The following is a 72,089-nucleotide window of genomic DNA, read 5'->3' as shown; positions in this document are numbered from 1 at the left end:
GAATGCTGTTAAAAAATTGGAGACAAGTACATTTATGTTTGATGTCACCTGGACAGTAGTCTCAGTGAAACCCTATGTGACACTCATGTAGTTCAAAACACGAATGCACGATGATTTATAAGAAGTTGTTCGATCTGTTCTCTCGAAACTTGCTTCAAATGAGCAATTCATTACTAAAGGTTATAAAAAAAACCATTTCAAACGCAATGAATAAAAAAATGAATCTGTTAAATCATGGTAATGCGTGAAAAACGTTTGGTTCAAAGGAACAAAACGTGGTCAAATAAATGCAAAAGTGACGAGTACATCGGATGACGAGTGAAAAAAATTCAAAAGATAATGGTATGTAAAAAAAATTACGAAACCAACTGTAAATAATTTCAACAAAACAATTAAGAAAAGCTTTCACAAATCATGAAAAAATATTATATTATAAAAAATACAAATCTGTAATTATATTGTAAAGGAAAAAAAAAATTCAAATAGGACGTGAGAAATTCATTCTTACGGGAAGCACCCGGAACTTGAGAAAGTTCAAGTGAATCAAAAAAGTTACCATCTGAGTTATATGCAGCACTACAATTTATGGCATCAATCGGAGGATAAGTATTTTATTAGTATATAATACATAATTTTTCACAATATGAAATTGTTCTGAGAAACGTTCAAATCCAAAAAAAAATCGCATCGAAGGTAAAAGTCATTTGTTACTCTATGGTGGCAGAGACTTACTTGGAAGAAAATCGATTCTTCTCTGACTTTCAGGATCCCCTGGTATTCACAATATTCGACGTCGATTTCGTATCGGTACAAATTATGTTTAAATATGTGCTAAAAGTACTTGTCCGGCCCATTACTTTTCATTCAAATAAAAATCAAACTAGACGTTAATTTCTGGGTTATTTTTATGGAACTAGCATTAACGCTGCTACACGCCCACTTGAATTTGGACATCATTCCACATATGCTCGGCGGCAACTATCTCTTCGCAACAATTCATGGCACCGAGTAAACAAAACTATTGCAACGGATAGAGGCTTTACATTCCGATATATCGAAAATTTTTTTTTAAGAAAGGGTATATAGTAATACACTAGGGAATCACTTTTCATCGAATTTCAAGAAATGCCCGTGTCGCACTCATTTTTTAATGTTGATTTCAACAAAGTGCAATTGTGTACGTGACCATAAAAAAACGAAATTGTACAGACGAATCTGCTCGAAAATTTATTGAATTGCGATTTATTATCAGCTGAATATCTTCAGTAATAGAATAGATTAGTTGCTATAACGAATAAAATTCGTTTGAAGAAGAAAACGTGTAGTAAAAATTGCCGTCATTTCAATATAAACTGGGGAGTTAATTTGGAAGCTGGACAATGCTTATGGTGCGAAGGATACTTTTTCATAAATACGCAATAATATCTCTTGGATATTACAGAAAAATTTGTTTGCATTTTTTTATAATGAATGCAATTAAGTTAAAATCTCTTGGAGGTAATTTTTTAAATTCCCTCTGTTTCCCTCTGTACGCATAGATGTGATCCATCAGATCTAGAAGAGCCCTGATTTTTATTTGAATGAGCAATTTGAATGAAAAGTGATGGGCTGGACAAGTACTTTTAGCACATATTTAAACATAATTTGTACCGATACGAAATCGACGTCGAATATTGTGAATACCAGGGGATCCTGAAAGTCTGAGAAGAATCGATTTTCTTCCAAGTAAGTCTCTGCCACCATAGAGTAACAAATGACTTTTACCTTCGATGCGATTTTTTTTTGGATTTGAACGTTTCTCAGAACAATTTCATATTGTGAAAAATTATGTATTATATGTTAATAAAATACTTATCCTCCGATTGATGCCATAAATTGTAGTGCTGCACATAACTCAGATGGTAACTTTTTTGATTCACTTGAACTTTCTCAAGTTACGGGTGCTTCCCGTAAGAATGAACTTCTCACGTCCAATTTGAATTTTTTTTTTTCCTTTACAATATAATTACAGATTTGTATTTTTTTTAATATAATATTTTTTCATGATTTGTGAAAGCTTTTCTTAATTGTTTTTATTCTACTACCAAAGGATCGAATTTCCATTGTAGCAGGCGATCAAAGTATAACAGAGGGAAAAAATGACACAGAGGTTCTGTCCGAAGAAGTATTGAAGGCTATGGGAAAGCGGATCGCACCAGAAAAAATCATAGGCCAAGCAATACACAACGATGTCTCCGAACGTTGGCTGGAGGTGTTAAAAAAGGGGCTTACACCGAATGACCGATCGGAAATTTTGGAAAAATATCCGATACCTGAAAATTGCACGTTGATCGACGCTCCAAAATTAAACCCGGAGCTGAAAGCGGCAGCAACTGAAGCTGCGATAACAAGAGATATTCGAATAGCGTCAAAGCAAAAACGAATCGCGGGGTGTATTACCGCCATTGGAAAAGCACTTTCAACTGCACTAAACGGCAATGGATACGCTGAAAATCTCCTGATTATTGAATATCTTTGCGATACAGGAAAGTTATTGACAGATCTTCAACGAGAAGAATCGTCAGTTCGAAAAAATCTAATATTAACTGGAGTAAATGGACCTGTTAAGGAAATGTTACAAAACTCGGAAGTAGACGAGTAGTTGTGCGGTAAAAATTTGGAGGAACGATTGAAAAGTGTGAAATTAGTAGAACGATCGCTCAAAGACCTCAAACCACCAGCAAAAAACCAACCTGCAACATATCCAAAAAACTTCAGAGGCCCGCTTGGTCTGCAGAACTAAAAACCACAGACAGCGACGATGGGCGGGCAAAAATACACGTCGCGACTGCAGAGAGGACAAGACCAGCCGAAGGCGCACTCGTCCCGGAGAATACAATCAAATCAACCTTACCGAAAGTCATACCAGCGGAAGGATCACAGCTACTCGAGACATCGTCGCTAAATTCTGTAGGTATTAAGGCCGGACGATTACGTTTATTTAAAGATAAATGGCGAAGGTTTACTTCGGATTCAAAAATTCTCTCGTGGGTCAATGGATATAAAATACCATTTAAAAACAGACCTTATCAGGGAAAAATTCCACGAGAAACGACGTGGCCGGAAGAAGAGAGATTACAGATTTCTCGACATATTGACGAATTGCTCAAAAAAGGAGCAATAGAACAGTGTTCACCGGTCAAAAATCAGTTTGTATCCAATATCTTTCTTCGACTGAAACCAAACGGATCTTCAAGATTAATAATAAATTTAAAAGGACTCAATGAATTTATTCAATGCGAACATTTCAAATTGGAGGATCGGAAATCGGTGATTCAATTAATGAGTCCGGGCGCTTTTATGGCAACCATAGATCTTACTGACGCGTATCAAGAGACTCGGTAGAGTCTCGGGACAAGTACGTTGACAGCCCTGTCGTCTACTGGCCTGAGGCTCTCGCCGAGACTATATCAAGAGACTCGGTAGAGTCTCGGGACAAGTACGTTGACAGCCCTGTCGTCTACTGGCCTGAGACTCTCGCCGAGACTATACTTTTTCTGAATAAAACGATTCGCGGTGGTGGGGGTAAAATTCGCTTGTGATTTTCTTAAATTACGAAACTCATGAGTTATGTACGGCTTTGAAAATTGAACTTTTCGCTAATTAAGAAGTTTTCTGTCGAATGAGCCCAAAATCAGCATGATCAGTGTCGTAATTTCTGAGAAAAAACTTTGCACGGGCTTAAGATTATGCAAAAATTACTAACACATTCAGGATTTGACACATCTGTATACGCGTACTCCAACCGCTACAAACATAGGCCCCTTGGACCCCCATGATCACCAATCCCTGGTGAGAGAAATGTTACTGCAACCAATGAAGGGTGAGAGAATTTTTGGGCCAATGACATTTAATAAAAAGAGCAAGGAAGTTTGGCGGAAAGCTGAGGAGCTCGAGAGCTCGAAATCACTCGAAAGACATCAGCCGAAGTTTCACGTCGTGTTGACGTTTGGGGTTATGATGTTAGGAAGTGCGTGCGGGAAAATAAAAATAATTTTCGCGTCGTCTAACAAAGTGTATACTAATATTTATTTTGTTAAAACTTGTGGTATACTAAACCGGTATAAAAGCGGCCGCGTAAATGTAGACTGATCTGTGTGTGAAAATGAAAAATATAAAAAAATTCGCGATGCTTATGTCAACGAAACTTCAATATTTCATTATTTCGTTCGATTGGAAATAAGTGTCAACTGAGATAATCTTTCAATTAAACCAGAGTGCGCGGAATATTGTCAAGTGTAAATATATCGTCGGTTGCGTGATTATATATCATGTGTAATAATGTAGGTTATAAATGCGAGTTCCCTTTGATAGCTGTGTCGTAACGAACCGGCCGGGGTTTGACGTTACGAAGTGCGGGACAAATGTAACAAACGTTCGCATAGTCAGTGAATAATATAAATAAGGCAAATCAGTTTATCAAAAATAGGTCTGAAAGTTGTAAGGAAAAATGTTCGTCAACCTATTTTCTTTTTCCGATCTGAAATATTATGGTTGATAATTAATAAAACAAGAACACACTCAACTGTTAGTGTATAATGTGAGAAACTCCAATCGAATAAATGTTTTCTAATTGATTTCTTGTGTCATCATTATTTTTGAATATTCCCATATCATGCTTCCTATTGAGTTTGGCTCTGCTCTTTTCCGATCCTTGTTTTGACTCCATTGGTTTGCAGCGGATCGATACATATTATTAATTCGTTGCCTGAGATGTGTCCTCTGATTTTCTACTACTTCTTCATGCTGATTGTGGTAACGTGATTCAAGAGGATTGCAACTATGATCATCAATTGCACATTTTGTACATCAGATTCTCAAAACAGTTTCTGGTCTTGATATAAGTGTAGTTATTCTTTTTCCACCTGGTCTGTCGAGTAATAAATTTTGAAAATTGTTCCAAAAAGTCTTTGGATGCTTTTTTTGCTAATAATATGAAAAGTTGAATCTTCGGGATGCGGTAGGCAAACACAAATTTTGACAACAATAGTTATGAAATGACGTGTATGTTGAGTATTCCTATTCTGCAAACTGCAAATGTAGAATTATTAGTGAAAACATTCATTACGATAAGCCTACAATTGCTCAGTTTTGGATGCGATTAAGTATAATGCCTGCAAACATCATGGAAACCTACAGAATTTCTGAATGCTATATGCGCTATGTCATTTTAATGTAACATCATGACTTTTAACAACTTTTCACTATAATACTATGGATTTAGATCATTGAAATACAGCAAAAATCTGCAAACGATAAAATTTATATATTGTGCCATTCATTTTACTTTTGGACTCTCACCGTAACATAAATATGAAGTGAACAATTTATTACAGAAGTCCTCAGTTGCTCATTTATGGATGGATTTGAAATTGCTGTCTTCCAAACTCATTGCACAGATATATTGAATCGCAGCAGATACCTGCGAACTTTGAAATTTCTGTGGATAAGTATATGTGCTAAGTATCACCCCCTATTTTTGATTATGGTAATATGTAATGAAACTTGATTCAGCAAGTTTTAAAGTATTTTTTTTCAAATAGTATTGAAGTTTGTATTACTGCGGTATGGAGCGAACACCTTCAAACTTTCATATTTTTGTGTCGCAGCATGTGTGCCAATCATTTCAATTTTTTACTCCAACCGTAACATGTAATCTCAAAAATTCATCACAAACGTCTTCAGCTTTTCTAAATTCCTAAATTTTCCTTTTTCTATTCTATTCTGATGAGCTTTTAAAATTCTAAATTCATCTTTAAATTCTCCTGAAATTGTTTTTCTCCAAAACCAATGCGCAGGTACCTTAAACGTCATTGAATTCCGTTGGTCTGTTGAATTAAGTACGCTCAGTTTTTTGCTTCATTGAGTTCTCACATGATAAATGTTTCCGGGTGCTTTTTTTTTGTAACTATCAAACTGAAAATAATTGGATCTCAGCGGCTACTTGCAAACTTTGGAAATATATTTCAGCGGGGCACGTTTTGGATGACACGAAAATGCAATTCAGAATGCAAAAATGATTCAGAATGCAAAAACGACATTCAAAAATGGCCAATTCTGTTGGATTTGTTGTGTCTTGAAGTTGTGTCTCCATGTGTTGTATTTGAATCACGGCCTACAACCCGCTTTCCACCGTGCTCTTGCGTTCCCAATAAGCATAACATATTAGAGTACTAGGAAAAAAAATCCCCAAAGTCCAAGAACGAACGTGTGACGAAATATTTCCAGAACAATTTTGACGAAAAATAGGTCTTTTTTTCGTGAAAACTTTTAAGAAACTGAACTTTTAAGAAAAAGACTTGATATCAAACCATAAACTTCCCCTAGGAAAAAAAAGGTTGGGACAAGTACATTGATGATCTCTTGTTTGCTGATAATTATATACATCCATAAAAAAAATATGAATTTTTTTTTTAATTGTAAAAAAAATTACTTTATAAAAAAAAATACAGAACAATTCGAAAAAAATTTCACAAATCTTGAAAAAACATTATATTAAAAAAAAACTAATCTGTATCTATTTTTTAAAGTGTCAAAAGCATCAAATAACAAGTAAAACATAAAAAACCGAAACATCACGCTTGAAATAATTTTGGAAACCGATGCCTCATTCTTCTTATTTTATTCGAACAGCTAAATCAATTAAAAAATCTTCCATTTAATTTACGTGCAAGTATTTTCTAATCAATTGAAAACAGTCACCATTTGAGTTACGTGCAGCATTCAAATTTATGATATCAATCGAAGGACAAGTAATTTATGAGTAACTCTAAATTTCAACATTATGGAATTGTCCTTAGAAGCTTTTAAATCCAAAAAAATCACATGCAAGCTAGCCATTTCTTACTCTATGGTGGCAGAGACTTATAAGAAAATCGATTCTCTTCAGGCTTTCAGGAGCTTCTGATATTATTCACAATATTCGACGTCGATTGGATCGATACAAATTATGTTTAAATATGAGTTAAAAGTACTTTTTTTTTAATTTTTGTGATCTTTATTTTTTTGGTCGCCATTTCTTTTTGTAATGTTTTTTCTTTGTATTTTTTGTGGTTGTAATTTTTTGCATCCTTATTTTCTTCTTTGGAATTTTTTTTTTTGTAATTTGATGTGCTTGGCAACTTCTGCATTTATTTCACAACGTTTTGTTTCTTGAATTGAAAATCTTACAAACATTGATTTCCACGATTTTACCGGTGACTGCCCTAAGGGTATAAAAATGTGCTTGGCTCTAATTTTTTTACAGCATTCATGATGTGTTTCAGGTATTAATTACAGGAAATTGTTCACGGCGTGATTAACCCTTGAGGAAGTAGTTAATAACAAACAAGACTATCAGGGTCTGCTTCGTATCAACAATACAATCGCAACTGCTCACATTAAGGTATAACTGGATGGATAGCTCGACTAAAAATTATATCTGATTGGAATTTCCGTACTTCGTGATGCAATAAAAAATTGAAAAAATTCAACAACATTTTGAAAGCTATGAACAACAATTATCAATAATTATATTCCGCGTCTCGTTCTCGATGATAACCAGGTAGTAACGTTAGTTGCTGCACATATCACAACTTTCAGAGTGTTTTTTTTTTTTTTTTTCATAGCCCTCCTGACTACACTCTAGCTGTCATCAACAGTTGTCTTCTGTTCTCATATCGTTTTGTTGTGTGATACAGATCACGAGTCAGAGTATAAAAAAGTATATCTAGTAAGGAAATTATCAAGGTTTTGAGGTATCCAATATGCCTAAAGAAAAGAGAAAGAAAAGATCGAGGTCGAGATCTAATGATAGGAGGAAGAGTGAAGATACGAGATTTCAGAACATGCAAAAGCACTTGGATAACCTCACAAGTCTCGTAGTTGAATTAACACGAGGCATGACATCGCGTGAAACTACGCCACAAAAGGGAGATGATGTTCAAGTTTTTCCTTCAGGTAAGATTCATATAAGTCCATCCTTTCTGTTAAAATGAAAGTGAACAGACCTCGAAAAGGCCCAAACGGACTTTAGAGGTCAGGTTTCGATAAATCTCGATGAAATCCATACGAATTCTCGAGATAGTGATGGCAAAATTTGCTTAATCCTCAACAAGAGGTTTTCGCTCTGTCTGTGTCAACAAGACAATGACAAACCAACAGGTTATCTACATATATTTATTGTTTCTCCCTGGTAACAGGAAAACAGAATGTCAGGGAGGATGAAAATGTGACGGGAAATATCAATCAAATTCCCAGAGAACAGACTTTCTCGCCTGAATCCAATAAGGTATCAGACGTAGATGAGATTATAGAACTTGTGGATTGTGAAAAAACTACAAGAAAGGAAAACTTTCTGGAATTATTGGGTGAGGATCCAAACGCTTCGAAGGAAATTAAGGTTGAGTTCGATTCGGATTTGAAGACGAGGTGGCAAACATGGATGGAAGACGGGTTTCCAGAGGAAATCAAGAAAAATATTCTTGGAAAATATCCGAGGAAAACAGAGCTGTACACAGAGGCACCAAAAGTAAACATGGAAATTGCTGCGGTGATGACGGAAATAGCAAAGAAGCGAGATCAGCATTTTGAGTTTACACAAAATTGTGTAGGTTCTGCCATATCTGGTGGAGCAATTTCGATGATTCTTAATCCATCAGAAGAAGTAGTGGACGAACAAATGCTGATAGAGTTTCTTTGTGATGCTGGAAAGTTACTCACAGATGTGCATCACCAGTGTTCAGCAGCGAGTTCATAACGCCAATTTTGAATAAGTCAATGAAACCAGTAATCGAGGCAGCTAAGTCAGATAAATGGTTGTATGGAGAAAAATTCGCCGAGCAGGTAAAAGAGGCAAAATCAGTTGAAAAAGCATGTGTCGATTTCAAACCGGGAGAAAAACCGTCGGAAAAAAGTAAAACAAGGACGCAGGGAAACTGGAGGTACCCACCTGCGAATTATCGTCAGATGGGGAGAACTCAGAAACGACCATCAATGAGGTTCAAGCAGAAGCCGTATACGGGAAAACCTCAGCCTCGAGTACCATCACGATCGAGAACAAAATAAATCCGGTAAGGACTATAGCGGGTCGTTTAAAGCTTTTTGTTAAAGAATGGAAAAAAATCACGACTGACAAATTTATCTTGCAATGCGTGGCAGGGTATAAAATTCCATTTACGTCTCACCCTGTAGAAAGAAACCCACCAAAATAACCATCTAGATCGTTACGTGAGGAGGAACAATTGAAAAGTAGCATAGAAAAGTTGCTTTCGATTGAGGCAATAGAAGAATGTGAAAGCTGCGAAAATCAGTTTATTTCATCTTATTTTCTCACGCCTAAAAAAGATGGGTCAAATAGATTCATTATTAATTTGAAAAAATTGAACGAATTTATAGAAGCACCTCATTTTAAAATGGAGGATATTCGGACTGTAAAAAATTTACTATCGGGAAACGATTTTATGGGTAAAATAGATCTGAAGGATGCGTATTATTTAATACCTGTTTATGAATGGCATCGAAAATATTTAAGGTTTTAATTTCAAGGAAAATTGTTCCAATTTAAATGCCTCCCGTTTGGATTAAATACAAGTCCGTTTACTTTTACAAAGGTTATGAAGGCGATCTTTAGTAATTTGAGAAATCAAGGCATTCTTTCAGTTGTATATATTGATGATATTCTCCTGATAAATCAGTCGTACGAAAGATGTAAAAAAGACATCGCACAAACAAGGGCATATTTAGAACGGCTCGGATTTATTATTAATGAAGGAAAAAGTACATTAATTCCAACTCAACGCTGCGAATTTCTTGGATTTATTATTAATTCAGTAGAATACAGACTGGAGTTATCACAAAAGAAGAAAGAACAAATAAGTAAGATGTTAAAACCCTTTATGGGAAAAGCTACACACAAAATTCGTGAACTAGCAAGTCTTCTTGGTACGCTTAATGCTGCGACTCCGGCAGTAGCGTATAGTTTAACGTGCTGCAAAAGACTAGAAAGAAAGAAATTTCTAGCTCTGATATTAAGTGATAATGAGTATGAAGGGAATGTAACAACGGACAAAAAAGTGCATGAAGATATGTTGTGGTGGAAGACGAACATTGGTGAAGGTTCCAACAAAATTAGAACTAATAAATTTGTTTTAGAGATCAGCTCAGACGCTTCATTGACGGGATGGGGTGCTCATTGTGAGGGAAAAAGTACCCATGGTTTCTGGGAAGAGAGACATAAGAAATATAGTATAAACTATCTTGAGTTATTAGCAGCGAATTATGCCCTTCAATGTTTTGCATCAAATTTATCAGACTGCGAAATATTGCTTCGTCTTGATAACAAAACTGCTATATCTTATATCAATAAAGCAGGGGGGGGGGGGGGGGGGGTACAATTTCCACACTTGAGCGATCTTGCATGGAATATCTGGGAATGGTGTGAGTCAAGAAAGATTTGGGTGTTTGCATCATATATACCATCAGGAGAGAATGTAGAAGCGGACAGAGCTTCGAGACTTACAAATATCGACACAGAATGGGAAATTTCAGAAAAAATTTTCTCGAAAATAGCTTTGAAATTTGGTCCGTTTTCAATTGACTTGTTTGCGACAAACGCAAATAAAAAATGCAGAAGATTTTGTTCTAGATTTCCACAACTGAATACAGAAACAGTAGACGCTTTCACTATTTCGTGGAGCAATATAAAAGGATTATATGCCTTTCCTCCTTTTTCTCTCATTGCAAAAATTCTACGGAAAATAATTTCAGATAAAGCCGAATGCACAATAATTGTACCGTACTGGCCATCACAAGCATGGTATCCGCTTTTCGCGACACTACGGGTTTCCGATTCAATAATTTTTGCTCCTCAAATTGGAATGTTGCTATCTCCTTGCAGGAAGAAGAGTCATCCGCTTGCGACGAGGCTTTCGTTGGAGGTAGCGAATGTATCCGGAAAGTTTTTCAGGAAAAAGGACTAGATGAGTCTGCCGTAGAAATTATGTTGAGTTCGATAGCTCCGTCAACAATAAAACAATATGGAAGTTCACTACGTCAATGGAAAAAATTTAGCGTAAATAACAAAGTTGATATGTATCAGACAGGCCCTACAGATGTGATAAAATTTCTTACGGGAAGATATTATAATGGAGCGAGTTATGGAACACTATGTTCAGACAGATCAGCAATTGCGTTAATTTCATCACACAAAATTGGCAAAGATGAATTGATTTCTCGATTTCTTCGAGGAATATATAGGAAAAAGCCTTCAAGACCTCGTTACGACACTACGTGGGATGTTGGACCAGTTTTCGACTACATTGAAAATATGCCGGCAACAAACAAGCTTTCGCTCAAAGAAAACACCGAAAGAATTGCAACGTTATTGGCTATGGTTACGGCGCATAGATTACAAACTTTAGCATCAATAAGAACCGAAAATATAGTGATAAATACGGAGGGAATTACTATTAAAATCCCTAATATAATAAAAACCTCGAGGTCAGGGAAAAGTCAACCAGAACTGTCTCTTCCTTTTTTCAAAGAGAGACCGAAATTATGTGCAGCTAACGCGATTTTAGAGTACTTAGAGTATACGAAAGATTTAAGACCTGTGATCAATAAAAATTTATTAATGGTCACAAGAAAACCTCACCATGATGCATCGGCACAAACCATCGGACATTGGGTGAAGAATATGTTGAAAAAAGCTGGAGTAAATACAGAACAGTTTACAGCTTATAGTACCCGACACGCAGCTGTCTCAGCGGCCTCGCGAAAAGGCGTAGATTTAGGAACCATAAGAAGAACAGCCGGATGGTCAGAGCGTTCGCAAGTCTTTGCAAAATTTTATAACAAACCTATTCAAAAAGAATCTAACAATATATTATCGATTATGTTACAGAAGAAATGAACTATGTTGAAAACTAAATAAATAAAGAAGAACAACAGTTATCATGATAGCGCTAAAAGTCTACCTGGTTATCATCGAGAACGAGACGCGGAATATAATTAAACGATCAAACGAGCCCGCCGAAGGCGGGCGAAGTTCGATCGCAATTATATGAAGCGTCTCGTTCGAAGATGATCCTCCCTCCGTACCCCTTAAGAGACACCAGTACACCCCGGATCATCATCATGATAGCTGTGTTTTCCTTGTTATCTCTAAACAGTATGAGAACAGAAGACAACTGTTGATGACAGCTAGAGTGTAGTCAGGAGGGCTATGAAAAAAAAAAAAAACACTCTGAAAGTTGTGATATGTGCAGCACCTAACGTTACTACCTGGTTATCATCTTCGAACGAGACGCTTCATATAATTGCGATCGAACTTCGCCCGCCTTCGGCGGGCTCGTTTGATCGTTTAATAATATTGCCTAAAAGTTAATAACAAATTATTTAAACAATTATTTATTCAATAATTTTACGGTGACCTATTGTTTTTTTTTTACGAATCAAATTTGTGTATTTTTCCGAATACTCATGAATTTTTTTTAGAATTTTCGTAGATTTTTGAAATTTCTTGAAAAAATTTTAATTTTGGTTATGTTTTAGAAGACATATTTACCTTCAGTTTTGAAAAGTCTCAAGGTTACTGGATCAAAAATGTACAAATAGAGTCACTTAAAAAATTTAAAAACGGGCGTTTCAAAAATCCACGAAAATTCTGAAAAAAATCATGAGCATTCAGAAAAATGCGCTCATTCGATCCGTAAAAAAAAACAAGGGTTTACTGTAAAATTGTTAAAAAATTATTTATTTAAACAATTTATGGGCAATATTGCTATTGATAATTGTAGTTCATAACTTTCCAAATGTTGCTCAATTTTTTCAGATTTTTATTGCATTACGAAGTACGGAAATTCCGATCAGGTACAATTTATCGGCTGGGCTATCCATCCAGTAATACCTTAATAAGATAGAAAGTATAAGATACCCGAGACACAATAATCTAGCTCGAAAAATTTACCAATGGGCAGAAGAAAGAAACATTTTTCTATTGCTTTCATATATTCCGTCAGAAAGCAACGTTCAAACCAACAGGTGATCTAGAAAAGAGAATATTGATACAGAATGGACAGTTAATCCATTCTGGTATTTACTTCGATTATCAAAGTTTTTAAGCTGTTGTTGGGCTGTTCACTTCAGATGCGAAAAATATTGTTCCTGGTTTCCCCAAAGCAGGCGCGACAATGGTCGACGCCTTATTACTATGATTATTGTTATAATCTTTATTGTTTTCGTTGTTGGCTCCGGTCATCTCACGATCAACATCTTTACTGACAATGAGTATTGATCGAGACTTAATTTTCAATTTTTCCCCCTTTTTTGTTTCTCAGCCATACTCAGAGTACTTGCAAAAACCAAACGAGATAGAGGATTTCGTTTTAATAGCGACAAGAGTTTCAGCAGGGCATTTAGACAACGGAAGGTTCCAACAAAAGCATTAGATATCGTTTTAGCATAAATAGCTATCAGCAACAACAATAAAACAATATATAAGTCAGCCTCAAAACGTTTGTGGAAATTTAAAAAGGCAGACAATACAAGGTTTTCCAGTTTGGAGGAAAGTAGTTTGTTATATTTCTTGTCTAGAAAAATTGAAGGAACTTCATAAAATTCATACGACTCCTTGAATTGTTTTCAATCGGTTATATCGCTAACCCAGATCGGTTATATCCCCAGAAAAAATCGGTGATGGACCTATCATTATGCGTTTTCTCAAAGGTGTAAATAAGCTCAGACCTTCAGTACCAATATATAGACAGGCACTTTGGACGTCGCATTCGTACGCAACTGGTTAACAAAACTTTATTATACAGGATCTTACAAACAAAACAATAACGTTTTTTAGCCTTGCCAACGGTTCAAAGAATTCAAACACTTACGTGTATAGAGATAAATAATACTAAAAGATTATCAACTGGGCTGGCAATGATGATGGAAAATATAATAAAGACATTCAGCCAAAGAAAGGCAGCTATTATTGATGATCCCAGAATTTGCAGACACCAAAACTGTGCGTAATCCTAGAGGTTCACCGCAAAAAAGTACTGTAGAAAGTGGAATAGATACCAGTGTTTTTGCGGCTCAATCGACGCGCTATGTGTCTACATCCACGGAATTTGTTAAGGGAAGTTCCCCAAATATAATCGGAATAACAATAGATTAGTCAAAGAGATTGAAAGGTTTTAGTGAGATAATAGAACTGTCCCGTTTAGGTGGAAAACAATCACCTTTGTACATTCAGTTTTCAATATTCCCATATAAGAATAACAAGAATATACCTTTTACATATGTACGTATTAGGGTGGTCCTTATTTGAGGTTGACATTTTTTTTCAAATTCCCCCCCTGGTTCGATTCCAAATCATTAAAAAAGACACCACGAAAAGATTGGAGCCAGTGGGATGATGGGAAATGGTGCCGGCAAGTCCGAATCGATTGAAAAAAAGGCATTTTATATAAAAGTGATGTTTTTCTGCTGGGGCCGGTTATTTATCATTTTATTCGAATCTTTCTTCCTTTTGTAATCTTTGCGTGTTTTCCTATTATAGTCTCTGCGGCATAGAGCCCAACACCTCCCTGGGAAAGCCGACGCCGTTCCGAATAACATGTCTCGTGGCACAGCGTCCAGCTAACACGATATTCTTCCTGATATTTTTTAAGTTTTCTCGGCATAGCCCAAGCCACCTTAACTACAAATTCTATCCTCAAATATTAATCTTCTTAAATAATCATTATTCTTTAATAACTTTCATATAAAATGCTGATATAGATCATCCGATGGTTCAGGAATTGCATCTTATTGCGAATTATTCATCAAAACTCTTTCGGCGTTGCGTTCGACTTTCTTTTGACAAACAAATTCTCAAAACAGTTCTTTTATTCCGTGTCTCTCAACATAGCGCCTGACTATCACGTTATAAAAAAATTCCTCAGATGTAAGAATTCACATCAAAACACCGACAACCTGACATAAGCCTACGAAACAAGATTACTTCGTTTCATTGGCCCTTAAAAAAGGCTGTTCTTGAGCAATGGATCCCGAAAACGACAGATATATAAATTCAGTAATAGCATGCAAATAGAACCGTTTACCTCCAGGTCATGAAGAAAATATCAGAGGAAGTAATAATTTAGAAATTTTAGAAAATATAATTCTCTCAACGAATAGAAAAACCATAGAAAACTTGTCTATTATCGAAATTCAGGAGCAAAGAATAAAAAATCATGTGATGATTTATTCCTGGGCATACGGGAAAAAATTGTAGTTCGAATTTTCAACGACTATATGTTAAATAAATACTTGAATGGTTGTTCTTAATGAAAATTGACAAGGGTTTCGAGTACACTGGGATGGCTCGACGTGATTTATACATAGAAAAAGAATAGCAGCCAAAGATAAAACAAACACGAATTTGACTGAAGTAGAAACAACAACCGGGCTTGCCTTTCCCATCATCCCACTGACCACAGCTTTGTTGTGGTGTCTTTTTTAGTGACTTAGAATTGAACCAGGGGGGGGGGGGGAAATTTGAGAAAATAAATTTCAACCCCAAATAAGGACCACCCCAGTACGTATATGTTATAACTAACGTGTTAGTTATAATTAACGTGCTAGGTTTACTTATGATTGCTCATGAGTACAAAAATATTGAAGATCTCTTGAATAAAAAGAAGCAGATGCTTCAAACACGAATACTGATTGTTGTTTGCTCTATACAACTACATATAATTGTAATCTCGAGAACGAGGCGGGAAATATAATTGATCGATCAAACGAGCCCGCCGAAGGCGGGTGAAGTTCGATCGAAATTATATGTACAGCCTCGTTCGAAGAGATTACAACTCACCCTGAACAAAAAGTCGATTGCCAATCCCTAGGTTGTTTCAAACAACAATCACTGTTTACTCTAAAATATATGAGATAATGGCGGATGTGACGCCACGAGCGGGATATCCCCCACTCTAGACTTTTCATTTTTCACTCGAAACGTTCTGGCCATCTGGTGGACTCGACATCGATCTTCGCCCACCTTTGGCTGGCTCGTTTGATCGATCAATTAAACACTAAAGTTCACGTGTATAAGCAAAGAGTTTACATATATACAGCTGTACATCTCGTGCATAAGAACTTCGATTTAACGCTCAATTATTCGATAATCATGTGGTAAAAAATTTTGAAAAAAATTGTATTTGTATACTTGATGCCAAAGAATTTTATCACCAAATTTGATCAAATTCTCATTATTTTGATTTCGAGATCCAACCTCCTTAATTTCAAATACGACTAAAAGAATAGAATTTTGAGACATCGAATTTGACTATCCAATATCACATTAAATTGTGTAAGAAATTGATGGAATAGATTCCCCGTATAGTTGAAGGGCAATTGCGGAGTCATTTTTTTTATTCTCGGTGAAAATATTATTTCAGATGTAAGCTTTTAGGTAATCTTAAAACCAAACTTGTCAGTGATATTCTTATTAAAATTATGTTTATTATTTTTTCGGCATGGGATTCATTTTTCAGACGATATATGTGATGATGCCTACAGAATATTTTAATAATATATCAATACTACACTGTGACGGTTCATTAGCATTGAACTCAGCATGATTTGCAAATATTCATTTCATTTGATTCTCATACTTAAAAAGTACTTCAAATACAAAATTTCAGTTCCCAATTTTTTACTGGATTCGGTTGGAATTTTAATAATTGGTGATTCAAAAATTCTGGATAAACATGTCATCTTGAAAAATATGTGATCCTTAATAACCTGTAAAATTCCATACGCTTATTCGGAAATGATAGGAAGGTAAGAAAAAACCATCATTTAGTCATCATAGTAAAATTATTTTTCATCTTTTAATGTGCCTGAAAAGTACAACAAAAAAAAATAAAATGGTTTTTCATTATTAAAACAACCACATATGAATTCTAATTTTCATGCGATGAATTCGTTATAAAATTGTTTCTAATGGTTCCCTCATACAATCATAATCATACATTCCATTCCAGAGCTTATTTAATGCTAAAGCAGTTTGATGCAATCAATGACTTAATTTATTTAAATTGCTTTGTCAGAAACTTTATAAAATGATTATGAAAATATATTAGAAAGTAGCATTTATTGATTGAAATTACGTGAGCATTCTTATCAAAATCGCCTGGTGTAAGTTCGGTTAAATTTTTATTTTTGAACAATTTGACAGACATGATATATTTCTCTAGAAGAACGGGCTAAAACGCGCGCCTGAGCTAGTAATATAAAAAAAGCGTTATATATTCGAAAATTTGGATCTTATTATTAATAAACCGATCATTTTACATTATTGTTAGGACATAGAATAAAAATTGATACTTCATATTACGTGGGAGAAATTAAAATTTCTATCGAGATTGAAGAAAAAATTAATACATTTTATCCTAACCAAGAACGGCGGATAACTCACAGAATCCACAATTTCACCTATGACCTAAAGATACTTATTGAAAATTTTTTAATGATACTTGCCTGAAAGAGACTACAAAGAAAATGTACCTAACTAAAAGTATATATCCGTGTCATAATATTTAGACATTTTCTTTTCATTTTCAAGAGCTTCCTTTCATTTTCGTTCTATGATGAAATATTGAATTTTTTCGCTTTATGCATCAAATTCAACTGTCGTCGAGGTTTCCCAACAAACGGGATTCGATTTAACGAGTATCCTCCGAATGGATACTAATACTAAATATAGGCCAGAGCGTTAAAAAGAAAAGATTTTTGTAGAACCTCGGGATGTTGAGTCAGCTTGTAATACACCAGAAGTAGGTAAGAGAGTGTGGTGTCGCGAAGCGCATTCTTGTCTGCATTGTTACCCGCAAAATAGAGGCAAATATACGTACATGTAGGTGAAGAAAGAAACCGGTCTGGCAATTCCAGCCACGCCTTGAGAGAGAGAGAGAAAGAGAGAAAGCCTGCAAAGCATTGACAACATTCGACGACGCCTACATCTTAAATTCCATCCACTATATTCGCAATATCTCTACTCCTTGAGCGATGGAAACAAAATCATATTAAACAGTTATCTTCACTTCCGGTACATTTCACTCCCTGTTTCATTACTTTTATAAAGTTCATAATTATTTAGAATACTCATTGGAATAAAATCAATGTAGATGTATACTAGGGTGATGCAAAAAAAATTGATATTTTTTTTTCTCGAAGCTCCAACGGAAATAGTTAACACATTAGAAGAAAAAGTAATTTTCCCAAAATTTCAAATTAAAAAAAAAATTTTACATAATGCTCAAGCCACTTTTTAATGTTTGCTAGTTTTTTCTCAAAAATCGCGAAGCAAAAACATTTTTTTTGCTCTCATAGTAGAACTAAAGTGTTAATCCTCCATTGAATCATAAATCTAATAAAATTTTGTCACTCTCAAAAAAATTGAAAGGCTACCTTGCATAAATTGTTTCTTTTTGCTTCCTCATCGAAGAAGCTTTGTGACGATGAAAATATTTTCCAATTTTCAATGTCAATGTGCTCTAAATGTTCCAAAACATCGAAAAATCATATCTAGAAAAAATGATGTTAATCTATACAAGCTCTTCATTCTCTGATAATTTTGTCAGAATTTGTAAAAAATTACGAATCTGACGACGTTTTGAAATTTTCATAAAAATGGGTCGACGCTCTAACTTTCGAAAATTTTAAGATTTATTAATAATTTTTTTTTTTTATATATAAATAGACTATCATAATAGAAAGGTTGGTATTGAATTTGGGGAATATCGGTTGAGCGGTTTAAATTTTATGATATTTTGAATTTTACGAAAATATGAGTTTTTCAAAAAATCATCTAACCGCTTCAATTTTTGGAAATTTTGTAAGATATTGTGTATAAAAGTCTGTACTTCCTCTATACTTTCCAGCAAAGTTGTCTAAATTATTTAATTTCAATGTGAATAGAAAAACGATGAAAATTGAAAGTTACAAACTGTTTTTTCTGATGGCTCGTCATTTAGTTTTTTTTTATGAATTTAAACAAAGAGATAAATTAGAGTTCGTAAAAGAAGGTAAAGAAAATACATTATTTCCTTGTATAAAAAAAAAATGCTGCAAATTAAAATTTGCAAATTGCTTCCTCAAGATGGTCAAGATGAACGATGTTAGAAGCTTCCTCTATGAGATGCACGAAGCTTTGAGCATCGTGCATCTTGACCATCTTGAGGAAGCAATTTTTTCTGTATATTTAGCTATAATTTATGAGATTAAGGTTGTTCAATACCAAAACCCGATTTCTTACGGAAATTTTGAAAAAATATATGTCGCGCAGAAAAATCTAACGAACCGATTAAAAAAAAAAAGTAGTTCTACCGTTTAGTTTTTCAGAAATTGCATGTTAAAGTTCTATGGCTTTCCCATCTGAACACATGATAATCGTCAAACAAAAAATGTGAACCGAAATAATTTGAGAACGGTTCTTACCATTTTGATTTTAAAAAACATAGTGTTAGAAAAAATTAAAAAAAAAAAACATAATCTACCGTCTAGTTTTTGAGAAAAAAATGATTGTAATAAAAATCGTATGAGAATTTGAGTGGGAAAATTTTAGGGTTCGCGACAGGGCAACGCTGTGTCAAGTGAGACAGGCAATGATTATCACTATACTTTAGGACGCTGCGCTCGTCTCAAACAGTTGCCTGTGTACAATGTTGTCACGATGGACGCGTTTCTGAGCGTTCATTTCTATGCTCGTATATGTGCTTATGGCATGAAGATCTACTCTAGCAGGGGCGTACACAAAAGAAAAAAATATAAAAATTCCAAAATCACGAGCAATTACGAAATTTTAGTAAAATATCGTAAGCATATATATTTTTACTGATAATTAACAATAATTTGAAGGATTTTTGGAGCATATTTCACAACGAATAATGTTCACACAGAAAGTGGACTGCATCCTATTTTTTATATGGCACCTAGCTTTCGAACTACGTTAAGAACGTGTAACTACAAATAATTATTCTTGTCGCCCTTCCAAAAGAATAAGGGGTGGACGTATTTTGGAAAAACATATTTTCAAAATGTTGTCAATTTGAAATTCTCTATTTCAAAGTCTGGTATTTCACAGCAGAAAACGTTATAATTTGGGAATTTTCTAGTTTTCTTATTTGTTATAAAAATTAGTAAAGTATTTTGACTGAATTCTGATGGAAAATAATTGTGGGTTTATGAATGCAAAATCGCAAAAATTTTTAGTTCCGAACTATTTGCTTACAACCAAAAACTATTTGAGTTTGTACAGGAAGTTCACTTTGTATAATAGACCTATTTCGATCTTGTTAATTTAATTTTTTTTCAAATCCGCAAAAATTACGAGAGCGATTTTCGACGTTTGATGAAAAATATTTGCGATTTTGCATCGATTAGTCTCCATTTTTTTCTAACAGAATTCGGTTAAAATATTTTACTGGTTTTTATAACGCACGAGAAAACTAGAAAATTCCCTAATATTAACGTTTTCTGCGGTGAAATATCAGACTTTAAAAACAAAGAATTCGAATTCCGTAAAACACAGCTTTATTTGGCATCTCAATTTGGTATGATGCCCTAGTAAGTTTTTATGTATAAAAATATATACCTTTAAGAAAAATACAAAAAAATTGAAATCAATTACTTGAGAAAACCATACTTGAGAAACCCATATTTTTTCAAAGTACATTTACCCCTTTTTTGAAGGACGACAAAAAGTGCTATTCGTAGCCACACTTTTTTTTAATCTCAAATAATTTATAGCTAAATATATGAAAAAAAGAAATAAATTATGCGAGGCAGCCTTTAAATTTTTTTAAAAGTGACAAAATTTTATTATACTTATGATTTCATAGAGCACTAACATTTTCTGGATTCGCGAATTTTTTCTTGCTTTGCGATTTTCGAGAAAAACAGGAAAATATTGAAAAGAACCTTGAGCACTATCTAAACAATTTTTTTTAAGTCTGAAATTTTGAGAAAATTACTTTTTTTTATATACTATATGTCAGAGCTCCGAGAAAAAAAATATCGATTTTTTTTGCATCACCCTAATGTATATACTTCTTAATATCGTATTGGCTTTAGATAGTGCATATGACGTTACTCGCCAGGGTGATATAACTCACTAAAAGATAAACGAGGCTCGCAACGATGCCAACTTCTTCAAGACTTCTTCCGGGTGACCGCAGCAAAAAAATGCATTATTCCACTGTTACAAAAATCCTGTTAGCCTTCGAAATCAACAAGGACTTCGTTATCGAATTATTCGAAAGTTATAGGTAATGAGTAAAAAATGTTGAGGTCGAAGAGGAAATCGAGAATGTTATTGAAACATTTCTTAAAATCTTGTATAAAAATATCATGATCTATTGAATTGTTATATACTTCTCATTATTGAACGTAAGTAGATTGTAAAGTTAGAATTCATACCATCATTTTATTAACTCCTGTCGTAAATGCTTGTAATATTATCAATTTTACAAATTCGTTACTTTTGCCAATTGACTTATTGGGTCTCTTGAAATAACTGTATTTATTCGAACGTGATTGCATCAATTCTGACGGAACGGCAATGGTGGAGAATTTAGTTTTTAACAGATCCAATTAAATTCTATATCAATGTAGTAAAAAGTGACTGGTATTCTTGTTTCCTATTATGTTGTGGGAGAAAAAGTAAAATCGGTTTGTCGTCAAAAAATAATTTTGAATGGAAGAGTCCGGGGTTATTCAGCATCCCAGTCTTAGTTTTTTCGTTCCATTTTGATACGTTACGTGACAAGACATATGACAGTGAAAGTTATTCAAAGAAACCATCGTCATCGTCTATATACGAATGTACGTTCGTCCAAAGTAACGTTAGCATTTGAAAATGATTCATGAAAGCTGGATAACTACATAACTTACTTGCATAAAGATTGTGTGAATCATTGAACGTACACTCATTTTGTATTTTTAATTCATGTCAATGTGTTTGATCGGTACATAAATTCCTCATTTTCCGCATTTGCATAAGTCGAGCTGAATGAATATGCTGATAAAGAGGTGGAAGAAAGGATATTGCCCAACCTATTACTTTCCTGTATCTTTTATGCTTGAGGATATTGATGGGCTTGAAACAAAAAGAATAATTAAAACCTACGCTCTACTGGATCGATCATCGCCTTATTAGTAATGAAATTGTTATTTTTACACGATTTCGAAATTAATCCAAAACATAGCCGCTTCTTACGAACTAGTCTAAATTTTCATCGTTTTTTGGTTGAGTCAGAATTTTTCTCGTGTATTTTATTGTCACCGTGTAATTCGTGAATCGTGATTCGTGAATAATTCACACACGGAGACGATTCACGAATCCCTTTTTATAAAGTAAGCTTGTGACGCGTTAATTAGCTGTTCATTGACATCGCTTTTCCGCGATTCCGATTGGTTCTTGAAACACGACCATTGTGGGGCTAAATTCATTCGAAAAAGACAACGTTCATTCGTTCCGTCAAAATGACAGCTTGGAATTCAAACTTTTTTTTTGTTTTGCTCCACTCGATTTCTCAAAAATTCTTCGAATTTTGTTGAATGATTGTTTAATTTAATAGTTATTAATGAGTTTAATTATTAAATGTAAATGAATCCTGATAAAAATAAATAAAAAGTCCCACTATATGCAAGACGCGCGCGGAGCGCAGAGGGTGCGTCTGTAACTCACCTAGTTATATATTAAACGGGGGATTATTAATCTCGTGTGGAGGCTCATTAGAATGCTTCTTTAAAGAATTTTTTCGGTTAACTAAACAACGATATTTTCTAAAAACATTTTTTTTCGGCTACCACAATTGCAAGAATTCTGCTTGTCTGGAACAAAAATAAATTAAATATTGCAGATGAAAATGGGCAGTGATCAAGTGACATTTGGGATCAGATCAGAATGCCTCGAGGTGGGAAGTACTTGATTCTGTGAATCAACATGAAAGCCTGGTTTAGCGATATTCCTCTTTTGCGCTTTTTATTCGCTTCTCTATTGGAAAGATGTTTTGTTTTGCGAACACACTTTTGCGAATGTGTTGTTGTGCTGACAATCCATTTGGAGCACGCTACCATTTTCTTGATTAGTAACATATGCATCAGTTTCCAATTTAAAAATAGTTAAGTAGTCAATGATATATTACGTCCAGGCGCGTGTCGAGTTGTACAAAGGTAAATGAATCTGATCAAATCTCTCTGAGCGAAATAATTTTTCAAAATAATTTCATTCGCGTAAGTAACATAAAAATGATGAAATCCAATGAATAATCGTGAAAAAAGAATTTAAAAAAGGTGAATCAAATCTATTCCATTCATCGTGAAGACAATCAGGAAAAGATGAGAAAATCCTAAACAAAACCAGAGATGTGCTAAGCATCACAGTCATGATCGCGAGTTCTGATAATACAAACCGGATTAGAACCCTGTTTGAATCTGATCGGGTTCCAATTTGGTCCTTGCTCGATGTCGATGTGAAATTTTAGTCGGAATAAGTATAATAAAAGTCTGTATTCGAGATAACAGTCCTGGCCGGCACATTTTTCGCCTCTTGACCTTGAGATATATGGCAGTTAAATCGATCTCGGTGAACGAAAAATCTGTTTGTTATGAGGACAAGGTTGAATTCCAGAATCATTTTTAGTGTGAGACAAAAGTAAAATAAGTAATAAGGAATAAAAACCGAGCAGTCCCAAAGGCCACTCGGCGTTTGTCCTTTACCTCCTTCACTCACATCAGGACTTTTTCCCAAGGCGAACACATACTTTGAGCCAAACGTCGCACGTCTTCTAGAAAGCAGTCTAACTTTTAATGCCAAATTTGACAATACAATTTTTTTAAGATTTTTCTTTTGCACAGTTATCGAGTAATTGATCACTAAAGTTCACGTGTATAAGCATAGCGTTTCCATATATATAGGTATACATTCCGGGCATAAGAAATCTGCTTTAATGCGTAATCACTCGATAACTAAGCAGAAGAAAATTAAAAAAAAAAAAATGTGTCTTCGCACTTGATGTTGAAGAACATTATCGCCAAATTTAATCAATTTCTTATCATTTTGACGAATGTAGCCACCCTCCTTAAGCTTGATGGCATTCACGCTGCGAACGAAGCACAAAGGAAGACAAGAAAAGTAGAAAAAAGTGTTAACCCGAGGTAGAAAAGTTCGGAAAGCTTTTGCTTGTATACGTGTTCGGATATGACAGACTCAGACGGGTGCTAACGAATTTCAGTTTGTCGACGATGACCTACATTAGTCCTCTTTTTGGGTGTGGAGTAATTGATTTCTCTCATGCTGTCGCTGCTTACTCACAAGAAAAAAGTGTTTCTCCGTTGCTCTGTTGCTACTTGTCAGGGCCAAGGTTGAGTTCCCCTTTCGCTTTTCGTTTTTCTTCGATTTTTTTTCACGTAGGAGAGGTATCAATAGAAATTAAAATCCGATCGTAATGATGATAAATTGATTACAAATAAGAATTAAAAAGAATCAAACATAATACGTTTGTTGTCTGATGAAAAATACTTTCGCCGCAACTGTCTTCGCAGTGTGAGAGAAGAAGCATCAAATGGATATTATTCGCAGAGAAAATCATTGCGTTAGAAAATCGAATTCTTGATCACGAGCGAGAGTAATAAAGAGAGGGAGAGAGAAAGAGAGAGAGAAGGTAAATGATGGTCACGAAGATACCTATCTCTCTTTGAGAGCTAACACGACCCTGCACAGTCGAGTTAAACAACTCGATGCTACCGGTGAAAGTGAACAAGAGGCACAAGGTCGCCTACACTCTGCCACGTCGATACTCGTTCTCCTCATGCTTTTATGTTTTATTTGAAACCCGTATATCTATGTGCGTGTGCACACGCGTCTCTGTCCTCCTCGTATATATGTACATGAATTTTTATATCTACGTTATATAGAAAAAGTAACAGGAGCTTCGTTTCGTTATGATATTATTACGGATTTCATGAAAATTCGTCTTGACGTCACACTTCTCAGAAATTTGTTATAATTAAAAGTTATGATTTTCTATAGCGTGTACCAAGATTAATAGCGTTTGATGCAAACCATTATATTAATTTGAAGGTTTGAGTTGTATACTCTGAATATAATATAGCGTATTTAGAATATCGACTAAAGAAAACAGATTTAAATTCACGAGTAAAATTGAAAAAAAAAAAATTGAATTTTAAGAGTTTCGAGAATTAAAAAGAAAAAACATTTGGCAATAATGAGGATTAAAATTTTCGGCTGGCTTTCATTTTCGAATGCTTTGAGAGAGTAAAATTGGAAATCGTAGTTTGTCCCAGATATTTATAATGTACGTACGCGCGCGGAGGAAATTTGAGGTGATGTTCTTTTTTTCTTCTGTGCATCAGCATTTATCTAGTTTTCATCTCGCGAGCTTAGGTACAAGGAACTTGCGAGATTATTTCTTCGTTTCGAGGCTAATTTAGAAAGGCGATGTTGAATGGATCGCGCTTCGAAATAAAGCATGATCCTCCGGAATACAAAAGTAATATTATAAAATCCAGACTTGTACAATATCTTTGTATATTGATGCATTTGGTGCTAAATCGACTTTGTTGAGTTTTTCGAATTGCTTGATTGCATTTGAAAAGATCGAGTATCGAAGCGCTACGTGTTCAGACGGAGCGTTAGAATTTTGTGCGAAAATACATTGTAATATATTATAAAAAGTCTTTAGTTTTTTGTGTCGAGGGGGGGCAGTCACATTTAAGGACGTATGATATGAATGAAATGGCTCTCGATGATCTTTCGAGGAAAGTGAGCGGATGAAAGCTTTATAAAAATATAAATTTCTGTGTGCATATTTATTTTCATGCCTATCAGCCTATGACCGGATTTATGCACAAATATGTCCGAATTTGTGATAAAAGTGTTGTTGGCAGAGATGAAGGAGGAAGAAACGTAGGTGATGGTGACAGGCAGGCCAGCTCTTCATATCCTACCCAAGGCTTCTCATTCGATATACCGCGTGTTGGCTGCACCCGCATGGGAATTGATGCCGTGGATCAGAGTAAAATAATGCCGCAATACCTTTTCCTCTGAAACTTAAAAACATCCGACGGCTTTAAAATTGTTTTCGAAAATCTTTAAGACGATCGGTATACAGAAATGTACATAAACACACACGTACTCGTATAACGGGCCGAATTACCATAAAATGGGTATTCGAACGTGGGAGCGAACGTTTTATAACGAAGTTTCAAAATACAAGTCTCGCATAATTATATGCACTGCCTATTTTGTGGTGAGCCCGTTGGTTAAAAAATTTTTTAAGCTCTTATGTGGAAACGGGAGACTCCAATATTCGCATTGAATATCCCTCAAGCCGAATTTTGATGAAACGAGCCAATAAACGCCATGTCGCATTTGCGTCACTTGCCGTTTGAATGAGACAACATAGCTTGGCTGAATCTAGCTAGTCACGTTTCAGCGCGGTAATACATCGCAGGATGCGATTGTATTCACGTGGGAATGTGCTTAACGGTAATTGTATAATTGCACAAGCGCATATTCAAACGAACATGAAGAAAGACGGACTCGCTGCTCAAGAGCTAGCTATTGCGGAAGACTTTCATGTTTTATTTATGATTCCACACGCAGCAGGAAGAAGAAAAAATGAGCAGTCGAGTTTATTTGTGAGGCTGTACAGTCGCATGAGAGATTAGTGTCTTTAGAAAATAGTCGACACCTCTCTTACGATTCGAGAATCATTATGATATTCTGTTGTTTCAATTGCGCCGCTATGTCTGTACAGACGAAATGGGGTTCTAACGAACGCCACTGAGACGACTTGAACCTCAGCAGTCAATGACTCCCTAAAACGTGTTTGGAGTACAAATTCATCATTTGTCGAACATGATGCATTAAAGTAGCGTCTCTCATATGACTTGAATAATCAAGGGTAAATCTGTGGTTACGTTTGCTTCAATCGTAGGTGTTCTCTTGATGACGCATGATATATGTCGACAAATAATACGAAATGCAATTCGTCTCACGTACCGGAAGTCAAGTAACCAGCACGGATATACGCGCGTCCCCGTAGAAACCAATAATGAAGGTTATTGGCTCTGCTGATTGATTGGCGTTCAAGTACAAATAGTATATACATATATATGTATATACAATATACATGAAAAGTCACTGAGAACAATTCGAGAGTCTCTCGTGCGTATGTTTTTCACCTTGACCATGCTCAGCGAGTCTTAGAGTTCATTGTCCAGTGTCTGTATACTCTCGACCGCGACCCAAGATGGTTGACCACTGCACTTTCGACGCTCTCCTAACTCGTTTCTTTTTTTTAACCCATTTAATATTTCTCGTTTCTTCCAATTTCAATTGAAGTTTTATTTTCCACCTAACATGGAAATGATTTATCCGTGTTTTTTTTTTTTTAACTCGCCGCTTTATCCAACCCAATTGTCCGTAGGATTGTACAGACGTAGGGACAAATTAAAAACAAAAAATAAAAACTTACGAACGTGCGATGCATTGAAAAAAAAGACATTCTGTAACGTAAAATAAACATGGGAATATTTAAATTTTGGGAACTCACCAAGTTTTTAAGGACATATTGCACAGGCGATACAATGTTGCCATGCTAAACCATGCTAAAAACATAAAAAAATTCAAAATGATCAGAATTTTATAAAATTTGGTGAACATATTCTTTAGTGCCAAATTTGACAATACAAATTTTTTAAGATTTTTCTTCTGTACAGTTATCGAGTAATTGATCACTAAAGTTCACGTGTATAAGCATAGCGTTTCCATATATATAGGTATACATTCCAGGCATAAGAAATCTGCTTTAATGCGTAATTACTCGATAACTAAACAGAAGAAAATTTTGAAAAAATTTGTGTTTTCGCACTTGATGTTGAAGAACATTATCACCAAATTTGATCAATTTCTAATTATTTCGACTTTTGTATCATTCACCCTTAACCATGTGTTTCAGTCATTGAATCGCTAATCAACCTGAATTGAAAAATTAATTTTTATGGTTCTTGCATGAAGCCTCACGAGTTTTTAGGAACCCATTTATTAAATTACCCCTCATTTCAGTAACTTCCGATTTCATCGTTTTCTCGCATTTCTTAATCACGAGGTTTTCTCGCGAGATTTCAATTGATGCATGGCCGCCATCAGAGAAATAGTCTTCCCGTAAATGATCGAAACACGAGCTAATACATGACCAACCGGTCACCGAACCGATTATTGATTTCTGGCAGGTCTACTCCAGTAAGGTAGTCGTTGCAGTCACCCATCAATCAAGCATCTATTGCTATCGGTAAATATGAATGAATCAGCCATTTTTTCAAATCATTATATAAAACTATAATAAATGGAAAAATTCTATGAGCTACAGTTTTAGCGTCATTATTATTGATATTTTATTGGAATTGCCATAAAGAAGAATCTCGAAATCGACAATTTCTATTTGTTACGATCGTGGACTTCGTAAAATGGTGACATTCAAATGTGTATTCCTCAGTCCGAGCCTTTCTCTTTTTTCTTGAGCCCGTTCACGTTTCTCTGGGAACGAAGTAGTGAGAAGAGAAGGAGAACTTGCTTGTTTAGTATTCAAAGCTAACTCTACGGGAGAGCAGCTATATTTTTAATTTGTTTTGTTTTTATCTCTACATAATTTTTTGTTCCTCGCTGGGTTTCGAAACTGTGGGCGTCTCGCACAACAGGAAAGCATTGAATACGTAGATATTTTTGTTGAAACAAGTGGCTTTCAATAGTTGACAAAAAAATTATTTAGTCATTCACTGAAGTCTACTGAACACCCGAATGATCGGCATTCCTTGATGAATAAATACATAATAATATATTTGTGGGACATTGGCAAATGAAAAACAAATAGGTTTAAAAATTGCCGCATCAGAAATCCAGTAGCCTCTTCAAAAATGCACCCCTTCACAATTGTTACTTAAATAGCCGCTCTAACATTTGTTCGATGATATTTCTTTCCGACTGAGGATCACATTATTAAAATGGAAAATTCGAATAATTTTCAGAACTACTAGTTCAGGAATGAACTATCTTATCAAATTCAATTTTCTCGAGTCCCTGTAAAACCGATTTGACCAATTTCTCGAATGAACTAAAATTCAATTTTCAGTACACTCAAGCGATAAATCGATGTTACGCGACAAATCATGAGTTGATAATGTGTTGTAAAAACAGTTCGCTCAAGACGTTTTCGTGGTATTGGCATAACTGGAAATCAAATTCCATTATATTTTTTTTATATTATGAGTTGGTCGACGATTGGATTTTGTCTCACATCAGTTTTGTACTGATTGATGAAAAACAACGTAACGAAACAAAATTTTCACTCACGACGTGTGCTCGAAACATTCTTAAAGATTGAGAATGGGTCGATCGCATATCGAAGGTTAAAACGATGCAAAGTAAAAGCGGAGGAAACCTGGGAGGGGAGCGGTTGAAGATGAACAAAAAAATAGCAGAGAAAGAGAGAGAGAGAAAGAGAGAAAGAGAGCGTGCGAAAAGACAAAAGGAGAGAGATGCGACATTTTATATTGTGACAATATCGAGGTGCTGGTTAAGTGTAGGTCAGTGTGCTATCGGCGCCACGTAGCCGAAGTTTTTTTTCTCCTTTCGAAGCCGGTTTCCAAGTGACCTTTATAAAGATTGGCTGGTAAAGAAAAAAACGTATAACACGCGAGGAAAAATTTGTTTTTTATCGCTCATTTTTTAAATTCTCTCACAAGATCATCTTTCAGTTAGTTCTATCACACTCTCTCTTTTTTTATTTTTATACTTTCTCCCTCTTCCACGCAGGATTAATTTTTTTCCGCAGCCTAAACTCAAAGTTATTCCACGTGTATAGGTCGAATGTAGAGTGTATACCATTCTCAGGTATAAAACACGCGCGTGAAATACGAAAACTGGTTTTCACCGTGATAGAAAAAGCGAGAACGGTTGGCGATAACGCACACGAGATCTCCCGTTCTCCCATCCTTTTATATCCATTCTTTATTTATCACAATGTTCATTGCCATGCACGAACCATCCGGATCCTTCTATTTCCCATGCATGTGTACAATTATAACATATACAAATACTTATAACCGTAAATATATGAAAGTGAGATGAGACATCAAAGAATTCTCCAAATGAGGATTTTTATGAATAGTGCTGAAATGATATCACTATTTTTCATCTAATATCCCTATTTTATTCACTATTATCTATATTAAATATTATTATCTATTATATATTAAAGTAGAACGATGCGTCGAAAAATGAGATTTCGCCTTAAAATTGTAAAAACTGTGAGATATGAAGAAAATATATGGGGTAATCTATATCAAGTGGACCACCGCAATTTTTTACATTCTCAAAATGACTTTTCAAATTTTTGGTGTATCGTTTGACGTGTCAGAAATATCTACAAATAATTTCAAATTTTTAACTGCTCAATTTTACTCACAGTTTTTGTTTTTCCGTTTTTTTTTTTTTAATTCTCTATGTATTAAAAATTAATGGTTAAACAAAAAAATGTCAAAAAAAAAATTTTCGACTTTTGCACATACTTTCTAATAAAACAATTTTCTTAACGGTCCACGTTAATTTTCGCGCAATTTTCAACACAATTAAAATTTTTTATTTTTTTTCATAGTCAAGGACCTTTTTTAGAAAGCTGAAAATTTGAGAGGTATTTGTTTTTCATGTTTACAAACCATACAAAAATTGGCGTGATGGCAAATCAATATGTACCCACGTTTTGTGTGTTTTTGCGGAAAAAATCTTCTGATGTAATTATGATTTTAACACTTTCCTTGATCTTATCAGTTTTTTATTCTTAAAATAATGGTCCGATCACTTGTAATTTTTTTCTACTGTTTTTGAAAAATCTATCGCTGGATCCACCATTTTAAATTGAAGAAATCTATAATGTCGGATTCGTAATCAGTGAACGAAAAATCCCCTGCATACCGAATGGGAGAAAATTTGTTGAATTTTTAGAATTTTACGTCCAACATATTGGATCCACCGTTTTGAATTTTGAAATTCCAATGCCGGTTTCGTAATCACTGCACGCGAAAACCTCTAGATACTAAGTTTTCTGGGAATTGATGTATTTTTAGCATTTGATGATCGCTATTTTGGATCCGCCATTTTTTAATTTGAAAATCCATTGCCGGATTCGTAATCAGCGATCTCAAAAGTCTCGGATACCAATTATCATCAAAATCGGTGTAGAGAAAAAATAGATGGCAAAAAAATAAAAAGAAAATCCAAAAAAATAATACGCATAAAAGTCTTGCGGGTTGTAGATGATATCTTTGTGACAAACTCAACCGTGCGAAACAAAGAGAGCTATTTTTTTTTTATCTATCGTAGCTGGATCGAAACATTTTTTCATTCAACCCAATAAAATATTAAATATATGATGAAAAAAAAATTTGTGTAAAAGACAAAAAATGTGTTTTTTGGAGTTTAGGAGTTTTTAAAAGGAGTTTTTTTTTAAATTGAGAAAGTCCCTTCTATTGGAATCGACATTTTTTTGCTTCACGCTGATGAACAGTAGTATAAAGAAGATAGACATCAGCTTTTTTTCATGTTTTTTTCGAAAAGTGCAAGAAAAACCCAAGATTTCAAAATATATATATTTCGGTCCATTATTCCCAAAGTTACAAGTGTTTAAAAAAAAAATCAGAAACTTTTTTCCGCAAAAACACACAAAACAGTGTGAACATATTGATGTGCCATCGCGCCAATTTTTTCGTGGTTTGTAGACAACGAAAACAAATACTTCTCAAATTTCCAGCTTTCTAAAAAAGGTCCTTCACAATGAAAAAAAATAAAATTTTCAAATTTTGTTGAAAATAACGCGAAAATGATCGTGGACCGTTAAGAAAGTTGTTTTATTAGAAAGTATGTACAAAAACCGAAATTTTTTTTTTGACATTTTTTTTGTATAACCAATAATTTTCAATACACAGAGAATTAAAAAAAAAAAAAACGGAAAAACAAAAACTGTGAGTAAAATTGAGCAGTTAAAAATTTGAAATTATTTGTAGATATTTCTGACAGTTCAAACGACACACCAAAATATTTACGGTCTGTAGATACTGTTAATGAGTTGCACCAAATAGTCATTTGTCCGCAACCAAGCGTCATTTTGTAAGGCACTGCGATGTAACTGGCGCGGGAATCAAACAAAGAGTCTCAAATTTGGAACTGAGACCCGAAAAACTTTCATTTGAGAATCATTTTTATTACTTACGGGTTCTTTTGGGGCGGGGAGGAAGAAGGAAAACCTGTATGCAAGATAAGGGTTGAATGGCGGCAAAGCTCATAAAAATCAGTGAAGTTATAATTAGGCGTATTATGAGAATCGGTAGAGTTTCGGGACAAGTAATACATTAACGAGATTCGGCGAGAACTCTTCGGAAAGATGAGAATTTCAAATGAATTCTACTTATTAGAAAGTTACTTAAGTATACTTATAGTTAAAAAGTACTATGCATACAGTTCGTTGCATAAATTTGCAAATGTACTGCGAAACCGACATACCATATAGCTCGTTTGGGTTTGTTTGCTTGGGCAAATGCTTGCCAAGTGCATGCATTTTAAATATTCCAAGAGGATATATGAATGCCAATTATACTTATATGTATTTGTACGCTCTATACACTAGTGTGACTCTTATTTTAGCTTTGGTGAGAAATGGAATCGAAGTGTCGAAGAATAAAATAAAAAATCTATGTAAAATTCGAAGGTGTTCAGACAATCAATTCATCCGACCGAGCAATTGAATGTTCAAATAGAAAATACACTTATTTTTCTATGCTTACATTTTTCTATTCATTACTCACATAAAATTAGGTCAAAAAAAAAATCTGAGATTTACTACATTTCTTTCAAAAGAGAGGTACAGACGATAATTTTACACATTTTATCCAATGATTATGAAACGCAATTGAAGCCTTCGATGAAGTCACGTGGTAAAAATTTTTCTATGAAGTGATTGAAATACATGCATTTTTTTTAAATTTAGACAACTTTTTCATATTTGAAGACAATTACCGAAGAATGAATCGTTTTTAATTTTTTTCATGATGTCATTGATTATATAAAAATATTTAAAAAACTCCCGACCAGGGGAAAAACATGAACCAGTACGTTTGTTCATCCCCTTAATATTTTTTTACGAATTATAGAAATAATTTATTCATAAAATAAAAAATTGTTCAATCCGTTTTGAATAAAAAAATATCAGTATCCTATGAAGCAGTGGTTTTCCCTAAATTTGAATCTTTTAAAAAAAAATCACAAGCCTCGAAGATCACTCAAATTTATTCAGTTTTTCTTATTATTTCCTGAAGGTTGTGGTATACAAATTTCGACAGTATATTGTTGCAGGGAAGGATATTGACATTTGTAGAAAAAAGCATTCTATCAAAATTTCGAACGTTTCAATAAAATACAGAATTCTCATAATGAAGTTTTCGTATTATTGATCATTAGGGTGTGCGGAAAAAAAACGATATTTTTTTTTACTTTGCATCCAGCCGAAAAAGATGATTCAAGGTGAAAAAAAAAATCCCAGAAGGAGAGCTCACCAAAAAATGTTTTCGAATGGCGCTTTGCGTTTGAGATTTTCCATAAGAATAACCCAGGAAATGATTGAGACCTCCGATCATTGCATCATAACTCTTTAGGAAAAAATCGCACGAAAATGGCAATGATATATTTTTATAGAAAATTGATTTCCCCACAAAAAAGTCCTCATGAACATTCAGCTTGGAGCAACCATTTTCGTGCTATTATCCTTCGAAGTTGGATCGATAGAAAAAAAATTTTCATAAAACTGTCGAAATCAAATTTTTCGTTTCACAAACAAACTTTTAGGAACTTTTTCGTAGAAAATTACTTGCTCTATTAGAAAATCGTTATTATTATTCAAACAATGCTCTTTTCAACAATACTGTGCCGGTGAGCGTGAAGGCTGAAATGTTGCAATCTCGAACAAAATCTAAAATTTCTTCGGAGCGAGTAATCATTGAAAAAAGTAATTACAAAACGTTGCTTTCAAAGGATATAAGCTATTTCGTCACACAAGAATCCTTATTCTTTTTCAACCAATTTAATTTACCTAATGACTTTCTGAGGGTAAATATGGCCCTATGGCCTGAAAATACCAGTTATTTAAGCTACTCAGATTTTTTTGAAATTTGAAAGTTGTCAATGACGTGGCTAAACGTGGCATCGCTTTGATAGAAGCCTACAACGGCTCATGGACCAAAAACGAAGAGCAGTTACAATATTTATTAAAAATAATGCAAGCTCATCGTCGAAAATACCCCAATTGCAATGAAGGCACACTTAAAAATAGCAATGGATATTATTTAATCTTACCCCGTGTAAGCAAAAGGGTTAATTACCCTCATTTGTAATTTTATGTATGATATCGGGTGAAAAAAATTCATGGCAAAAAGTAAAAACTTTTGAAACCTGATTATTGATAAATGTAGTTTCTTTTATTATTCCTTTTCATATCTAATTGTAATGAAAACGAGATGGAAAGTTTATATTTAAGAGTTTTTTAGTGGAAATTATTGTTATCCTATGGAAACCAAGCACGAAACATGTTTACAATAATTTAATGAAAATCATAAAAATAAGTAATTTTGTTCAAATTATAAAATTCGAATAATAATAACGATTTTCTAAAAGAGCAAGTAATTTTCTACGAAAAAGATCCTAGAAGTTTGTTTGTGAAACGAAAAATTTGATTTCGACAGTTTTATGAAAATTTTTTTTCTATCGATCCAACTTCGAAGGGTGATAGCACAAGAATGGTTGCTCCATGCTGAATATTCATAACGACTTTTTTTGTAGGGGAATCGATTTTCTATAAAAACATATCATTGTCGTTTTTGTATGATTTTTTCCTGAAGAGTTATGATACAATGATCGGAGGTCTCAATCATTTCCTGGGTTATTCTTATGGAAAATCTTCAAACGCAAAGCGCCATTCGAAAAAAATTTTTGGTGAGCTCTCCTTCTGGGATTCTTTTTTTTCACCTTGAATCACCTTTTTCGGCTGGATACAAAGTAAAAAAAAATATCGTTTTTTTTCACACACCCTATTGATCATGTTACTATTTGATGAACTTATTACATTGTTGCGTGAACGTCGATGTAAACAGCAACACTGTGACCAGTATCCTGAGCTATAATTGTGAACCGTGAAAAAAGGTAGCCACAATATGTGTGTCTCGAAAAAAAAAAAATTTTATATAACGCAACCACATTTTCCTCGCTTTTTTGAGCGTGTATACAGAATCCAATATTATGTTTGTGGAAAAGAATGAGAACGTAACCTTACTTTCGCACCAAAAAGATCGAGCAGATCGAGTAAAGGTTGTGCATCGTATTATTAAAATGACATCGATAAATAAAATAAAAAAAATTAAGTGATAATGAGAAACATTTAGAAATTATTTTCGTTTTCTGCAGAGGAACTTTACACCCTTCGACCCCTTGAAATGATATGATTTTATTTTTGAGAGTGATTAAAATAATTACATTCAAAATTTAATGATTGTTCTCGGGAGGGGATTCGGAAATGTGGTTTCGTTATATAAAATATCGTGTGCACCAGTGCACCCCGGAGGTAGAAACTTCTAACACCTCGAGCCATACGAGTCGTAGCCGAGTACTGGAAACCCTGCGCCCGGAGTTAAAAGTTCTATATTGTCTCCTTGGTACACAATGTACTATTATATTACAGCTTTGTATTTTGAAAAAGCTGTGATTTCCTGACAAAAATATGCCATATTTGTTAGGATACATATCTTCTATCGTAATTTTCAATTGTTTTCTTCGTTCAAGATCGTTAACATTATGATTTTTAACAAAAGTTATAATGATAATTTAAAAAGCGTTGCAAAATTGTCTGTGAGATGCGCTACACCTTTAAAGTTGTAGAACAACTATTTCCATATTTTCCTGGGAACTGTTTTTTTTTTATTTACGAAGTAATATTATCTTCCATCATCAAACCGACAAGTCTGAACATCCGTACCATGATTTCCACACAGATTGGTAGATAAAAACGTTCAAAGTAGCCTGTACGGGCATCACTTCGTTTATGATTTCAAATTTTGGAAGTTCAGAAGTTCCAATGTTTTTTTTTTAAACGAAACAGAACATTGGAAATGTCAAAATCGTGATAGTCAGTCACGATAAAAAGAAAAGAAAACAATTAATTGATTTTCTGAAAACTACTGCTTCGTCAAGTCCTAATGTTATTCAAGCAAAACGGGTTGATCGGATTTCCAAATCGTGACTCGGTAGTCGGACTTTACTTTCCAAAATCATTGACAAATTATTATGCGTTGTCGGATAAACTCATTGTCAGCCCAACAGATCTTACTTCGCGTTTCGTACTTTGAATACTCATAACTTGAAACGTTCATGGTGGGAAGTGGCATTTTTTATTGAAAAAAATTGTACAATGCTTATCGAGTATTTGACAAATCTTTCACGAATTTATGTCTCCCGGCGTTTGTCGAATAATAATTAACAGGAATGCAACATATTAGAGGGTTCGTCCTACGGAACGTGTGTTGAAAACCGTGATTTTACCATCCTACCGTCATAGATACGATCCCGTCTTGACAAGCATTTTCATCATTATAACTCGAAGCAGCAATGATTCGTGAGAAGGGTCAACACTCTCACATACGTTTATCATTGTGGACAGGTAAGTCGTCAGGTTAGACATCCTGTTAAAAGACATCGAGGCTGCTCAGCCATGTATCTTTCATTCTCACATGACCTCCCGGTCGACCTATACCGATCCATAGTGCAATCAAATGCAACCTGATCTTTTATCCAACACATGGATCAATTATATTTACCACGTAAGGCGTATAAAGTCTTTCATGGGCTTCATGTATGCATATAAACTTTCGGTCAATAGACACAATATAAAAGGACAATCGCTGACTCGAAGACACTGTTGGTTATCGAAGAGATGGTTTCCCCATTCAATTGGCACACGTGGACTCCTCGAGTCATTGACTTCAAAGCTATTTAACCGGGTAAAATAAAATTTAAAAAAAAATTATTTTATAAATATTGATAAACGTTGGAAAGATATTCATCCACTGATTTAAAAAAAAAAAATTTTTTCATTCTGTTCACACATATTTCTTTTTTAGTTCTGAATTATTTTGTAAAACTATTTGGCAATTAAGGAAGCTATTTAGTAAGAGACACGTGCTGAGGGGAAATAAAGGGAACCGTCGTCATAGGACTTCAATGCTGACTCATTAATTCATAAGACTCTCATAAATGCCAAAGAAATCGTGGAACGGTAAATAAAAATAAAAATTATTGGTTGCAATGACTTACTCCAGGCCTCGAATTACATATTAGCAACGATCGAGTTGCGGAACACCTCAGCCTCGAAGAATAAGCAACAATATTCTCGAAAGATCACTGAGAAATGGTAACGAAAATACACGGGAGATTGCGACGGAGCGTATATCTTGTACGCGAATATGAACGTTTTTGTACAAATGTGAAATAGATCAGGCGTTATTTCGATAAAAATACTATTTCTTTCAAATCATTCAATAAATGTGTAATTACGTTAATCATTGAGTAATTAATATATTTGATAGAATAAAAGGAAACATTTGAATTATTATTGAATACGTAAACTCCCGATTCAGTGATTCCGAAGTAAATTCTGAGTTGCTGGAAGCTATTCCAGCCAAGTGGACCAGCCTGATATACAGAAATTAATTGATTCATCAAACAATATCGAGACAGAAAGTATATATTTCATTCATTGAATCTTATTGTTAAAAGCATATTTTTGTATATGGATTTCTGGTTGGAGTATCCGGCCATGCTGTAAATTAATTGCCTTTGTTAGCAAATGAATTCCATCAGTCCGAATTTAGCGTCGAATGAAAGATAATATGATTTTTGAGACACACATACTTTCGATCTTCATTTAAAAAATTTAAAAAGAACCCACCATCCATACTTGATTGAGAGAAAATAGAGAAAAAAAACATCCCAGAATAGAACGGAATAGATCGGATGGATCGACGTACCATGAAAGATCCCAAAATTAGCATAAATGGTTGAACAATGAAGGAGATGGCAGCACCATCCGGAAGGTGAAAGTCCTTCCAATGAGAGGAGTAAAAAGAGAAGGAGTTTGGCGTTGCACATATAATAGAGGGGCGAGAGGGCGCGGCTTGTCCAGACGTTCTCTGTCCCGCCGACGACGATCATGTCGAGAAAGTTAATATTCCTACTTGGATTCGTTTATCTCTTTTCCGGTGAGTTCCGAAAAATTATCGAGTATAAAACGAATTTTTTTAATTAATCCAGATCAAATAAACAAACAAAAAAATAGAACGGCAGCGGAGTTCCAATAATTACGAAATCAGTAGATATTTTTACGAAATAGATCTTCAAAAACATAAGCTTTAAAAGCGTTAACAAATGAAACTTTTTAAGTATGTCTAATAAAGTTCAGAATGTTAGCATTACCAACAATTTAACATCAACCATTATTCATGCAAAGGTCTGGAAATACATTTTTCCTTTAAAATTGTTGAAAAAATATATTTATATGGTGCAAGAATTCAAACTTTTAGAAAAAAAAAACACTATTCTTGATTGAAAAAATGTTTAACGAAATGATTAAAGAGCATCTGCGAGTCGAGAAAAAGTGAACGTCCGAATCGGAGTTCTTTCCTCGGTGTGACTGCGAGGCACGACTCCTACGACTTTCCCTTTTCGTTAAAAATAGATAAAAAACGAAAATAAATAAATAAAAATGAACGAACGTGCTTTGTCGCACATCTTGCCATGACATTTCGAGACTTTCTACTCTGATGGTAGAGTTCAGTGACCCCGTAACCGCGCTCCTTCTACCGGGATATATATCGGAGAAGAGAAAAATACAAATCGTGAAGTAATGCACAGATCGTATACATCATGTGCGAGAGTAAAGAAAAAACAAATTGTTTTGTACCAATGCTGAATTTTATTCAATGGCTGTTTAACAAAAAAAATATGGATTTTTTTATAGTTGCTGCCGTGAACGGACAAGATGATGAGGGCGATGGACTTGATGCAAATGCCGAAGAATTGTGCGCAGACAGACCTGGTGATGAGTACTTCCGGTTAAACACTGAAGGTGATTGTCGAGATGTTGTAAGGTAAAGAACAAAATTATTTATTGAGCTTTTTTTCACTGATATTATTCAACTGCCTAAAAGAATAAGATAAATGGATCGAACTGTGATTCAGAATCATTTCAATCGGTCGATATATTTACTGACATAAATTACAAATATTTATAATTTCCTCGTTTTAATATCGACCCATCGAATACTAAAGTTAAATCTATTCACGGCTAAGATCATGCGCAGACATTTTTCTCTGTATTTTTTGTAAAATTCCCCGTCTGTTTTCAATGCACAAGTCATTTGAAAATAATTCACACACCAAACACCTAGTTAATGAAATTTGGATGAAAAAAAAATCACTGAATATCTCACGAGCGTTGAAATGAAACGGGCATTCCGAAGCACTCGGATAATTAAAACTGAAAATATTTTGAAAGAGGACCAGCAGCCATTGAATCCAATGGATCGACATAAATGATAAAAGCCTGAGAGTAGGAGTGAAAAGAATAAAATGTGTTCTATTTTATTTTGTTCCTTCGTATTAAATTTGTAAATTAAAACAATAAATAAAGCTATCAGAATGTGTCCCGGTATACCGAAAAAAAATCATAATAAAATTTAAGGTCGGAAATTCTCGTGAAATTCGTGGCCTATTTGGTTCAGCATTAAATAATTATTAATCTTTTGATATAACTAGATTTTAATTTGTCGTCATTAAAATCTTGACGTCCGAAGAATCCACTTTCTTATATTTAATTGAAAATGTGGTTCTCGCTGTGAAAGCATTTCAGAGCGAACATGTTTATAAAAAATATACTATAGATGAAGTGGTGCATCGTAAAAATTCAGTTTCGTGAAGACACGGACTATCTGAATAACTGATGGTTACGAGTAACGTTTGGGATCGACTAAAGTGATGAACTCGAATTGAGTTTTGTTTATAATATACCTTCAATCACTGCATGCGGAATTTAAAAGAAACGGTAAAAATTAACCTCGTACATCTCATTACGTTAAATTAAAATAACTTCTTGGAAGTTGAATGACTGGAAAATGTGTGTGTGTGTGTGTGTGTTTTTTTTTTCATCGTGCCTACACTTAAAATATTTGAGAAGATTAGCCCGTATAGAGATCGATCAAGCCACAATTTGGGAATGAAATTTAAATTAACCTTTAATTAACAATTGACGTGAAAAAATTGTTTTCAGCAAGTAAACAATGTTTTTATAATATTGGAAGATTGGGTTTGTGGAAAAAATTTGCTATTTAGTAGGAAAAAGCAGGATCCTGTCGTTACAGAAGGCTTGAAACAAGTAGTTTTGTTTTTATAATCCACGTATGAACGACCTTCCTATAAAATTACTATTTTCCATCAACTGTAAAAAAAAAAAGATAGGAAGCGAAGGAGGAAACATAATCTAAAAAAGAGAAAAAATATTGGAATACTTAGGTGTGACAAAGCAACGGAAATTGGGGTAACGAGATTGGCAACGGTTCGGTGTCCGACCGGACTGGCTTTCGACATCGAGAGGCAAACCTGCGACTGGAAGACAAACGTCAAAAATTGTGATCAGCTCGAGAGTAAGATATTTGGTTCAAAATTCACAAGTCATGACTCAAGTCCCTGCGTTTTTGACCCTTCAGGTGCACACGATCGGGACTCAAGCAAATTACGTGTCCGGGCGGATTGGCCTTTGATTTGGACAAACAGACATGCGACTGGAAGGGCAAGGTCACCAACTGTGACAAGCTCGAGAGTAAGTGACGCCAAGAGGGGAAAGTTTTGCCTTGCCGAATTTTCCATCCTTCCTCGAGGTTTATCACTTTTTCATTCTCAAAACATTATTTAAAGGATAGAGAATATCATTTTTTTTCATTTTACATCATTGATTCAAAATAACTGAAATTTTCGAAAAATCGAGGAAGGAAGGATTGTCGGAACGGTCGTAGACTCGCGCCGTAGCACGCAAACAGACGCTCATTAATTATGATTCTAATTCTATTTCTTCTTCGATGTTTATTCATTAACGATTTCACTTAACTCCTGTCTCAAATGGACCAACATTTATTCGTAAAATGATTCCTTTGAATTACAAAAACGTATTATTATATTTGTGCGGCTTAAGCCGATTTTCGACGTCGATTTAATGATTATTTGATTACGTACTGGTATAATTGATTATTGTGAATGTTACGAATAAATGTTACCGTGTCGAAAGAACGGAAAAACGAGAATTGATCTGAAAATTTGTCGGCGTTAATGAAAATTGAATTTCCATAAATATAGAAAAAAAAATAATGTATCCAATGAGAATATGTGATTTGAGAAAGTAAATCTGCACGGAAACTATGTTACGAGGCCATACAAGTCGTGCCGGAAGATTGAAACGCGAATGATTAATAGAGGACACTCGTTTCTCTTTCTCTCTTTTTAATTACGTTCTTTTTTCTTAATCCAACCAGCTCCCTGCTAATCAATCCGGTTGAAATCGTGTTATCCTTCACTTTCACACGCTTTATCATTCATTTTTCAATTGAATTTATTTTTCGTATATTAAAAGTCTCTTTGAGCTCTTCGTTGCTGCAACTGTACGTAAAATACAGTTTTTCTAGCAGCAAACAATTTTTATGGATTTTATTGGTCAATTTTTTTCATGTAGCAGTTGATCGCTGAATTTTTATTTATTATGACCCGAAAGAAATATATGTCATTCTATGTCAATTCAATGACATTGTGACTTCGATTTAAAAAATTTTTTTAATATGTTTTTATACATGTTAAAAGAAGTCTTCAGCTAAATTTTTAACTCGTTATCTCCACCCATTCCAGAGTCATCGATTTTTGCTTAAAAAATGTATATCTCTGACTATAATTATCATAATATCACTTAATACGGTCGTTTTTTTATATTTTCAACCCTCTTTCTAAATAAAAATTAAAAAACGGAAAAATAATTTTTTTTTAATGCTTTTTAGGCTATTTTTGGTCAAAAAATCGGTTTTTCGTTCAATGCAACAATTTCGATTTTTTTTTTTTTAATTTACAAAATTCTGTGTTAAAAAACAAAATTTTTGAGCCTTATTGCAAGATGCCTTATTCAAATAATTTATTGTAAAAAAAATTAAAAAACTTATTTTTTTCTGTCATTTTGATTTATTTTTCTTCTAAGATCACGTAATTCCTTTAATATTTTGAGACTGATTGAAGGAATTACGTGATCTTGGAAGAAAAATAAATCTCAATGACAGAAAAAAATGAGTTTTTAAAGTTTTTTTTACAATAAATTATTTGAATAAGGCATCTTGCTATAAGGCTCAAAAATTTTGTTTTTTAACACAGAATGTTGTGAATTTTTTCGAAAAAAATCGAGTGTCGCATTGAACGAAAAACCAATTTTTTGACCAAAAATAGCTAAAAATAGTCGAAAAAGCATTAAAAAAAAGTTATTTTTCCGTTTTTTAATGTTTATTTAGAAAGAGGGTCGAAAATAAAAAAAAATGACCCGTATTAAGTGACATTATGATAAATAATTATAGTCAGAGATATACATTTATTAAGCAAAAATCGATGACTCCGGAATGGGTGGAAATAACGAGCTAAAAATTTAGCTGAAGACTTCTTATAACATGTATAAAAACATATTAATTTTTTTTTTAAATCGAAAAGGGTCACCGTCACAACGTCGTTGAATTGACATGGAATGACCCATATACGTTCGTGATCAAGGAAATAGTTCTCTGTGACGGTGCAAGTGTTCTATATACACTTCATCTTCTATTACCTTTCTAATCCTGAGACTTACGTGATCTCGAATCCAATCACGAGACGAGGTCGATTTTATTTTCCGCCAAGCACTTTCAGAAAATACTGAAATACTTTCAGATAAAATATTTTTTATATCGATTCTTTTAGAATTCAGGAGTTGAGGGTGAATAAATCGAAATTTTCCTAGTAACTGAGAGTAAAAATATGTCAAAAATTTTTTATTTTTTCATTGCATGCAAAACTTTATTTCGCTTTATATATTTCTAACGCTTCATACTTTACGATCCAATATTCACTCGCCATTTCTCTTGCTCTTCATTTGTTTTTGCACAGTAAAATAAATAGATTTGTCACGTTTTTGATTCGAGTATTAAATCATCACCAGATTCATGCAAAATATTTTGTTTTCGAAAAATGTCTATTCCTATGTATCGTTCATGGTCAAGTCGATCTTTGCTATTGAATGCCCTGTATTTTCCCAAATGGCACCATCGTGTGTAACCGTATATGTGTATATATTAGGGTGGTCGTTATTTGGGGTCAAAATTTATTTTACCCTTTCCGCCCCCTAAATCGGTTCCAAAAACATAAAAAGTAATACGATAAGTTTTTCAGATTTTTAAAACTATGCTTAACTCTCGACCATAGGGGTTGAAGTTTTTCGTTTAACATACATGGAGTTTTTCTGCGTTTGTGGTCACGATTTTACTGTGGGCCTCAATACGTTTAGAAAATCTTGAAATTTTCAGAAATTACTTTACAAGCATATTGCTACACGGAAAAAATTTCCAAAACTCCTACCCTCAAAATGTCGTATAGCATCACCATACGCACCAATTAATGGGCACAACGACAATTTTGGACACGCAATCTCAAGTACACAGTTTTAACTAAGGAACAAAAGAAAAATTCTTCAAAATCTGGTATAGGGGGTTTTTGAGGGTGCTTTTTTGAGAATCTGGAATTTATTTTGTAAAATTAATTTAAAAAATCTTCATTATTTCTGCATCTTGAATTAAAAAGTCAAGGATTTTTAACGTTTTTTTTTCCTTCAAATCGATTTTCGTTATTGTTGCTGAACTTGAATAACCATGTTATTGCCAGCAAAGGTCTCTTTGACGTCTGACCTTTCCAAAACACTGATTTTAAACATTTTTTTCTATCTCAGTTTTTGCAAAAGAGCATGATGTAAATTTTCATGATTTTTTTCTCGAAAAGTCTCAACTTAACGGAAAAATTTTATGGAATAAAAAGTATTGAGAATCATCTAAAGAATACGTGCGATTTTTTTCAAACATTTTCTAGCTATTTTTGTATTTTTCAATTTTGACAATTTTTAAAATTTTGAAAAAATTGACACCTGTTTCTTGGATGATTCTAAACAATTTTTGTTGTATAAAATTTTTGTGTGAAATTCAAACTTTTTGAGAAGAAAATTATGAACCTATATATTATGCGATGGAAAATAATTTTTTTTTCAAAAAGTTTCAACTTTACAAAATAATTTTATATAACAAAAAATGTTCAGAATCATCCAAAAATTTGTGTGAATTTTTTCAAAAAATGGTCAAAATTGAAAAATACAAAAATAGCTAGAAAATTTTTGTCAAAAAAATCACACGTATTCTTTAGATGATCCTCAACACTTTTTGTTCATTAACATTTCTTCGTTAAGTTGAGACTTTCGAGAAAAAAATCATGCAAATTTACAGCATGCTATTTTGCAAAAACTGAGTGAGAAAAAAATGTTTATAACCATTGTTCTGGAAAGGTCAGACCTTAAGAACACCTTTGCTGGCATTAATATGGTTATTTGAGTGCAGCAACAGTAACAAAAATTGACTTGAAGGAAAAAAACGTTAAAAATTCTTGACTTTTCAAATTAAAACGCAAAAATAATGAAGATTTTGATTTAATTTTACAAAATAAATGCCAGATTCTAAACGAGCACCCACAAAAACCCCCTATATCAGATTTTGAAGAATTTTTCTGTTGTTCCTCAGTTAAAACTGAGTACTTGACATTGTGTGTCCAAAATTGTCGATTTGCCCATTAATTGGTTAGTATGGTGATGCAACATTTTGAGGATAGGGGTTTTGGAAATTTTTTCCGTGTAGTAACATGCTTGTATACTAATTTCTAAAAATTTCCAGATTTTTCAAACGTACAGTAGAACCTACAGTAAAATCGTGACCATAAACGCAAAAAAAATTCCATGTATTTTAAACGGAAAACTTCAACCCCCGTGATCGAGGATCTAGCATAGTTTTAAAAATCTGAAAAAATTATGGCATTACTTTTAATGTATTTCAAACTGATTAAGGGGGTGGAAAGGGTAAAATAAATTTTGACCCCAAATAACGACCACTCTAGTATATATATGGGCAGATCCATTACTTTTCGACGAAAGTGTGCGCGCTTAGGTCAGCGATTTTAATGATGATTTTTTCCTCGAAAGTACATCAGAAACGAAGATGGTCCTCAAAATTAGAGCCCGATTCGATCAAACCCGGTCACTGGAGAATTTTTTGAAATTTTAAAAAGGTCAGTTTTTTAATCATTTTCAAAAGTTTGCATTTCAGCGACTATATCACATAGAAATTCCGTTCAAGTAGAATTCTTTTTGGAGAACGTCCTACTGTTGAGAAAAAAAAATATATATTTGTGATAAACTCAAATCCGGCTCAGTTGGAAGCCACCAACTGAACCACTGAATCAACCAAATTTTACCTGTTTTTAAAATTTACCCAAACCTACCAGTTGCCGAAGGGAGGGTTACATAACAGGTGATTTTTTTTTGTGAGGGTGTATTCTGTTGATATCTGCCCTGGTTTGTCCCGATTGCTTCGATTTTGTCGCTATAGAGCCATCCAAAGACAATCGATTTTTCAAAAATCGCTATGTTTTTAGATAGCTGTCATTTTTTTCTCCGAACTCCGATTCAGTTCAAATTTACAGGAAAGTTTCTTGTTATGTTCCAAAGAAGCCCTGAAAATTCAAGTTGGGAATCGAGCTTGGAACCGAGTTATGAATTTTCGAACATCCCGAAAATTCCATTGAAATCAACTAGCAATTTATTAACATTCATTATTTCAGTGTATTGTGATAAAATTATACAGTTCAATCTTTATCTTTATTTTTATATTTCATATTGCAATATTACAATGAAGTATAAAAAAATATTGTATTTGTAATTTTTTTGAAATACTTGAAAATTGTGTATTCATAAATTTAGTTGCACTATTTTAAAATTTTTTTCGAAAGAAGTGGTTCACACTTCTAATGTATTGTATTAATAGGTGTAAAAGAATGATTAATTCGAGTGTCTTTAATTGCTTTTCCAGTATCGAATCGTGTTTTCAATTTTCATTCATGTTCTGAACTTCGGCGTGGGACACCCATATTGCTTTGAAAATGTCGTATAATTTTCATATATTTTACTGTTATCAAGTAAAATTTTATTGAGAATTTGCATCATGTTATGCAACAATGCAACACGTCTCCATTCTTTAAATTTTCAAGATAATTAAACACTCTTGCTCAATTTATTTAACACCTCTGGAAGCTATGGGTACAGTAGTGAAATTGTTTACGTGATCGTATGATTCGTTATCATACCGACAGTGAGCTAAAACCACGTCGTGGTACAGCGTGAACCAAAAAATTTTTCGACAACGTTCCAGTAACGTTTTTGTCCGCTAGTGGCAGGGGTGCCACACAGATACCTCAGTCACGCCACCATACGGATTAATTACATAATAAAATAGCTTTAGCGCCATCTCCAACATGAATTTAAACAATGTTAGTATGATTGCAGCGCTCTTAAACGCGGAATATTTCTTCATGCGTCACTTAAATAAGCAGTAATAACAATAACATGAAACAGTCAAATTAGATATTTGACTTCTGACTTCAAAAAAATCAATAATTCATATTGATTTTTCAATAATTTATATCGTATTATTTGCATGAAGTCTTTTTTACAGTGCAATTTTTGGGATGTTCGAAAATTCATAACCCGGTTCCAAGCTCGATTCCCAACTTGAAATTTTCAGGGCTTCTTTGGGACATAACAAAGAAACTTTCCTGTAAATTTGAACCAGATCGAAGTTCGGAGAAAAAAATGACAGCTATCTAAACTTAGCGATTTTTGAAAAATCGATCATCTTTGTATGGCTCTATAGTGACGAAATTTAAGCAATCGGGGCAAACCAGGGCAGATATCAACAGAATACACCCTCACAAAAAAAATCACCTGTTTATGTAAACCTCCCTTCGGCAACTGGTAGGTTTGGGAGAATTTTAAAAACAGGTAAAATTTGGTTGATTCGGTGGTCTAGTTGATGGCTTCCAGCTGAGCCAGATTTGAGTTTATTACTAATATATATTTTTTTTTCACAAAAGTAGGACGTTCACCGAAAAGAATGCCGCTTGAACGGAATTTCTAAGTGATATAGTCTCGCTGAAATGCAAACTTTTGAAAATGACTGAAAAACTGAACTTTTTAAAATTTCAAAAAATTCTCCATCGGCCGAGTTTGATCGAATCGGGCTCAAATTTTGAGGATCATCTTCTTTTCTGATGTACTTTCAAGGAAAAAATCATCATTAATATCGCCGATTTAAGCGCGCACACTTTCGTCGAAAAGTAATGGATCTGCCCATATATATATATGTATATATATAAGTTAGAGTGTGCGGAAAAAAATCGATGTTTATTTTTCTTTTGCATCCAGCTAAGAAAATTGAATTAAGGTGAAAAAAAAGAATCACAAAAGCAGAGCTGACCAAAAAATGACTTTGAACGACGCATCGCGTTTGAAGATTTTCCATAAGAATAACCCAGGTAACTATTGAGACCTCTGGTCATCATATCATAACTCTTCAGGAAAAAATCACACAAAAACCGCAGGAATATATTTTTATATTCCCTGCGATTTTCCTACAAAAAAAGTTGTTATGAACAATTAGTTCGGAACAACCGCTTTGGTGCTATCATCGTTTGAAGTTAAATCAATAGAAAAAAGTTTCTTCATACATACCTTCAATCACTACATGCGGGAAAAAAATTTTTCATTTCACGTACGAACTTCTTGGTAGTTTTTCGTAGAGGATTACTTTCTATATTAGAAAATTGTTATGATTATTGTGATTTTATATTGTTTATAAAATCACGTATTTTTATAATTTTTATAGAATTATTGTAAACATGTCTCGTGCTTGGTCTTCATAGGATAACAATGTTTATCACTAATTATAAATGAAACAAACACTCTACCCGATGAAAAACATGCTGAAATTTGGGGGTTGATTTAATCCATTAAGAATCATTTGAGCCAATAAAGAAATGTCTTATTTTTCGATAAGCTACATTCTATAAAAAAAAAATATTGAAATCGGGAGGGGACAGTGCCCAAAATAAAATTTGACATTTTAAGAGTGTTTTACCCCCTTAATTCTTTTGATCCTAGAAAAACCCAAAAACACGTCAATTTTTTTTTTTTTGCTCTGCAAAATGGCATTTGTTTTATTAAAGTCGGATCGTAAGTTTTCGCTATACGAAAAAATTCTGAATATTCGGGGTGGTCATGCACCCTTTGAAGTAAGGGTGCATAAGAAGTTGAATATGTCATACAGGTTATTTGACATGCAGAACATTCTGCAATTGGTTTCGTTTCGATCGGTTGAGTGCTTCATTATGAAACTCTACCAACTGCAAAACACGTCCAACATTGGGGGTTGATTTCATCCTTTAAAAATAACTCTGAGTCGATAAAAAAAAATACGTGTTTCTTATTTTTCAATGAACTATAACATATAAAAGAATTACCAAAATCGAAGGGAAAAATAAAGTATGTTTCCTTGTTAGTGAAAAACATATCCTATGAAAATCAAGCACGAAATATGTTCACAATAGTTCTATCAAAATAATAAAAATATGTGATCGTATAAAAATTATAAAATCACAATAATTCCAACAGTTTTTTAATGTAGAAAGTAATTCTCTACAAAAAAACTACCAAGAAGTTCGTTCGCGAAACGGAAAATTTGATGTTCACAGTGTTATGAAATTTTTTTTTTTTCTATCGAATCGACTCGAAACGATGTTTGTACCAAAACGGTTGTTCCGAGCTAATTGTTCACAACGACTTTTTTTGTAGGGAAATCAATTTTCCATAAAAACATATTCTTGTCGTTTTTGTGTGATTTTTTTTCTAAAGAGTCTATATACGATGGCCAGAGGTCTCAATAGTTTCCTGTGTTATTCCATGGGAAATCTTCAAACGCGATGCTCTGTTCGAAATAATTTTTTGGTGAGCTCTGCTTCTGGGATTCTTTTTTTTCACCTTAATTCAACTTTCTCGGCTGATTGCAAAAAACATCGTTTTTTTCCACACACCGTAACAGATATATATATATATATACATATGCATGTATATAATTTTTTCCAATCTCTGCTGCCCACCGAGGAATTTCATTACGTTTATTCTGATACTATTTCTCTTCATTGCTGCGCTCTTGCTGGTTCGCTATTTCACACTCACTTTATTCCTACATGTGTCTGAAAACAAATGCAAATTAACGAATCACGAAAAAGAACGTGAAGAGTTGAGGCGAAATGATATAAATTATTTGAGCCTCTCTGGTCGCGTTCTTCGTTATCTGAGGCGTGCGTCGCCGTGAGCCAACGTTAAACGTATCGTGAAAACGATCGAAAGAGTACCCAAAATTCGCGCGTCACCGATCTCTCAATTTTTTTATTAATTTATTCACTTTTACCATTACCATCTGAATTTATATATCTCAATCGAATAATTTCATGAAATACTCAACTCGGTATGAATTTCACTTCGACTCAAGACCGGACGAACGAAACACAGTGTTCAAAAAATCATGTAACGATAATGTTATTAAAATTTGAAATTCGAAAAGCGTAGATTATTGATCGGGGGGAAAAAGCGTAACAAACATTTGTTCATATCTCCCCCAATCCTTAGCTCGTGTAGTGCACTCAAAGGTAGCAAAAGCGTTTGGGCCTTGGATATGAACAGCCATTTTTGTTGTCAAGTTAAACGAGAAAAAAAAATATTACAAGTGCAGTAGATTTTGATTGTAAAATAAATTCTTTCGTGCTTCGAAGCTCGAGCTTTGAGGCCAAAATAAAGTGACATTGTTGTTTAATTGTCTGTTGCGCTCGTCACGCGCTCTTGAAATTTTTGCAGAGCCCCGAAAGGTTTTGCCGAAATTGAAGACGGACGAGCCAATTTGCGACGAGGGCAAATTATCCTGCGGTAATGACGAATGCATCGAAAAAGAATTGTTCTGCAATGGTAAACCCGACTGTAAGGACGAATCCGACGAGAATGCCTGCAGTAAGTAGTTCAATACAACATTGACGGAAGCGTTCGATTTACTAAAAGTAAAAAAAGAGAAAATAAAATAACCGGTATAACGAGTAAAATTATGAAAAGCGTGTATTCGCTAAACGTCTGGATGATGAATTGCAGCTGTGGAGACTGATCCGAACCGTGCACCGGACTGTGATCCGACTCAGTGCGTACTACCCGATTGTTATTGCTCGGCCGATGGTACCCGGATTCCTGGCAACATAGATCCTCAACAAGTGCCGCAAATGATAACGATTACGTTCAACGGTGCGGTCAACATAGACAACATAGATCTTTACGAAGAGATATTCAACGGTCAACGACAAAATCCAAATGGTTGTCAAATTCGAGGTACCTTCTTCGTGTCTCACAAATATACGAATTATTCGGCGGTGCAGGATCTTCACAGGAAAGGCCACGAGATCGCGGTGTTCTCATTAACCCACAAGGACGATCCGCAATACTGGACTCAAGGAACTTACGACGATTGGTTGGCCGAAATGGCGGGTGCTCGGTTGATCATTGAACGTTTCGCCAATATCACCGACGGTTCGATAATCGGTAACCGCGCTCCCTATCTTCGCGTCGGTGGTAACAAACAATTCGAAATGATGGCCGATCAATTCTTCGTCTACGATGCCTCCATCACCGCTTCCCTCGGTAGGGTACCGATATGGCCGTACACCCTTTACTTCCGCATGCCACACAAGTGTAATGGCAACGGTGGAAATTGTCCCTCGAGATCTCATCCCGTCTGGGAAATGGTGATGAACGAGCTTGACCGTCGGGATGATCCAACATTCGACGAATCCCTTCCCGGTTGTCACATGGTTGACTCCTGTTCGAACATCCAGAGTGGTGAACAATTTGGTCGCCTCCTCAGGCACAATTTCAATCGTCACTTCAATACCAACAGAGCACCCTTGGGTCTTCATTTCCACGCTTCGTGGCTCAAGAGCAAGAAGGAATACAAGGACGAACTCATCAAGTTCATCGAAGAGATGTTGGTCCGCACCGATGTATACTTTGTCACGATGGTCCAGGTCAGTTATATTTTTTTATTTTTTCCTAGTTTCGATTCAATATTACCAAGCCACATTCAATTAATCCGCGTGTTTTATTATTTCATTGTATATTTATAATCTTTATGCCGTACAAGATATAAAATAGTATACGATACTCGTGAATGGAGTTACTCTAATATACTCGTTATAGCACGCGTCGTAAAACTTAAGGTATAACTGGATGGATAGCTCGACCAAAAATTATATCTGATTGGAATTTCCGTACTTCGTGATGCAATAAAAATCTGAAAAAATTCAACAACATTTCGAAAGCTATGAACAACAATTATTTATCAATAACAATATTGCCCAAAAGGTAATAACAAATTCAGTTTAAACAATTAATTATTCAATAATTTTGCGGTGACCTAATGTTTTCTTTTTACGAATCAAATGTATGTATTTTTCCGAATGCTCATAAATTTTTTCAGAATTTTCGTGGATTTTTGAAATTTCTTGAAAAATTTTTTAAAAATTTGAATTTTGGATATGTTTTAGAAGACATATTTACCATCAGTTTTGAAAAGTCTCAAGGTTACGGGATCAAAAATGTACAAATAAAGCCACTTAAAAAATTTAAAAACGGGCGTTTCAAAAATCCACGAAAATTCTGAAAAAAATCATAAGCATTCAGAAAAATGCGCACATTCGATTCGTAAAAAAAACAAGGGTTTACTGTAAAATTGTTAAAAAATTATTTATTTAAACAATTTATGGGCAATATTGCTATTGATAATTGTAGTTCATAACTTTCCAAATGTTGCTCAATTTTTTCAGATTTTTATTGCATCACGAAGTACAATTTATCGGCTGGGCTATCCATCCAGTAATACCTTAAGTCACACGTTATCGTATTGTAATTCATTCGTATTTTCATATTTTGTCTAAATCGGTATTTTTTTACCGGCCGTGCAAATGCTATTCTGCTATTGTGCGTTAAGATAATGGATCAGTCGGTAATCACACCTCGAATTTTTGAAATTGAAACTCTTTGACATCGTTCGTCCGATTAAAATAATAAAAATGTCATCGTACGTAGCACGATCGCAAAAATGCGATAAAATTTTTATTTTTTTGATCAGACGAACGATGTGGAAAAATTTCCTTTTCAAAATTTGCAACTATCTCTCTCGCACTCACGGTTGTGATTACCGACTGATCCATCATCTTAATACACACCGAGCATGCGGATAGCATGTCTTTATCCGAATATTATTTTAGTCACCTTTTTTTCTGTCAACTTTAAACTTCAATGATTTTTTACAACCGTGACGTTAATGCCAAGCTGACAATGCAAGTACGTTGAATTAGAATTCAAACAGTAGCACATTTTGTATAATTTTTCAGGTAATCAAGTGGATGCAGACGCCCACGGAGCTCTCTGCTCTTCGTGACTTCCAGGACTGGAAAGAGACTTGCGACGAAAAGGGTCTGCCGTACTGTTCTCTACCGAACGCGTGCCCGTTGACGACACGCGAGCTTCCGGGTGAGACGCTTCGACTCTTCACGTGTATGGAGTGCCCGAATAATTACCCATGGCTGTTGGATCCAACCGGTGATGGTTTTTCGGCCAACAAAAAATGAGAATTTTCGTTTCAAAGGCGAGAAATAAATTCATCAAACTAATCAAACGGAGGGGCCTTCCGTTGACAACTGACAAAAGTACACAAAAAACAGCTTCTATAAGCAAATATTCTCTATATATATGGACAGAAATTCAATGAGAGGCCTGTTCGTTTCATGTTTTGAACATATTCTCGAACGGGAAAAGTGGGGAGACAAATATATAATTCTCAAAAACCCCGCGCTTGTACATATTTTGAAACCCGAACGAGGAAAAAAAGGAATATGTCTTCAGTGACAAAACCCGCCGAGACTAAGTCGGAGGACCCTGAATGGCGATAAGGGTCGTGTTAAAAACATCGAGTCTCATGGAGGCCTAAGAAATGAGCTAATCAGTGTGTGCCTTTGGTTCTCGTAGACTGTGTTTTCCTTATTCAAAATCAAGACACGAAGAAACTAAAACGTTTTTTACTCTTGAATTCGGGCCTGGTGACTTAAAAAATATAGTTACTTTTTCCGTCGTACCGATCCTTTACCGTTTAGCGACTAAGCAAAGACTTCACCTGTCTTTATTGTATTGAATTCTTTATTAACTGATTGAAATATATTTCGGATGAAACCGATTGGGAAGCTTAATTGCGTGTTGAAAAAACATAATTCGTCCTCTTCAGCCTTCCTATACTGTTACTCTCACATTCGATAAGTGTGTCGTTGTCCTTTCTCCGGAGCCTTCGACTTTTATTAATGACCCATTGTATATGTATATTTTGCTTGAGCCCTCGAGGCATCGACGATATTCCATGAGCCTCAAATGGAAAAATAAAACTTGTTGAGATTGCCATGACCGGAGGGACCCCTTTCGTTTTTGGTCGACATTTCTTCTCCTTTCCTCGTGATATAAAATATAAAAAAAAAAAAACATTCATTGGTGTATACGCGCGAGTGTGGATTTTAAAACATATGTCGCTTCGTTTATTTGTGATTCATTGAATGCGTTAAGGATCATTAGAGCTACAAAGAAAACTCAACATATTTATTTCTTTTCGTTGAAAGTTTCACTTTTTCTGAGCCTTGCCAATTCGATTCTTCTTTCTTTCTTTTGTGACTGAATGAAATCTTAAAAATATCATAAATTTCGAGTTTTTGTTCAGATTTTTTTAAACAACTTCTATTCAAACATTCAAACTACATTTTTAAATTTTGTTAAAATTATCTAAAATCTGTCGTTTAATCATATTTAGAACCTTCTACGCTTTCACTTTCAATGAAAATATGGAATTTCTATATTTTCGAGGCTATCAACCTTTGAAAAAGGTATAAGATAATTTGAGAGTGTTTCCTTTTGGGCAGTTCAAATTTTTTAACAGCCAAAACGCATTTGGCCTTTTCTTGCATATTTTTGGATAGTCAATTCATCTGAATCACGCGTTATTCGTTTTTTTTTTCAACTCTAATAGCCCATGGTTCAAAGATAAAGTTGTACTGCCCACAACGGATGATAGCTCGAAATGCAAGTAATCAAAATTTTTCGGGTCTTTTGCAGATTTTCAATGCGAGACGGTTTTCGTTTTTTATGCGAGCTATAAACTTTGAAAAAAATCCAAGAAAATTGAGAACGCCTTTTTTATTGAGAGACGCCATCACGCCTCGGCACCAAGTATTAATAAAAAGAAAAAACCAGCGCGAGCTCTGCCCTATTCTCAAATACACGAATATACCGATTTTATTACGTCATAGCGTTTTGAAGCCGTTATTCCGGCGGACGTACCTTTCAAGGAGGGATGAGATTGAAAATAGGTGGAAATTTCTATTTGATTTTTCTCTTTCTATTGGTCTTTGCTGTGAGTAAATTTGTTCAGACAACAATCTGATTTTTTTTTTTTTGGATAACAGCGGTAGTCAAATCGCTGACCCAGTGTCCGGAGGCTACAAACGAAAAGCAATGGATCTGATGATAAAAATAAGAAATCGTCAAACATCGTGATAGGAGGAGATGTTTGAAGAGGATTGCAAAAGAATTAGAATACACGAGTTTTTCGATAGCCCGGTTACCCGATTGCTATTACTTCAGCAACAATAATTATTATTTTTGACGAACCACTAATTCATTATATGGAAAATGTCAAATTCACACTATTTACAAATATTTGCTATTCATTCTCTGTTGATATATTGTAGGCGATTATCACGTTTGCGACTTCATTAGCCCTGCTCGTTAGTGGGACTAGAGCAGTACTCGTTTTTTAAGTTGTATCCTCGTACGTGAAACATGAATATGCAAGAATTATTAAGGTATATATTGCGCCCCGCTACCGTATCTCTTGATACAAGTATTTAAAATTTAATAAATCAATCCATAAGTTTAGAAGTGGAACGTACGACGACGAAAGTTTGACGTATTTTCGTGCTTTTCGGTCATATTCCCAAAAAACTGCAGATCACGAAAGCACCGCAAATACTCAAGATGATGAACATCAGAACCAACCAAAACGGCAGCGTATCTAGAAAAATAACGGATGAATTAATTGATCATTATTTTTAGTAGATCGTTTAACTTGGTGATTGGAATCTATCTTTATCATAGTTTTTGTTTAATATGTCTAATGTGTTGAAAAAAATTCGAATTCAACATAATTTATATAATATTCGAGTTTTTTCAGAGTTGAGGGCTTTCGAATATAATATTTATTTGAAAATCAATAAATTTGAATTTTCTGACAGTATAGTATCAGATTGGACCGGTTTTCAATGACCACGATATAAGGATTCATGTGAAACGTCCTGCAGAGAATGTAAGGAAAAGCTCTTTATGCTAGTACATATAGATGAGTTCTTTCTCATTCATTTTCGATAACGTTGGATAAATTTTTAATCAAGGTTATCTGTTTTTTTTTTTAAACTATGGACTCATAAATGAAAAACAATCGAAGGAGCAAGAAGCTTGTCTGCTCGCAATCATTAAATAGCGAAGGAGTGACTGCAGATGTTCGACTCAAAGGGCTTCATTTTAAAATAGTCGTTCCTTCTCTATGAAATTTACCATTAGAAGTTATCCTGTATGTTCATCAGTTTAGATGTAAGATATTTGAATACAGTTTTCTACATTAAATTGTTTACATTCAGTAGTATCTATGAAACTGTTGAATGAAGAACATAAAAAATAATATCATATGGAAAATTGCAATAGGATAATGAAAATAGTGAGTCATATTTTATAACCATGCTACTTAAAAAGGAAATTTCAATATCATTGTTGAAGTTTCCTTTTTATATTCATTTATCAAATATTTGGTCACAGAATCCTTCTTTTGTACAGTTCCTTCGTTGAAAGCAAACCGGTGATTTTTCGAGTGATACAGAAATAAAAATGTTTGAGTCGAATGATTTTCTGAAATTAAATTTATCTGATTGCTGAATGAGAAAATAGTGGGTTCGAATTTCTTAATTAAAATTGAGGAATTTATTTATCAAACGTTCCACTCCTTGATTCTACTACTGGAGAAAAGAAACAAAAAATTAAAAATTGGTAGAGTTGTCGTGCAAGATTTTTGTCATATCGTCAAGTACCAAGTATTTCATAAAAATATAAAAATGTGTACAGAATTATTTATATTTTCGATTTATTATCGGACCTGCGCATGCCCTCTCGAGTTTTCACGCGTGTTTCACGAGGGCCAAGGAGAACAGTGGAAGATCCGGTTGATAAAAGCATTATATTTTCACTGAGTTTGAAATGTATAAACCATTAAAACTGTAATGATGAAAATGAATAACTAAACAGCTAGCTAACTGCGTTTCGGCTTTCCTTAAAGCTTGGAATATCATTGAAGCCATAAACCGATGCACACCCATCGCTGTCATCGGTATTATGTATTAAAAATATGTAATATATAGTTGGTCAATGAATTGCCTTTCATTGTTAAGCAAAGGTTTTACAATCGATGACATGCATTAATAAAGGTAGAGTTAATGAAAAAGCAGATTATGTATTATCGAAAATGATGAAAGAAAACTTACGCCTAAAAGGAATGCTGTGGATGCAAATTCGATTATCAACGCTAATGCTGACAACGGCAGTTTCGGTGTTGCTCGTAATAGCAGGACCTTCCAGGCTGGTGGGTAAAAATTCCAGACCGGTTACAAACATGCTGTGAGCACTTTGTACGTGAAGTGCACGTTGGAGGCTAAAAGCAATGAAAATGTCGACGCTCCCCGAAAACATTGTCCCAACAGCAACGAATTTTCCATCGTCCGAAACGGCCATTGCCGACAGAGTCTCGGAAAATCCAACGCTTTTCAAAATATTGCCACTTTGGGTGTCCCACAATTGCAAATAACTTAGATTTTTACTGATAATCGAGTTCGAAAGGGTAAAAAGTTGGTCCTTTGAACGATCATCGCAAGGTCGCGCAAAACGCAATCTCTTGTACATGTATTTTGCACCATCCCCTCGGGACCATGTCAACTCTTTGTCCATTACGCCTTTGTCCACGCTCCACAATAATGCTCGACCATCCTTTGCTATCGTTCCCAAGGTCTTGCTATTCCTACTGAAATCTATGTCATCGATCTCTTTTGCGTGAGCTTCGATCTCGTGTAACTTCTCCAGACGTGGAAATGCCCAAATCCTAATGTGGCCGTCTGTGCCTCCCGTCGCCATCAATTTTCCACATGTACTTATTCGTACTATCCGCTGGAGAGCTTCAGATTTCCTGTAGAGCATTGGAAAAATAAAAATTATACGAGAGCCTTCTGGAAATTTTAACAGTACCTTTAATTGCGTAATTTATTTTTCACTATTTTTTGCTACTATTTGTCACTACGCTGAAGGAAGAATTACCTTTACAAAATACAGAAAATCGATTTTTTCCTAGTGTAACATTATCACGATCTTTAGAATATATCAGCACAAAATATTGGAATGAATTTCAAACCTATATGGAAGTTATAATAACAAACGTAACACAACCTTCCGACACTTAACGGCAATGCATGCATCTTTTTGCGGTACCAATGACACCTTTCCATCTACCTTTTGCATTCTATTTCTGAATGCATCTACCATGCTTGAATCGGCAAAATGCTAATGAAAGTTTCAATTAAAAAAAAACAGATCTTTAAACTTGACACATATATTAATCTATTTATATTGCAAAATTTATACCAAATTTTGTACTGAACATTCATACAGAAAAATAACCGTAAAATGTTTGTACGATTTCATTGGATCGATTGAATACTTTTGAGGCTCAAAAATGGACTTGTCTTAAAAAAGAGATCGAACTTTGAGGTAGAATACTCTAGACATACTGAATATGATAGCGACATCAGTATTTTGTTTTGACTTGCCCAATATCGAACAAACTTCCTGAATAATGAGGTTAACATTACAGTACAATTATTGAAAATGATTAATTAATATCCAACAAATATAAGCTAGGATTGAGGATTACCCAAAATCTGTTTGTATACTGTCAGCAGGCTTGACAACGAGCTGTAACTTCTTAGACTTGAGATTAGAATTACTGTCTTTCATTTCTTCAACTTTCTCTTTAGGCTGGTTTTGTTTTGTTGTCTCTCTCTCGCTCTTTCTCCTCTGTCTGAGCCCATCTTTTTCTAGTACACTATTGCGTCTTGGTATTTCACCATTTTCTACATGGACAACTTTGGAGCTAACGTTGTAAAGCTGACAATGACTCTCTTGGCCAGCAACCAACCAAGTTCTCTTGCCATCTGTATAAGACGCACAATTCATGACTACACTCGGTCCTGTCTCGTGCCTTGTCACTTCCTCTGCTACAAAGTGTGAGCCATTGTGCGAGAGCTCAAAAATTTCCTGTTTTTCATGAATGAAAGAATAGTTTTCAATGTTAGAATGATGTGGTGTGATCGAAGAATCACTTTTTCATTTACACCGAATTCAAATTAATAAAATGATTTATAGGGAAAATTTACATCAGTAAGAAATCTAATTTAAGACGAAAAGATTATTGAATATGATACCTGAATGGGGCGAATAGTAGTAAAATTTCTAACAAAATAAATATACATTAAATTGACAACATGGAGCCAGAATTTTCTCAAAGATAACAATCAAATTTGATACAAACTGAAATTTCAAAGATTTGAAAACTAGGAATGGAATAGGGTTAAACTCACGAATCCATTGGCAACACCAGTTTTTGACGATCCACCGCCACCCCCGACGAGGATGTGTCTACTCGTCAACATTTGTAGGGTATAAAGCGGAAAATTTACCCTTGCCAGCAGGCACCCATTTTTCCGTCTTGGCGGCATTTTTCCTCGGTTTTTCTTGCGTTTCTCTTATATTGAGTTTGACCATACCACGAGAAACATAACCCTAACGAGATCACAGTCGTACGTATAGTAATCGAAAGGAGAATGAGGTTAATAATTTGTATAAATTGAAATGAAATATTTTTTTCCGGAAAACATTTGATGTGCTGTCAGACCTTCTAACAACCGTGTGTCAAGGAGAATGTTCCACGTTTCAGTTTATTGGCGCTTTTCACGATTCACGATACACACACCGGAGAGAAAAATCATGTGCGGTTGTGTTACCGATAATTTATCGATCGAGATGTATATGAATAATCATTTTATAATTTCTCCAGCCTTACCTGCTTAATAGCATCAGTGTTTGATTATTTTTATTGATATTCATTTTTGTATCATTGTGGGGGGCGTGGGCGTATGGTTGTGAAACATTTTCAAGTCTCGACCAATCTCGACTAACCGCGATTGCTTCTAACGAGGGCCGGACATGAAACTTCCGACGTTAACGCAAGCTGGTCACTGTATATATCAGAGGAATTATGTTGTACATGATATATATGAACACACTTTCACTGCTATTTCCAACGAATTCAGACGTCTAAATTCTTTGCTCACTTAACTTGAAAATGATATAAGGATTCGTCGTTATATTTGGCACATTCTTTTAATTCATATTTTTTGTTGGGCAAACGAAAAAAACAACAAAGGACAGGTCACGAGCGAATGTTTTTTCTAATTATTATAGTTGGAAACCAATCGATACTGAATCGTTTTTGAGACTAAAATATTACGTGAATCCCATAAAAAAACAGATAAATTGGAATAAACTGCAAACGATATGTGCATGGCGGCTCATATCAGAGACAAATAATCTCTACTGATTTTTAATTTGGCATACGCTGGTGGGACATCTCTATAAATGTTAAGTGAGGTTTCCTTTTCAGGATGAGCGAGACAAGGATTATCTTGAAAATTGCTCTTGGATGAAAAAAATCTCGGAAAAAAATCGAAACTACGAAAATGATAAAAGAAAAAATCGGCCAGGGTACATGGCGAGTTGTAACTTTGAAATGCGGGTGGAGCATTTCACGCCGACTCGACCTACTAGTATTTGCTGTTTCTGTTAATAAAAAGTTCATTCAAAAAATTAAAATCGAACGAAGATCTGAAATACTAAAATTTTTTCTACCGTTTCTTATGGCTAATAAATAAAACCTTAAAAATTCCCTCTCAGGGAAAAAATTTAGAACAAGTACGTTGATGATCCCCTGTCGTCGCACAAAAAGTGTAAAAAGAAATTCCATAAAAAAAATCATGAACCCTGCTGATAATTATTTCAACACAACAATTGAGAAAAAAATTAATAAATAAAAAAAAAACGTTATATTAAATAAAAATATATATGGGGCATTCCACGTCAAATCAGCCATTTCAAAACTTTTGAATTTTTGATTTGGTTCAAAATTTTTCAGGTTGTTATACCCATTGAAAGGAGCTCTCTTGATTTTTTCCAGTATTTTTTGTCGATTGGATAGTAAGTTATGATTTTTGGAAATAAATAGAGATTTTTTTTTTCTTTTCCCTATAACTTTCCGAAAAATGGGCCGAATTGAAGTTTTTTTTTGTAAACTTGAGTGTTTTTTTCTGTTCTTTTCGAAGATATTAGTAAAAAAAAATGATTGGTGTAGATTTTAATTAATTTTTCGCAGTTTTAAGCAAAAAACCATTAATTTCAGGGAATAAGACACTTTCAATTTTGTTCGAAAAAATTCTCAAAAAAACTTCAACTAATCCAACGATTTTTAAGACTAGTTGCGTTATGGGATCTCATTTGGTTATATTTTTTTCGTAATTTTGAAAAATAAATTCACCAATAAAATCTTAGTTTTAGACCTGGACATTCAACCAAAAGTTATGTTTCATACGTGCAATACCATTTTTAATTATAGATCCTATTTGACTACAAGCGAAGTGTCGAATAACAGTTCGAAAAGTTTAATAGAGAAGGTAGTCACCTAGGAACAAAAAGGTTGGGACAAGTACATTGATGGTCCCTCGTTTGCTGATAATTCCATTCATAAAAAAAACTTGAAAAAAAATTTTTTTAACAAATTGTCAAAAAAAATATTTTATAAAAAAAAAATACAGAACAATTCGAAAAAAATTTCACAAATCTTGAAAAAACATTATGTTTAAAAAAAACTATTCTGTATCTATTTTGTTTAAATGTCAAAAGTATCAAAAAACAAGTAAAAAATAAAAAACCGAAAAATCGCGCTTAAAATCATTTTACCTTATTACCACTCATAAAAATTGTAGAACAATAGCCCAAGTGTGCATTTATATACTCTTTCAAAGGCTCTATTGCTATCAGATAGAACCGACGTGCCATGTTCGATCCTCGGCTAGTCCTTATGTTTTTTTTTCAGCTTTCATATTTTCTTTGTAAAATAATTTGATGTAAAGATACTAAAATTAATATTAATTTATTTCAAGGACAAATTTGTCAATGTTCAAACAATTTTTTTTATTAAGAATGTATAACAAATTTTAAATAGAACGTTTCATTTCAATTCATTCCGATAAGATTTAGATCGTGAGGTGAGTTTTTTTCTTTCTTACTCTAGCAATGAAGAAATTAATGTAAAAATATATTTAATAATAAGTTGATAAATAATTTAATAAAACTGAAAAACAACTCTAGGAATAAGTAACGTCGATACTCTACATATCTTCACGGAATCTCCATTTTATGTACAAATTTGCGACTTTAGCACCAATGAAAGGTAGAAATAAATAGTTCGCACTCGCAGAAGGATTATTAATTCATTTCTCATTGACAGAACAATAGCTTAAGCGTGCATTTATATACTCCTTCAAAGGCTCAATTGCTACACATTGACGAGTTAGTTGGGGTGGTAGCGTTGTCATGTACCCTCAAGCTAGTAAGTTTACGAAATCGTTATTAAACCGTCACATTAATTACTTCTGTTCCGCAAACAATATAAAAAGTGTCAAAAGTATCAAATAACAAGTAAAAAATAAAAAACCGAAAAATCGCGCTTAAAATCATTTTGGAAACCGATGCCTCATTCTTCTTATTTGATTCGAACAGCTAAATCAATTTAAAAAACTTCCATCTAATTTACGTGCAGCATTAAAATTTATTATATCAATTGAAAAAAGTTACCATTTGAGTTACGTACAGCACTAAAATTTATGATATCAATCGAAGGACAAGTAATTTATGAGTAACTCCAAATTTTGACATTATTAAATTGGTCTAAGAAGCTTTTAAATCCAAAAAAATCACATGCAAGCTAATCATTTCTTACTCTATGGTGGCAGAGGCTTATAAGAAAATCGATTCTTTTCAGACTTTCAGGAGCTGCTGATATTATTCACAATATTCGACGTCAATTGGATCGATACAAATTATGTTTAAATATGAGTTAAAAGTACTTGTCGGGCCCATTTACACCGGTTTAGTTTAGCATTCCACAGGTTTTAGTACTATGCACTTCGTTAGATGACGAAAGTTTTTTTTATTTATCCCACACGCATTCCATAATGTCAAAACTCCGTTTGTTTATACGATGATCGAGAACTGCCACAAATATAATATTCACGGAGTCTGAGCGCGGTCGGGGTAAGACTCAAAAGTTAGAAGGCCTAAAATGGCGAACAGGCATTCTGTATAACGCATATATAGATATACAGAATGCCTGTTCGCTATTTTAGGCCTTCTAATTCTTGAGCCCCACCCGCGGTCGGCCTAGCAGCTGGAGGAGTCGAAATCATTGAGCCAATCAGAATGCGTAGAGGCAACAACTCTAGTACCACTAACTACGTCAAAACGCGTATACGTATACGTCGAACTCGTGATGTGTCAGTAACTTTTGCATAATCTTGAGCCCGAGCAAAGTTTTTTCTCAGCAATTACGCTACCGATCGTGTTGATTTTGGGCGCAATCGAAAGAGAGTTTCTTAATTAGCTGAAAGTTCAATTTTCAAAGCCTCAGATGACTCATAACTTCGGTAATTCAAAAAAATTACTTGCCAATTTTACCCCCACCACGGCGAATCGTTATATTCAGAGAAAGTATACTCGGCGAGAGCCTCGGGCCAGCAAACGACAGGACTGTCAATGTACTTGTCCCGAGACTCTACCGAGTCTCTTGATAAGCCATTGATGAGAGAGGAACTATAGGTGGGACAGTTTCGATCTGGCGAGATCGTTGTTGCAATCCCTTTGGATTGAAGAGGCACTACAAAATAAAAGATTTACGATCGTTAACCGAGGATGCTCAAAAAAAAACTTGGTTCAAGTAAGAACCATCAACTGTGCTCTATTTTTTGGCATAGAATATCTCTAATGATCGATGATAACGGGTTAATACTATAATGATAGTGATAACGCTGAAATTGAAATATCATTAGGTAAGCAATCCTTACTTGAACCAAGTTTTTTTTGAGCATCCTCGGAAACCGATCGTAAATCGTTTATTTTGTAGTGCCTCTTCAATCCAAAAGGATTGCAACAACGATCTCGCCAGATCGGAACTGTCCCACCGATAGTTTCCATCTCATCAATGGCTTATGGCTATCTTCTCTATTAAATTTTTCGAACTGCTATTCGCCACTTCGCTTCTAGTCAAATAGGATCTATAATTCAAAATGGTATTGCACGTATGAAACATCACTTTTGGTTGAATGTCCAGGCCTAAAACTAAGATTTTATTGGTGAATTTTTTTTTCAAAATTACGAAAAAAATATAACCAAATGAGATCCCATGACGCAACTAGTCTTAAACAAGATGATCAAGTTGCACGGTGCTCAAGATGCACGATGCTCAAAGTTTCCTCTATGAGGTGTTATATTTATCATTTTAGCTTCCTCATAGAGGAAGCTTTGAGCATCGTGCATCTTGAGCACCGTGCATCTTGATCATCTTGAGGAAGCAATTTGCAGATTTCAATTTGTAGCATTTTTTTGTATACAAGGAAATAATGTAAATACATTATTTTCTCTGCCTTCTTTTACGAACTTTAATTTATCTCTTTGTTTAAATCCATAAAAAACAACTGAATGACGAGCCATCAGAAAAAACAGTTTGCAACTTTCAATATTCATTGTTTTTCTATTTACACTGAAATTAAATAATTCTGACAACTTTGCTGAAAAGTATAGAGGAAGTACAGACTTATACATAATATCTTACAAGATTTCCAAAAATTGAAGCGGTTGGACGATTTTTTGAAAAATCCATATTTTCGTAAAATTCAAAATGTCATAAAATTTGAACCACTCAACCGACATTCCCCAAATTCAATACCAACCTTCCTATTATGATAGTCTATTTATAAAAAAAAAAAATATTAATAAATCTCTAAATTTTCGAAAGTTAGAGCGTCGACACCCTTTTTATGAAAATTTCAAAACGTCGTCAGATTCGTAATTTTTTACAAATTCTGACAAAATTATCAGAGAGTGAAGAGCTTGTATAGATTAACATCTGTGTAAAATGGTTGCCCTGTATCTCAAACCGTTTCCGAGTTATAAGCGTTTGAACTTTGCAGTACCATGACACACACACACACACACACACACACACACACACACGCGCGCGCGCACACACACACACACACACACACACACACACACACACACACACACACACACACACACACACACACACACACACACACACACACACACACACACACACACACGCGCGCGCACACGCACGCACGCACGCACGCACATACACACACACATCCGGACATTTTTTCTAGATATGATTTTTCGATTTTTTGGAACATTTTGAGCACATTGACATTGAAAACTGGAAAAAAAAATTTTTCATCGTCACAAAGCTTCCTCGATGAGGAAGCAAAATCGTTGGATTAGTTGAAGTTTTTTTGAGAATTTTTTCGAAAAAAATTGAAAGTGTCTTATTGCCTGAAATTAATGGTTTTTTTTGCTTAAAACTGCGAAAAATTGATTAAAATCTACACCAATCATTTTTTTTTACTAATATCTTCGAAAAGAACAGAAAAAAACACTCAAGTTTACAAAAAAAAACTTCAATTCGGCCCATTTTTCGGAAAGTTATAGGGAAAAGAAAAAAAAAATCTCTATTTATTTCCAAAAATCATAACTTACTATCCAATCGACAAAAAATACTGGAAAAAATCAAGAGAGCTCCTTTCAATGGGTATAACAACCTGAAAAATTTTGAACCAAATCAAAAATCCAAAAGTTTTGAAGTGGCTGATTTGACGTCTAATGCCCCATATACAGAAAAAAAAATTGAATAAAACGTGAAGAAAATTTAAATATACCACTTAAAAACATTGTAAATGTAAAAAATAAAGAAATCTTGCTTGAAAACATTTAAAAAATCGATCCACCATTCTTCACATCTTAGTTTAAAGAAGCAACAACTTAATGAATTGAAAAAATGTCCATCCAATTTACGTGCAGTTATAAATAGTAAATTTTTCATAAATAGTAAAAATTTTCATAACACTGTGAAAATCAAATTTTTCGTTTCACGAATAAACTTCTTGATAGTTTTTCGTAGAGAATTACTTTTTCTATTAAAAAACTGTCATAATTATTGTAATTGTATAATTTTAATAAAATCGCATATTTTTATTGTTTACATTTGGTGTAATACATACATTTCAAACGCAATGAATAAAAAAATGAATCTGTTAACTCATGGTAATGCGTGAAAAACGTTTGGTTCAAAGGAACAAAACGTGGTCAAATAAATGCAAAAGTGACGAGTACATCGGATGACGAGTGAAAAAAATTCAAAACATAATGGTATGTAAAAAAAATTACGAAACCGACTGTAAATAATTTCAACAAAACAATTAAGAAAAGCTTTCACAAATCATGAAAAAATATTATATTAAAAAAAATACAAATCTGTAATTATATTGTAAAGGAAAAAAAAATTCAAATAGGACGTGAGAAATTCATTCTTACGGGAAGCACCCGGAACTTGAAAAAGTTCCAGTGAATCAAAAAAGTTACCATCTGAGTTATGTGCAGCACTACAATTTATGGCATCAATCGGAGGATAAGTATTTTATTAGTATATAATACATAATTTTTCACAATATGAAATTGTTCTGAGAAACGTTCAAATCCAAAAAAAAATCGCATCGAAGGTAAAAGTCATTTGTTACTCTATGGTGGCAGAGACTTACTTAAAAGAAAATCGATTCTTCTCAGACTTTCAGGATCCCCTGGTATTCACAATATTCGACGTCGATTTCGTATCGGTACAAATTATGTTTAAATATGTGCTAAAAGTACTTGTCCGGCCCATCACTTTTCATTCAAATTGCTCATTCAAATAAAAATCGGGGCTCTTCTAGATCTGATGGATCACATCTATGCGTACAGAGGGAAACAGAGGGAATTTAAAAAATTACCTCCGAGAGATTTTAACTTAATTGCATTCATTATAAAAAAATGCAAACAAATTTTTCTGTAATATCCAAGAGATATTATTGCGTATCTATGAAAAAGTATCCTTCGCACGATAAGCATTGTCCAGCTTCCAAATTAACTCCCCAGTTTATATGAAAATGACATATAGGTATATATTGGTATTATGGCACCAGAAAAAAAATATATCGGTATATAAAATGTATTATGGCACCAGATTTGTCACTAGATATAAAACAAATAAACATCAAAAATGTGTGCGAAAATCCGAGACCATTTTTTGATGCAATTAAAAAATAAATAATTAATATCTCTTCAACGCGTCAAGCTACAGAGTTCGAAGAGGTCGCAATCGAAAGAAAAAAAATAATAAAAAATATGTCAACGTATAATATTATCCGAAATGATATAGTTAATTAGCTATTGAAGAAACAAATTTTGAATATTTTCGAAAACAATTGGAAACGCTATCGCTCCGGTAAAGAGTCTCTGGCAGCAACTCGTCATATCTTATAAATGTACTTGTCTCAGAGTCGCTGCCGCGACTCTAGATACAGGGATAATCTCGTGTAGAACACGGTTAAGGTAGATGGGTGAATATTCGCTATCCAAGATTACGCGATGATATTTTTGGTAGGCAAAAATGAATACGTATTGGATAGATTTGCAAAATTTCGACGCTAGTTACCGTGTAGTTTAGCAGTAAATTAATTATTGAATATCGACTTTTCTCTGCCACTTATCACTCCGACATATGAAAGTCGTACACACATTAAAAGCTATTGAATTCTTTTGTTAGTTATTATTATCCAAGATTTCACAAAAAAAAATCGATCGTTTATTTTCAAACCTTACCATTGAAAATCGGTTGAAATATGAAAAAATATCTGATAAGAAATCATTCGGATTACACAACAAATGGATCAGTAACGTTTGACAACGCTGCATTCAACATACGTTCGCATGTGACGTCTGTTTGACCTTTTGGTCATATTTTGTTGTTCGTTAACTTCGCTACGTTTTTTTGTAAATTGTTATAAAACGACTATTTTTATCTCGGTAAACTTTTTGATCGTTCATTTTTTCATTTTCCTCCACTGCAATACTACTTTGGACAGTAACCTCACTTCATAACTTATAAAATTTGTAAACAAAACCGACAGCGTGACATTATCAACAGCAGCGGCAGCTGCTGCTGCACCATGCTAGCAGTCAAAATGAATTCTTCAAACACTTTTAATAATAAAATTGTATAAAAATGTTGGTTCTTTACCAATTATATTTCTAAAATAATAAAATTATTGTTTTCAAGCAAGTTTCGTCTTTTGAAATTTACGAAAAATATAGTTGCTGCAAAAATCACGTAGCTGTCACCCATCAACCTTAAAAGTAAACTTATTTTCGTGTTTGAATACATTTCAATAAATGATATACGTGGTCGTGCTGTCGTACGATAAAATAATTGAGAAAAAAAATGTTTGACTGGTAATATAAGGTTTTACGACGAAAGGGGTCATTTAGCTCCTTAAAATCGAATTTTTCCGAAAATCCCCGAACACGTATCGACTAATTTTTCGATCTCTACAAACTGCAGTTGGTTCCGTTTGAATCGAAAAAATAGTTTTTTTGGTACAAAATAAAATTTTTGATTTAGGGTTTGTTCACTCTTTAAGCACCCTTTCCCCTAGAAAGCCGAGAGTGCGTTTTCGATGATTCATCAATAGAAACATTTCAGCTTTGGTTTTATTCAGATACATCAAGCGCTTCTATGCGAAAGTGAGAAACCACTCCGTGAGGTGCCCGTTTTCGGGGACTGTTTTCATCCCTTAAAATCGTTTATGGGCTGATAAAAAAAAACGGGTCTCTTAGTTTTCGATGTATTACAACATATAATCAGATAAAAATTGGAGGGGTCGACCTCTCTAAGTTTCCTTGTGAGTAATCAGAGCTCTCATATAAATCGCTTTCATTCGTATAATTCTGTCGTATCAATCCAATGCTAAACACTTTTTTCACTAAACTTGGAAACAACTTTATAACTTCGCGCATCAATTAGCTATAGGCTGATGCAAATAAAATCGATATTTTTTTTCGATTACCTTTGAGAGCTTTTAATATTAGTCAATCAAAAAAGTAATTTTCAATTAATTTGAGCTTAAAAAAAAAATTTTAGAGGTCGCTCAAGTGACCTTTACATTTCTTTGTCGACTTTGATTAACGTTCCTGATAAACTTTTCTAGGCCTTCCCCACGTAATGTCCAAAATTCAGTTTTCTCAGATCACGCATGCATTTCTAACGTAACGACTGGACTATCAAAACACTTTCAATGTGTGTACTGAATCATTCGGTGCGTTTGAAACATTTCAAATGCGAAATGGTTGAGTAGGTTTCGGGCACTTTTGATGTGTGAACCGAATCCGTTGGGTGGGTTTGGAACATTTTCCATGTATGTGCGATATCGTTGGATGGGTTTGGAGCACTTTCAATGTGTGTGCGGAATCATTGGGTGCATTGAGTGCAATAACGCATTTTTCCTAATAAAATACTGACGCTTAACAGAAAATGTAATGAACAAAAAAGTTTCTTTTATTATCATACAATTTTTCTATCAAACATTTTCCTCTAAAATCTATATTTATCACGATAAACATGAAAAGAGGTTCAATAAATCGTTTTTTTCAGATTTTACGTTAGAAATGAAATCTTGGGGAAAAAAGGTTGGGACAAGTACATTGATGGTTCCTTGTTGCCTGATCATATCATGAAAAATGTAAAAAAATAACTTCAACATAAAAATTCGAAAATAATTCACAAATCATGAAAAAACATCATATTCAAAGAATCACAAATCTGTTATTATTTTTTAAAGTGTCAAAAAATCAAATAAAACGTAAAAAATAAAAAATCGAAAGTCCGCACCTGAAAACATTTTGGAAACCGATGCCCCATCTTCTTACTTTATTCTAACAGCTGAATCAATTGACAAAAAATTCCATCTAAGTTACGCGCAACATTAAAATTTGAGATATCATTTCGAGGTCAAGAATTTAATGATAATTCGGAATTTTCATTCTTACGGGAACCATCAGGAACTTGAGAAAGTTCTAATGAGAATCAAAAAGTTAGCATTAAAATTTGGTACATAATTTTAAAACCCCAAATTTTAATTCGGGAATTAAAATTCGGGATTTAAAATTTTTATTCGGAATTAAAATTTGGTACATAATTTTAATGACGCCAAATTTTAATTCAGGAATTAAAATTTGGTACATAATTTTAAATACTTCAAATTTTATTTCAGGAATCAAAATGTGAATGAAATAAAATTATGTACCAAATTTTAATTAGCCCAAATTTTAATGCATTCAAATTTTAATTGGTCAAATGTTGACTCATACGAATTTTTATTCGAAAATCCAAAGTATGTTTATATTTTAATGCATCAATAAATATTTGACTGAATTGAAATTATGTTTCAACTTTTCATTCGTTCAAATTTTAATTCTCCGCAATTTCCATTTGAGAATTACAATTATGTACCAAATTTAAATTCTTGAATTAGAATTTGGGGTCATTAAAATTATGTTCCACATTTCAATTCGGGAATTAAAATTTTGTCTAGACATTATAGAAGTTCCACGGAATTAAAATTTTTGTTTAATGCAGTGGATTAGAATGTGTGTTGGAATGCAATGTCGCTTCCATATTCATGCTCCTAGAGTTTAATTTTTATTTAACTAATTTTCATTTGAAGTAAATAAATATTTGAATCGTTATTGCGTGTAATGTCGTATTACAGTATTCATTTCTTGAATTTTCATGTAGCTCATTTAATTTTGGTCTTTCAATGCTCATGACTATCAAGTTGAAGGAAAATGCATTTAAATTTGGTTATAACATAATGGAAATGAATTAAAATTAAATTATAATATAAAATTAATTCAAATATTCTTACTCTTGACAAAATTGAAATGGTTCAAACAGCTCGTGGTTTCAGTTTGAATCGAGTTTTGTATTTTTTTTTTTGAGGTTTTAATATTCAACTAATAAATACCACAACGGCGCGCCATAATAGTGAATACTTGTACGCATTTCTCTGACGCTACAAATTATTTCTGCCGATGAATTAAGGATGTTGAGTCTCAAATTACAAAAGATGATAAAATTTTGAAAATGAGTATTTTTCTGTCTGAAGTATTTATAAGAGGTCGTGTAAAAATTTCACGATCACTAAGAAGCTCATTATTAAACAAGTAACATTAACAAATTAAATGGTAGTCTCATGGAAATTGATATAACTTTGCAATAATTGTTTTTGGCCTCTCAAGTTTTTAATATTTACAACATACTGAACGCAACGGAAACAAAACTAAGTTTAATGATTAATATGTTTTTCATTTGTTTTAAAAATTGTTCTTGATAAAATATTAATTTTTTAACAATGAGCTTTTCAATCGTAAAATTTTTACACGACTCCTTAAATACTTCAATACAAAAACATACCAAATTTTTAGAGTTTTATGATTATTTTTTATTTCAACCGTTGAGGTAGTTGAAGTAATGATGATATAATTTTGAACATTTAGTATGTTTTCACATCACATGAAATATTCAAGAGGTCGTGTTGCTACAATTCTATCCGTACTAACACACGTATACTCGGGTGCACTGCTGGTGACTCGCTCGCTCTCACTCGCTCACGTACACGGCTCACGCATCATTCTCTCTCTCTCTTTCTCTCTTCTTCGATTCCTTAATTCTCTTGTCGCGGTTATCTTATACAGAAGTATTCACTTCGAAGACAAAAAAATACGTGAACTTTGCAACATTCTCTGCACTATCGTAATAATTCTATTATAGAATAAATAAATTTTGAAAGTTTTCGCAAACAGTTGTAAACGCGATGGTTCCTGTAAAGAGTCTTTGGGAGCGAACTCGCTTTCTGTTAAAAAATCGCTACCGCGATTCTAGATCGCATTTTATCATGGTTGGGAGGAATTTTTAGTCAAGTGATTAAATGAAAAATGTAGTCGTTTGTTGATAGGGCTTACTGACTGGGTTTTTTGGAGCTTGCTCAATATTGTTCCAAATAACTTAAACTCATAATGGTTTTTTTGAAGTTCGGCTCCAACTTTCATCAATCTCTGAGATTTCCGATGCATATGAAGATTTTTGAAAATTTATATGTAGATCTGGAAGAAACTTTTATGACCACTTTTGATGGGGTTTTAGATATTCATGGCTGCACT

The 72,089-nt window shown here is 34.0% G+C and overlaps 2 protein-coding genes across 5 annotated transcripts; one reads left to right on the top strand and one right to left on the bottom strand.

Moving 5' to 3' along the window:
• Positions 1-38,301: 38,301 nt before the first annotated feature.
• verm (LDLa and CE4_CDA_like_1 domain-containing protein vermiform) lies at positions 38,302-53,710 on the top strand. Of its 2 annotated transcripts, none has more exons than XM_043431940.1 (6): positions 38,302-38,436; positions 39,195-39,324; positions 40,939-41,051; positions 50,283-50,432; positions 50,568-51,490; positions 52,859-53,710. In XM_043431940.1, the coding sequence occupies exons 1-6, from the start codon at positions 38,388-38,390 to the stop codon at positions 53,093-53,095; spliced, it is 1,602 nt and encodes a 533-aa protein (XP_043287875.1). In that variant the 5' UTR covers positions 38,302-38,387; the 3' UTR covers positions 53,096-53,710. The 2 variants fall into 2 exon arrangements, with proteins under 2 accessions (XP_043287875.1, XP_043287874.1); XM_043431939.1 differs by lacking the exon at positions 40,939-41,051 and adding an exon at positions 40,745-40,875.
• Positions 53,711-54,017: 307 nt separating this feature from the next.
• LOC122417982 (prolactin regulatory element-binding protein) lies at positions 54,018-59,816 on the bottom strand. 3 transcript variants are annotated; one of them, XM_043431943.1, is made up of 5 exons: positions 59,716-59,816; positions 59,234-59,435; positions 58,528-58,910; positions 57,092-57,786; positions 54,018-55,575 (listed from the first exon to the last, which is right to left on the bottom strand). In XM_043431943.1, exons 2-5 carry the CDS (start codon positions 59,369-59,371, stop codon positions 55,490-55,492), a joined length of 1,302 nt encoding a protein of 433 aa, XP_043287878.1. In that variant the 5' UTR covers positions 59,372-59,435; positions 59,716-59,816; the 3' UTR covers positions 54,018-55,489. The 3 variants fall into 3 exon arrangements, with proteins under 3 accessions (XP_043287878.1, XP_043287877.1, XP_043287876.1); XM_043431942.1 differs by lacking the exon at positions 59,716-59,816 and adding an exon at positions 59,548-59,667; XM_043431941.1 differs by lacking the exon at positions 59,716-59,816 and having other exon boundaries at positions 59,234-59,593.
• Between the last annotated feature and the right edge of the window lie 12,273 nt (positions 59,817-72,089).

Source organism: Venturia canescens, chromosome 11, assembly GCF_019457755.1.
Source record: "Venturia canescens isolate UGA chromosome 11, ASM1945775v1, whole genome shotgun sequence".
Classification (NCBI taxonomy): domain Eukaryota; kingdom Metazoa; phylum Arthropoda; class Insecta; order Hymenoptera; family Ichneumonidae; genus Venturia; species Venturia canescens.
This window is presented reverse-complemented; position numbering and strand designations above follow the sequence as displayed.

What these genes read in the sequence shown, in the direction of transcription:
- LOC122417982 (XM_043431943.1), bottom strand. Translation starts at nt 59,371, where the DNA reads ATGCCGCCAAGACGGAAAAATGGGTGCCTGCTGGCAAGGGTAAATTTT. An exon ending in CTGGTGTTGCCAATGGATTC is followed by an intron (nt 58,911 to 59,233) that starts GTGAGTTTAACC and finishes CATGAAAAACAG; the next exon opens with GAAATTTTTGAGCTCTCGCA. An exon ending in AGTATACAAACAGATTTTGG is followed by an intron (nt 57,787 to 58,527) that starts GTAATCCTCAAT and finishes AATGCTCTACAG; the next exon opens with GAAATCTGAAGCTCTCCAGC.
- verm (XM_043431939.1), top strand. Translation starts at nt 38,388, where the DNA reads ATGTCGAGAAAGTTAATATTCCTACTTGGATTCGTTTATCTCTTTTCC. An exon ending in ATTCGTTTATCTCTTTTCCG is followed by an intron (nt 38,437 to 39,194) that starts GTGAGTTCCGAA and finishes ATTTTTTTATAG; the next exon opens with TTGCTGCCGTGAACGGACAA. An exon ending in ATCCGACGAGAATGCCTGCA is followed by an intron (nt 50,433 to 50,567) that starts GTAAGTAGTTCA and finishes GATGAATTGCAG; the next exon opens with CTGTGGAGACTGATCCGAAC.